This window comes from Bombina bombina, chromosome 5, assembly GCF_027579735.1.
Source record: "Bombina bombina isolate aBomBom1 chromosome 5, aBomBom1.pri, whole genome shotgun sequence".
In the NCBI taxonomy this organism is placed as follows: domain Eukaryota; kingdom Metazoa; phylum Chordata; class Amphibia; order Anura; family Bombinatoridae; genus Bombina; species Bombina bombina.
In genome coordinates, this window is record NC_069503.1 from 762,985,175 (window position 1) to 763,057,263 (window position 72,089).

Here is a 72,089-nt window from a genome sequence, read left to right on the forward strand (position 1 = left end):
AAATTCTGTACTAAAGGAGCCCCTATTCATGACTTCTTGGAACATTCGAGATAAGATGGGAGCCAATAGGGGTAGAAAGGTTTTATAGAACCTTGCTGTATACCCATCCGGGCTGGTAATTTACCCAATTTCAGGGATTCGATGACTTTCTGGACCTCTTCTAAGCTGATTTGGGCTGTTAGAGCAGATGTGTCATCGGTATCTAATCTAGAGAGTTGCAGAGTCTCAAGGAATTCAGATATTTCTGCTGAGGGAGGCGAGGTGATAGTTAGGTCAGACTCTATGTTATAAAGTGCCTAGTAGAAGTGCTTGAAAATATCTCCTATATCTTTAGGGGAGTATACCAAATTTCCAGTTTCATTTTTGATAGATAAGATTTTGGATTGGCCTGTGCGGTGTCTGAGTTTCTGTGCTAATAGGGTGGAGGCTTTATTGCCTTGGTGGTAATATATTCTCTTGAATTTCTCTAACATTGTGTTTACCCTCTGTAGTTCTAATGCTCAGATTTGCTTAAAGACGTCTATGATTTCATCATTAATGGAGCTGGAGTAGGAGGCATGGAGTTTCTTCTTCAGGGTTCTTAATTGAATAGAAAGTGTAGCAAGGGAAGTCCCTCTTATTGTACGTGCAACTGTCTCAATCTTAATAAGATGTCCTCTCAAGACTGCCTTAAGTGTGGCCCATAAGTTCTCTGGAAGTTTGGGAGTTATCATTTATACTGAGAAATTCTGATATCTTTTCTTGGAGTTCAGATTTTAAGATAGGGTCCATGTGGATTTCCCCCTTTTTTTCTCCTTTTCTCTCCCTCTCTCTCCCCTCTCTCTCCCCTTTTGGGGGCTTGAAATATAAACTGTTGCTCTTCAGGGTATAGTTTACTAAATACCTTCCTTCACAGACATAGAAATCAGGCCACACAAAAACATGTCATGAACTGTGGTTCGTTTGTGATTCCAAAGTGTGGTAGGAGAGCCCAACTGTCTCACTGAGGAAGTATTATCCAAACTCCTGCAACTTGTAAGTGCTGTAGGTGTGGTCAGCAGAGAGTGTGCTGGGGTGACCTAGGAGAGCCCAACTGTCTCACTGAGGTTTGTATGGAGAGTCTTATTATTCCCCAAACCTCCTGCAACTTGTAAGTGCTGTAGGTAGTGGTCAGCCAGAGAGTGTCCTACTATTATTTGGGGTGACCTAATATGTAGGAGTTTAAATTTTGTGGGTCTTGGAGATTGTGTGACACCTGGTAGGAGAGGTAGTGAATTGCCACTGTTTATATGTTTCTATGCCGGGAGGTAGCCCTGTGGGTCTGACTAGGCCTGTAGTATAGGTATATGTGTGAATCTCACCGTTGTGAGGTAATGCTGCGTGCCCCTGTAGTCTGCGCCTTGTTAACTTTGCTGTGCAGCATGGAGGAGAGAGAAGAGAAGAAAAAAAATGGCGGCTGTTCATGCCAATTACCTGGGCCCTCCAGGGCCGATAGATCCAGACCTCCCTGCACCGAGTACCGATCTGTGTAGTGGTCAGTTCTTCTAATGCAGCAGTGCTGTAGCTATTGCAGATGTTGGCTTCTTCTCCTCAGGTATGTGGTCTGCAGTAACGGTCCGTCGGCAGGGACAGATGGGTCAAACCCAAAAAAACCTTTAAAAAGCCTAACACTAACCCCTGACGATCCACTTACAGTTTTTGAAGTCCCGCTTGAACGATCTTTATCCAGGCAGTGGGAAAGTCCTCATCCAGACGGCCTCTTCAATCTTCATCCCGGCGGCAAAGTCCTCATCCAAGCGGCGAGAAGTCTTTATCCAGGCGGCCTCTTCAATCTTCATCCAGGCGGCATCTTCTATCTTGATCCTGGCGGCGCGGAGCGAGTCCATCCTGAAGACATCCGGCGCAGAGCATCCTCTTCATACGGTCACTGCCGTACTCTGAATCTTCAATGCAAGGTACAAGATTCAAGATGGCATCCCTTGCATTCCTATTGGCTGAAAATTTTGAATCAGCCAATAGGAATTCGAGCTGCTAAAATCCTATTGGCTGTTCAAAGCAGTCAATATGAATCTTGCCCACACAGATTGTTAACATACGTGGTTAAAAATTCACACATCACATTGACAGGCTCCTCATACTGTGGGGGGTAGTTATCAACGCGTCTACTTTTCCTGCCTTCGCCGGCCCAATACGCCCGCCTAAGCTCGCCTCACATCGCCACCGCGTACCTGCAAAAATTCGCCTAAGTTATCAAAAAAGCTGTCAAAATGCCACGCACCAAGTACGGGGCGATGAGCAGCGGACTGTGAGAGTTATCACTCATCCGATCTCGCTGCTCTTCGGCTTTTTTACAGCTTTCTTGCTAGCCTGTCACTAAGCACCCACACTAAACTACACTGTTCTTTTAGCTAGGTAGTTATTAAATAGTTAATAACTATTTAATAACTATTCTAACTAGCTAAAATAAATACCAAGTTACCTGTAAAATAAATATAAATCCTAAAATAGCTACAATGTAATTATTAATTATATTGTAGCTATCTTAGGCCTAGATTTAGAGTTCGGCGTTAGCCGTGAAAACCAGCGTTAGAGGCTCCTAACGCTGGTTTTAGGCTACCGCCGGTATTTGGAGTCACTCAAAATAGGGTCTAACGCTCACTTTTCAGCCGCGACCTTTCCATACCGCAGATCCCCTTACGTCAATTGCGTATCCTATCTTTTCAATGGGATCTTCCTAACGCCGGTATTTAGAGTCGTTTCTGAAGTGAGCGTTAGAGCTCTAACGACAAAACTCCAGCCGCAGGAAAAAAGCAGGAGTTAAGAGCTTTCTGGGCTAACGCCGGTTTATAAAGCTCTTAACTACTGTGCTCTAAAGTACACTAACACCCATAAACCACCTATGTACCCCTAAACCGAGGTCCCCCCACATCGCCGCCACTCTATTAAGTTTTTTTAACCCCTAATCTGCCGACCGCCACCTACATTATACTTATGTACCCCTAATCTGCTGCCCTAACACCGCCGACTCCTGTATTATATTTATTAACCCCTAACCTGCCCCCCTCAATGTCGCCGCCAGCTACTTACAATAATTAACCCCTAATCTGCCAACCGCAAAGCGCCGCCACCTACGTTATCCTTATGTACCCCTAATCTGCTGCCCCTAACACCGCCGACCCCTATATTATTTTATTAACCCCTAATCTGCCCCCCTCAACGTCGCCTCCACCTGCCTACACTTATTAACCCCTAATCTGCCGACCGGACCTGAGCGCTACTATAATAAAGTTATTAACCCCTAATCCGCCTCACTAACCCTATCATAAATAGTATTAACCCCTAATCTGCCATTAACCCCTAATCTGCCGAGCGGACCTGAGCGCTACTATAATAAAGTTATTAACCCCTAATCCGCCTCACTAACCCTATCATAAATAGTATTAACCCCTAATCTGCCCTCCCTAACATCGCCGACACCTAACTTCAAACATTAACCCCTAATCTGACGACCGAGCTCACCGCTACTATAATAAATGGATTAACCCCTAAAGCTAAGTCTAACCCTAACCTAACACCCCCCTAAATTAAATATAATTTAAATCTAACGAAATAAATTAACTCTTATTAAATAAATTATTCCTATTTAAAGCTAAATACTTACCTGTAAAATAAACCCTAATATAGCTACAATATAAATTATAATTATATTGTAGCTATTTTAGGATTAATATTTATTTTACAGGCAACTTTGTAATTATTTTAACCAGGTACAATAGCTATTAAATAGTTAATAACTATTTAATAGTTACCTAGTTAAAATAATACAAAATTACCTGTAAAATAAATCCTAACCTAAGTTACAATTAAACCTAACACTACCTATCAATAAATTAATTAAATAAAATACCTACAATTACCTACAATTAAACCTAACACTACACTATCAATAAATTAATTAAATACAATCTACAAATAAATACAATGAAATAAACTAACTAAAGTACAAAAAAAAAAAAGAACTAAGTTACAAAAAATAAAAAAATATTTACAAACATAGAAAAATATTACAACAATTTTAAACTAATTACACCTACTCTAAGCCCCCTAATAAAATAACAAAGACCCCCAAAATAAAAAAATGCCAATCAGAATCAATTCAATCCGAAAATTGGCTTCCGATCAGCCAATCAGATTGAGCTCGCATTCTATTGGCTGTTCCGATCAGCCAATAGAATGCGAGCTCAATCTGATTGGCTGATCGGATCAGCCAATCGGATTGAACTTGATTCTGATTGGCTGATTTTCAGCCAATCAGAATTTTCTTACCTTAATTCCGATTGGCTGATAGAATCCTATCAGCCAATCGGAATTCGAGGGACGCCATCTTGGATGACGTCCCTTAAAGGAACCGTCATTCGTCGGGAAGTCGTCGGTGAAGATGGATGTTCCGCGTCGGCGGGATGAACATGGATCCGGAAGAAAGAAGATTGAAGATGCCGCTTGATAGAAGACTTCAGCCCGATCATGGACCTCTTCAGCTCCCGCTTGGATGAAGACTTCAGCCCGATCATGGACCTCTTCAGCTCCCGCTTGGATGAAGACTTCAGTCGATCATGGACATCTTCAGCCCCCCGCTTGGGCTTGGATCAAGACATCGGAGGAGCTCTTCTGGATCGATCGGTGAACCCGGCGTGGTGAAGACAAGGTAGGGAGATCTTCAGGGGCTTAGTGTTAGGTTTATTTAAGGGGGGTTTGGGTTAGATTAGGGGTATGTGGGTGGTGGGTTGTAATGTTGGGGGGGGTATTGTATGTTTTTTTTTACAGGCAAAAGAGCTGAATTCTTTGGGGCATGCCCCGCAAAGGGCCCTTTTCAGGGCTGGTAAGGTAAAAGAGCTTTTCTATTTTAATTTTAGAATAGGGTAGGGCATTTTTTTATTTTGGGGGTCTTTGTTATTTTATTAGGGGGCTTAGAGTAGGTGTAATTAGTTTAAAATTGTTGTAATATTTTTCTAATGTTTGTAAATATTTTTTTATTTTTTGTAACTTAGTTCTTTTTTATTTTTGTACTTTAGTTAGTTTATTTAATTGTATTTATTTGTAGGTATTGTATTTAATTAATTTATTGATATAGTGTAGTGTTAGGTTTAATTGTAGATAATTGTAGGTATTTTATTTAATTAATTTATTGATAGTGTAGTGTTAGGTTTAATTGTAACTTAGGTTAGGATTTATTTTACAGGTAATTTTGTAATTATTTTAACTAGGTAGCTATTAAATAGTTATAACTATTTAATAGCTATTGTACCTGGTTAAAATAAATACAAAGTTGCCTGTAAAATAAATATTAATCCTAAAATAGCTACAATATAATTATTATTTATATTGTAGCTATATTAGGGTTTATTTTACAGGTAAGTATTTAGCTTTAAATAGGAATAATTTATTTAATAAGAGTTAATTTATTTCGTTAGATAAAAATTATATTTAACTTAGGGGGGTGTTAGGGTTAGGGTTAGAATTAGCTTTAGGGGTTAAAAAAATGTATTAGAGTAGCGGTGAGCTCCGGTCGGCAGATTAGGGGTTAATGCTTGAAGTTAGGTGTCGGCGATGTTAGGGAGGGCAGATTAGGGGTTAATACTATTTATTATAGGGTTATTGAGGCGGGAGTGAGGCGGATTAGGGGTTAATACATTTATTATAGTAGCGGTGCGGTCCGGTCGGCAGATTAGGGTTAATAAGTGTAGGTAGGTGGCGGCAACGTTGGGGGCGGCAGATTAGGGGTTAATAAATATTATGTAGGTGTCGGCGGTATTAGGGGCAGCAATTAGGGGTACATAGGGATAATGTAGGTGGCGGCGGTGTACGGAGCGGCAGATTAGGGGTTAAAAAATTTTAATAGAGTGGCGGCGATGTGGGGGGCCTCGGTTTAGGGGTACATAGGTAGTTTATGGGTGTTAGTGTACTTTAGAGCACAGTAGTTGAGCTTTATAAACCGGTGTTAGCCCAGAAAGCTCTTAACTACTGACTTTTTTCTGCGGCTGGAGTTTTGTCGTTAGATTTCTAACGCTCACTTCAGCCAAGACTCTAAATACGGCGTTAGAAAGATCCCATTGAAAAGATAGATACGCAAATGGCGTAGGGGGATCTGCGGTATGGAAAAGTCGCGGCTGCAAAGTGAGCGTTAGACCCTTTCCTGACTGACTCCAAATACCAGCGGGCGGTAAAAACCAGTGTTAGGAGCCTCTAACGCTGGTTTTGACGGCTACCGCCAAACTCTAAATCTAGGCCTATGATAGCTACAGTGTAACTATTAGTTATATTGTATCTAGCTTAGGGTTTATTTTATAGGTAAGTATTTAGTTTTAAAAAGGAATTATTTAATAAATTATAGTAATTTGTATTTAGATTTATTTAAATTATATTTAAGTTAGGGGGTGTTAGGGTTAGACTTAGATTTAGGGGTTAATAAATATAATATAGTTGCAGCGACGTTGGGGTGGCAGATTAGGGGTTAATAAATGTAGGTAGGTGGCGGCGATGTTAGGGGCGGCAGATTAGGGGTTAATAATATTTAATTAGTGTTTGCGATGCAGGAGTACGGCGGTTTAGGGGTTAATATGTTTATTATAGTGGTGCCAACATTGGGGGTGGCAGATTAGGGGTTAATAACATTATGTAGGTGTCAGCAATGCTGTGGTCAGCAGATTAGGGGTTAATAAATATAATGTAGGTGTCAGCGATGTTGGGGGCTGCAGATTAGGGTTTCATAAGTATAATGTAGGTGGCGGCGATGTCCGGAGCGGCAGATTAGGGGTTATTAAGTATAATGTAGGTGTCAGCGATGTTGGGGGCAGCAGATTAGGGGTTCATAAGTGTAAGATTAGGGGTGTTTAGACTCGGGGTTCATGTTAGTGTGTTAGTTGTAAACATAAAATGTGTTTCCCCATAGGAATCAATGGGCCTGCGTTACTGAGATTTAGGCTGCCTTTTTGCAGGTGTTAGACTTTTTCTTAGCTTCTGTATGCTGTGAGTTAATGATATACTGTATGTCTCTAATGATCTGTAATGGTGTGTGATGAATTCATAACACCAGAAGTCACATCCCCACCAGAACTGTGCATAGTTACTGTTGCCAAGTCACATGTCGCCCCTATTAAAAAATGGTTGACGCTTAGGGCTAGATTTATCAAGCCCCTACGGCAGCAAGTTCTACAAGAACTTGCTCGCTGCGATTTATCAAGCAGCGGTCACCAGACCGCTGCTTCCCTAACATCTTCGCCACATCTATTCTGGCGAAATTCAATCTCCTCGGTCGAGTCCGACCGAGGAGATTGACAGCTCCTGCCCGCGCGTGATTTGCTGTGCGCAGGCAGGGGGCGGGATTGCACGCGAGCGCAAAATTGCGCTCGTGTGCAATGTTAATTACCTGCGGGTAATTGCGCCCCGCCACAGGCGAGCTGAGGCATACAGGGGCGCTTATATGCGCCCCTGTACGCCTCAGGGTTGATAAATCTAGCCCTTAATGTGTTATATCTGTTACACTATTGCATTATTGTACATTGCAGTGCAGTAACCCACCCTAGTATGTCATCTGTGGGGAGAATGTGGAAACTGGGTCCAATAAGACTCCAAAGTTACCCCTAATGGGTTTAAGTGGTATGTTCTAATGCCCCAATATCATGATGCAATTTGCGTATAATAATGTGCATCACTAGTTGCAATACAACCACTCTATAGAGGTTGTTTTCATCAAAGGCAAATGTAGCATTACTATTAACATTATATTAACCATTGTCCGAGCTCTCCTGGAGTGAATATTTGGGGACTGCGTAGAGATATGACACAATGGACCAAAAACAGCTCAATGTGTAAAGAGCTTAAGGTACACCCATATTCACACTGTATTTACACTGAATCCTATGTGCTGCAGCGCAATGTAATACATACTTCATACATAATAAACAGTGCACGGTGTCAGAGTGAAGGTAGTTAGCATACAGGTAGTGGAGGCCCAAGTGTTTATCATCACACACCATTACAGATCATTGGAGACATATATCATTACCTCACAGCATACAGAAGCTACATTATTAAGGCACTTGTTTAATTATAAGTCTGGTTTGCACTCATTTACACTTTGTCACTCACATTAGTTTTTTTCCGTAAAACCGGAAGTTAAGGGACTTCCGGTGCATTGAAACGCAGAGTTGCTGTCCACACATGAGTGTTAAATATATTGAAGTAATAGACCTTACATTAAGATTGGTTATACACTTTATAAGTAATAATGTGTTATGTAAATATTAACATTGATGATGGAGATGATGTTGGCAGGAGTTTGCTTGTTTTCCTTTTTTTTTTGCAACTAGGATATAACATTATACTTATTAACCTGGAAGTGAGGCAACTTCCGGTTTCAGTGAAACACACAGGAACTACACAAATTGACATAGGTGGTTTGTATTGCTTAATGATTTGATTGTTTAACACTATATAAGTTTGTGAAATGGCACTGTTATTTATTCTGATGAAGGGGTCTGTGTGAACCCGAAACGTCAATAAACACCAGTTTATGACCCACTACTAAGAATTCCTGTGAGTGCATTCATTTGTTGCTGTATTATATCCATGCTTGCACCCAGGCGGTTAACCCAGGAGGACGGATTTACTTCTGTGATTGTTTTATATTTATATATATAAAATATTTATTATATATATATATATATATTATATATATATTATATATATATATATATATATATATATATATATAGTAATGCATAGGATAAAGCACTCTCTGGACTTCAGACTTCAGGCGTGATAAAATTTATTAAGTGTGACGTTTCGGGACTTTAAACGTCCTTTCCTCTGACAAATGAAAACTGCAAACAAACAGACTTATAAAGGCATACAAAACCCTCCCCAAAAGAAACTCCAATCACTGGAGATCGTGTGCAAACTCCTTTGTCAAAACCAATTAGTGTAAATATGTGCTCAATATATTTATAATATACGAATCCTTATTCAAAAGATAATAGTGAAATATAAATGAATTGCAAGAGGTGAGAATTGAAAACGGTCCTTTGAAACTGAACAACTTAATAAATTAAGGGTAATAATACATGTGACTGGCTAGACAAACTAGCGAAACAAGTTAAGGTATACAAGCAGGAACTTATCTCCTTCAAAAATCGTAAACTGCAGATGGTGGGATTAGACTACACCCACAAGAGTGTTGACGCTGGATGCTAGCACCAGAGGAAAGGAAACAACTAAGACCAAGAAGGCAAAGGAGACATACAAAAAGATCAATTAACACGGTTGACACTAGTTCGGGTGAAAGTACTGATCCTGAAAGTACCCCGAATCCTGATGTCCCCAACTTCTCGGGAATCATGACAAGATCTAGGGGTTCCAGTAACCAACAACATTGGGATAATACAACAGAGAATGTTTCCTCACGTCCACCCTTGGCACTGTATTCCACTTCAGCCAATCGTTTTTTAGGAAGAGGACCCAGCCGCACACGAGAAGGGGGGGCATGTCCCGCCGCCATTAAATGGAGGAGATAGAGAATAATGTTTTTAACATAGCTCTAGGAGTCTATCCACAGCCGAACAATCACTACTCAATAAAGGATTAACGTTTGTGCCCTACCAGGATGAACACCTTCGACACTTACATGATATAAATTTTGGCAGACTTTTACGGCTTAAGAACACTTTGGCCATACTGGCGATACAGAACAAGATTTCAGAACAGCTAGTAGTTTTGATCCAAGCTCTAATAACTCTTCCATCATACGTATACTAAATATCTGACAAATTTGTCACAAGAAAAACAGAATACTTGGAGACAACATGACAATCTGTCAAAAGAGGAAAGAAGAGCACTTAAATCTCTAAAGAGGATCAACAATAGTGATACATCGGCCAATAAAGGGGGCAGCGTAGTGATGGCTCTACTTGATTATAAACAAGAGATCAATCGACAATTGATGGATGAAAACGTACCAGAGGTTGGAGATGGATCCTACGATGGCACTTAAACGAGAGATTGATGGTAAGATCAGCTTATGGAACAAGAGGACTCATACTGAACAAGAAGCCAGTTTTTACAGAAGGATTTTCCTATCATCCCGATTATGTATACGTTGCCAAAAATACATAAGGACCAAAAGCAACCTCCAGGCCGGCCGATTGTTTCAGCCCGAGGATCCCTTCTTCAATCATTGGCCATATATGTTGACCACTTTCTCCAAACATTGGTGAAAAGAATGAGATCATATACAGGACTCAACATCATTTATACAGAAGATCACAAGTTTGAAAGAAATTACCGAGACTGATCTCTTGGTCACCATGGACGTCTCTAGTCTTTATACTGTAATCCCACATGCAGCAGGAATTGCAGCAGTAGCAATGCCTTAAGACTCACACCTTACATTGGTCTCCGGAACATGTCTTAATGGAGCTTCTAACTATGTGTTTGGAACGGAACTATTTTCACTTTCGATGATAAATTTTTTCTTCAAATTGCGGGTCCAATGTGGCCCCATCGCTGGCGAACCTATACATGGCAGAGTACAAGAAAACACAGATGAGAGTCTTTGACAATACATCTATAAAATTCTATTGTCGATACATCGATGACCTGTTTTTGGTTTGGCAGGATAACAAACAGTCTTTTGATGAATGGGTTCAGACACTTAACAGTCTTGACAGTACCATCAGGTTTCAATCTGTGGCCAGTAGTGAGACTGTGGACTACTTAGATGTTAGAATATTCAAATCTCAGGCACCATTGGCACTACGTTGTTCCGAAAAAAAACACTGATAGGAACATGATTCTACATGCAAAAAGTTGCCATCACCGTCCCTTATCAAGAACATACCTAAGGCCCAATTCCAAAGGGTAATACGCAACAACAAACCCTGAACGTTGCCGTGAACAATTGGTGGAGATGACTGATTTGTCCAGAGAGGATATAAGAAGAAGGAACTTATGAGAATGTGTAATCAGTGGTCCAGGAGACTGGGAACAACAAAGTTGAGGGTTAAAGTAAGAAACAACTAACCTTTGTGACAACGTATTCCCCTGACCAATATCGGATCTCTAGAGCAGTCAAAGGAATGGAAGCTGATTGAAACAGATGCCGCTTTGCCATTTACAGGGGAAGCACCACTTCTGGCATACGCAGGGGTAGAAGCCTCAGGGATTCTCTCATGAAGACTGACATCTCGCCCTTATCTGACAAGCAAACATGGCTGAAGAAAAGAATGGGTGCTTCAAATGTCTTGGTTGCATCACGTGCAACAGCATGCATGCGGGAAACACCTTTCAGCATCCAGAAAAGAAGAAAGTATAGGATTAATTATTTTTTAACATGTACTACCTCCCATGTTATATACCTCCTGAATTGCCCATGTGGTATGTTTTACATTGGCAAGCAAGATGCCAGGACTAGGATGGAACCACCGGTCGAGCATAAGATTAGCTCTGAAGAATGGTAAGGCTGACAACCGGTGGCTTAACATTTTCTTGAGATGAACCATACGGTGACCGACATGAGATTTGTCTGATTGACCATGTGCCAAGTTTGAAGAGAGGAGGAAACAGAGCCAAGTTATTGCTACAGAAGGAGACGCTGGATACATGAATTGGAAACATTGACTCCGAGAGGCCTGAATACCCATACAGGGTGGCAAGCATATGGGCTAATTGTGACTTTAGTTGGGCATCGCCCTATTGCCTATTGAGAGTCCTCTAGAACAAGAATTTGATGAGAGTACAAGATCGCATTTATTGAGGCTTTATATATACTTTTTTAGCCTCACATACTACCGGTTTTATGGGTGGTATTCTCCTTTCCTTTTCTATTTTTCTTTTTTCTTTCTTCTTTTTTCATTTTCTCTGGCTTTTGGTCTTTCCTTTTTCCTTTTCCTCCTCTTTCCCCCCCCTCCGTTCTTTCCCTACCTTACTTTCCCCCTCCCCCCCCTTCCCCCCTTCCCCCCCCCCCCCACCCCGTTCCTCTGCTCTGGTCTTCTGTGTTATGTGTATTACCATGAAGGCTCTGGTTACGGTTTTTGAGCCGGTAATTATATCTGCAAGGAGTTGCATCTTTGTTTCTGTTTTTACAACTATTAGGGAGATACTTGTGCACACTATACACTTAATTTTTATCAGCTTTAATATATGCCCTTTCCCACTTATGCAGACACACCTATGTATCTGTGGGGGTCCAAAAAGTTTATAGTTGATTTTTCATTTATTATTGTCTTATGTGACAGCAGAGGAGAGTTAATTCTGGAGGAATACCAAATATTTGTTAATTTTTATCAAGGTTGTTTTTTTATTAGGTTGTCTTTATCACTATGTGGCTAATGGTTTACAGGTAGAATGTAATCAGTATATATATTTGTTGTTTATTTTATTTATTTGATGTGTATTTCATGGATTTTAGGTTTTATTTCTGACTGCTACACTTTATTCATAACGCCCAGTGGATTTTTGTTTTTTTAACGGAGATATAGGATGAACTAAGGTAGTAACCTTTTATCTCGTGACTTAGTAACTAGATTGCTCAGATTCTGGGTAGGTGCTGTACTACGATTGGGCATATTCTCTTTAGGATGTTTATCTTTGCAGTAGTAGATGAATGTAATATAAACACACATATTAGAATAGAGGTGCCTTGAGGGAGATGAGGTCTTTCATACAATAGTTTTATCTGGAACTTGAGACTGAACACGGTGTTGTCGGTCATATTCTCTGTTAGCCTCACTCATGGGGCTCATGATATTATAAGATGAACAACTAGAAAATTTCAATCATATCTTGTGTACTGGCCATTTTGTGTTTTTTCTTACAGTTACGATGTCTCTTAGAGGGGCGTCTATGATCTTGTGTTTACACACTGTGCCATAACCACAGACGCGTCTAGCCTATGAGAGAGTAGGTGCGCCCTGAGGGGGCGTGTATATGGGCCTATGAGAGAGTAGGTGCACCCTGAGGGGGCGTGTATATGAGCCTCCGTCATCTAGTAATTATTTACACTACGTTGACATCCGAAGGCGCTACTGTTTCCACGTTGCTGAGGCAACGTGAGGTTTGTCGAATAGAGAATGAGGGCTATACCAAAGGGGGCGTGTTTTAGCGCCGTAATAATAGTACATATCGGAACTGAAACTATATAACGTTACTGGCAGCAATCCATTTAGTATATTGGTATATCCAATTGCGATAAGTTATGTGGATCTGAAGTGAAGGGGCCAGTTCTTCATTACATGTTATAGCAGTGCCTTGAACAGTGTATTATTGTTATTAATTATTTGGTGGGGAGTTGCCCATTGTGACGTGAGAGTGGTGTGTCACTCGGGAGAGTCCACTTTTCTACATAGGGGTGTAATGTGGTTTGTTATATGGTTCACTATTATGACAAGTGGTATTGTTAAAGCTTTTTAAACATTCACTATAAGTTTTACTCAATCTTTATTGATGCTGGGTAATCAGTTCATTTATATTTCACTATTATCTTTTGAATAAGGATTCGTATATTATAAATATATATTGAGCACATATTTACACTAATTGGTTTTGACCAAGGATTTTGCACACGATCTCCAGTGATTAGAGTTTCTTTTGGGGGAGGGTTTTGTATGCCTTTATAAGTCTGTTTGTTTGCAGTTTTCATTTGTCAGAGGAAGGGACGTTTGAAGTCCCGAAACGTCACGCTTAATACATTTTATCACGCCTGAAGTCTGAAGTCCAGAGAGTGCTTCATACTATGCATTACTATTGATTCTTTGAGAGCACCCTGGCAGTTGAACTGTTGGTGAGAGTGCATATACCTATGAACTTTTATATATATATATATATATATATATATATATATATATATATATATATGTATATATATATATATCTATATATATATGTGTGTGTGTGTGTGTGTGTGTGTGTCTGTGTGTGTGTCTCTGTATTTATCTTATCTATCTTTTTATTGAGGCTAATGAATTGTAGCAAGTGACAATTCAAACATTAACAACAATACAGAGCATGTAGATGTAAATAAGCAAAAAATGAGAGTGGAGGGCCCTCTAGTGGGCCAGTAACAACATTAAGGGATTACCAACTTGAAGTCTGGAGAATGCTAGGGTGTTTTTTGTTACAATGTTGCAGGCGAGGAGGCGGTGTGCTTACCTTTATAGGGTCCTGCAGCAGTGTATCCGGCCTCTTTCTGTTCCAGACTTCGAGGAGAAAGTTTTTCTTTGTTCAGGGCTTGAATGATGGAGAGATCTAGAAGGAAGTCGGTGCCTCCCAAGCGCTTTAGGGAGGTTGTGGAGGTCGCAGCAAGGAAGAAGGGACCTGCAATGCAGAGAGAGGAGGACATGTCAGATGATGCGGTACCCCCCACACCCCTAAAAACCCCACCTAGCAGGAGTTTCAATAAAGGGAAAGGGCCTAAGAGAGGTGGGGGAGGTGGGCCTAGCACTGGTAGTAAGGCCCAAACTAGTGTGGGGCACCATTTAACTGTGGGCCCTGATGTGATGTGTATTACACCTTCCCCTGGGTTACCCCGGGTTTGTTCATCCCCCAGGGGGAGGCAGGTTGCCAGGGGGGAGCAGGGGAGCTTGGAGGGGCTTGCTGAGGGCCCGGTATCGGCAGTGGGGCCTGAGAAGGAGGGGGGCCTAACGTCTGGGGCAGGGCCTGCTCTCGATTATGGGCCTGGGGAGCCAAGGGCATTAGATGGGGCGCTAGGCCTAACGCCTGCAGTGTTGCCCGCTCTCCCGCCGGCTGCCATGGCGGCGGTTCTGGCCCTGGCCCAATCCCTTGCCACGGTTGTGGTGCCATCTCCACAGGGCCGGGCTGGGATGGCTGCGGTGGCGGCCGGAGGGAGCATGGAGGACCGTGGTCCGATTGCAGAGTGCGCAGCAGGCCCTCCCTCCACAGATGGCGGCTCTCGCGAGAGTTCCTCCTCACGTGCTTCCAGTGAGGATCGCGGCCGCCATCTTGGAGGGAGGGATGAAGGAGCTGAAGGAGGACCGCGCGACCGGAGCAGCCCAGGTAACTTGGGGAGGCTCCGGTTCGGGGGGGGGGCTCGGCGGCCACAGGGAGGGTCCAGGGGTCCTCAGGGCGCTTACCTGGGTTTGCGGGTGCGGCGCTGGCGGAGGATGGAGCGGTGAGGCCCGGAACAAGTGCGCATGCGCAGAGGCAGGCTGGTACGCATGTTGAGAGGGCTGAAGTGATACAGGGGGTGGTTACGCCCGGGACAAGCGCGCAGGCGCAGAGGACAGGAGGAGTACATGTGGAGAGGGCTGAGGCAAATGATAGGGCGAGTAGGCCCGGAACCAGCGCTCTTGCGCAAAGGGAGCTGAGGGCACATGTGGAAAACAGGAATGGCATGCAAGCTGTGAATGTGAGAAGGCAGCAGCAGGGGAGCTTAGCTGGAGAGCATGTGGGGATGACACGGGCTGGGAACACAAGGCAATTTGTGGGAAGTATGCATGGTGCTGCGTGTGGGGCTCCTATGAACACACAGGGCTTGGTAAACAGGGCTGGAATGCATGACAACCAGAGTGTGTGTATGGAGGACATGATAAGGAGGGCTATTCAAGCAGCTATGAGTGATGCAGGTATGATGGCCCGTCCTGGGTTCTGTGACAACGCCCAGGGGGGTCCTGTTCAAGAGGCAATCATTTCTAGGGCAGTGGCAAACGCACTGGGCATGAATACAAGGGGGGGGCAGATGGGGTCTAGGATGGGGGCCTCAGTCGGGGACCCTCCAGTGAACCAGATGTCTCCCCAAGTTGCTTTGTCTCCCCAGGTTACATCGGCAGCAGAGATGAGGTCACCAGCTGGACCATCTAGTGCGCTGGTGGTGGCGGGGCCCAGCAGGGAACAGCAGAAGGAGGCTGACCCAGTACAGATGGCAGCGGCGGACGCCGACAGACCTGCAGTGGGTGAGTCCTTTGCTCTAAACACTACACACGCTGACACTGACACTTCTTCTAGCGGGTCAGGTTCTGAGAGTGGGGAGGACCTAGGGCTAGTGGGAAAAGGGCAGCGTAGGATGTTTAGATGGATCAAAAAGATGGCAGCGAATCAGGCAAAGGGGAGGTCTGTAGGGACAGGGCAGGCAGAGGCGATAGTGGGGCCGTCAGGAACGGGCCAGAATATGCCCTCGGAGTCCCCAGTCCCGCGCAAAGTGGCGGCACAGGGGGACACGTATCCCTGCCTGGTGCACTCCCTTTACGGCCATCTCAAGGCTAAAGTTATTAAAAAAATTCAGGAGGGACGTTACGTCAATATTTTTGAGCTCTCACTGGATGCGTTCAGGGCCAAAGAGCGGGCCCTGGATGGATCCGGTCCGAAACGGGTGGATTCGCAACGTCCAGGGCGAACTTCCGGTGGTTAGGGCACAGGGGCCTCACTTGGGCTGATTTGCCGGCATTATTGCAGGAGGCGCACAAGAGGTGGGGGCAGCCTAATGTGATAGTGCTGCACCTCGGGGGGAATGACTTGGGGTCTCTCCAGCATTGGATTTGATAAAACGCATGATGGCAGACTTGAAGTGGGTACACACATGGCTTAAAGATGTTAAGTTGGGATGGTCCAATGTGGTCGCACGACTACATTGGAGGTATATTGTGACCCAGAAGGCCGCGTACAATGTACGAAAGAAGGTTAACCGGGAGATGGGAAGGACGGTCACGGCCTTAGGGGGCTTTGTGGTCAGACACGAGCTCTTGACGGCCGACAGGAAGGATCTGTTTCGCCTGATGGTGTCCACCTGATGGATGTTGGGCTGGATATCTTCTTAAAAGACATCAGGAGCGTTTATTGTTAGTTATATAAAAAAAAAAAAAAAAGTTGTTAATTTGGTATAGTATGTATATAGTTGCCTGTTGGCTTATTTAGTTTGGCGGCAAGAGTACGCCTGGCTCTTGTGGCGGGTGGTCAAGGCCCTGGGGAGCGGGCACAGAAGGAGAAGAGTGACGGTCAATAAAAGGGGAGGGGTTACGCCCGCCCAGGAGCCGGCTTGGGGGGTCCCCTCCCTTACGAATACAGGCTGAAAATCTCTTATTTCCACAGCTCTCTTTTTGTGCCATTGGGCGTGAACAGCCGGGTGTCACGCTGCAAACACCGAAAGGGGCCTTGACCAGCTGCTGATAGGGGTTAGGTTTTAGGGTGAGATGCCGCCAACGGATTGTTTAACGAACTTGTTGCCAAGTTTTGGAAGTTAATTTATTTGAGTGCCTGCAATGGTATTAAATACCATCGCAGGCACAAGTTAAATCGTTTATGTTTAAATAAACGTGACCGTGACTGGTCTTTGTTTTTTCTCCCAACTGAGTGTCTGGTCTGTTTATTTCTTATAAGTATAAGGTTTAATGCAAGTCGTAAGATGGAATAGGGGGTTAAGACCTTAAATGTTTTTTTCAATATTGGTCACAAAATAGACCAATAAAGAGCAGTAAGGAGGTAACTTCACAGTGTTCCGTCTTTGAGCGATAGATGTCACTTTTGGACCACACTAAAGTATAGAAAATAACAGGAAGAATTAAGAAATAAGATAAAGGCCTCTCATAGACCCAAATTGGCTTGAAATCTCTTCTCTCTGAGTATATATATATATATATATATATATATACAGGGAGTGCAGAATTATTAGGCAAGTTGTATTTTTGAGGATTAATTTTATTATTGAACAAAACCATGTTCTCAATGAACCCAAAAAACTCATTAATATCAAAGCTGAATAGTTTTGGAAGTAGTTTTTAGTTTGTTTTTAGTTTTAGCTATTTTAGGGGGATATCTGTGTGTGCAGGTGACTATTACTGTGCATAATTATTAGGCAACTTAACAAAAAACAAATATATACCCATTTCAGTTATTTATTTTTACCAGTGAAACCAATATAACATCTCAACATTCACAAATATACATTTCTGACATTCAAAAACAAAACAAAAACAAATCAGTGACCAATATAGCCACCTTTCTTTGCAAGGACACTCAAAAGCCTGCCATCCATGGATTCTGTCAGTGTTTTGATCTGTTCACCATCAACATTGCGTGCAGCAGCAACCACAGCCTCCCAGACACTGTTCAGAGAGGTGTACTGTTTTCCCTCCTTGTAAATCTCACATTTGATGATGGACCACAGGTTCTCAATGGGGTTCAGATCAGGTGAACAAGGAGGCCATGTCATTAGATTTTTTCTTTTATACCCTTTCTTGCCAGCCACGCTGTGGAGTACTTGGACGCGTGTGATGGAGCATTGTCCTGCATGAAAATCATGTTTTTTCTTGAAGGATGCAGACTTCTTCCTGTACCACTGCTTGAAGAAGGTGTCTTCCAGAAACTGGCAGTAGGACTGGGAGTTGAGCTTGACTCCATCCTCAACCCGAAAAGGCCCACAAGCTCATCTTTGATGATACCAGCCCAAACCAGTACTCCCCTCCACTTTGCTGGCGTCTGAGTTGGACTGGAGCTCTCTGCCCTTTACCAATCCAGCCACGGGCCATCCATCTGGCCCATCAAGACTCACTCTCATTTCATCAGTCCATAAAACCTTAGAAAAAATCAGTCTTGAGATATTTCTTGGACAAGTCTTGACGTTTCAGCTTGTGTGTCTTGTTCAGTGGTGGTCGTCTTTCAGCCTTTCTTACCTTGGCCATGTCTCTGAGTATTGCACACCTTGTGCTTTTGGGCACTCCAGTGATGTTGCAGCTCTGAAATATGGCCAAACTGGTGGCAAGTGGCATCTTGGCAGCTGCACGCTTGACTTTTCTCAGTTCATGGGCAGTTATTTTGCGCCTTGGTTTTTCCACACGCTTCTTGCGACCTGTTGACTATTTTGAATGAAACGCTTGTTCGATGATCACGCTTCAGAAGCTTTGCAATTTTAAGAGTGCTGCATCCTCTGCAAGATATCTCACTATTTTTGACTTTTCTGAGCCTGTCAAGTCCTTCTTTTGACCCATTTTGCCAAAGGAAAGGAAGTTGCCTAATAATTATGCACACCTGATATAGGGTGTTGATGTCATTAGACCACACCCCTTCTCATTACAGAGATGCACATCACCTAATATGCTTAATTGGTAGTAGGCTTTCGAGCCTATACAGCTTGGAGTAAGACAACATGCATAAAGAGGATGATGTGGTCAAAATACTAATTTGCCTAATAATTCTGCACTCCCTGTATATATATATATATATATATATATATATATTATATATATATATATATATATATATTTATATATATATATATATTTATATATATTATATATTTATATCTATCTATGTATTTATTTATATATATATTATATATCATCTATTTATATAAATATATATAATATATAATATAGATAGATAGATAGATAGATAGATAGATAGATAGATGATAGATAGATAGATTAATAGATATATAGTTTGAAACTGACAAGGAAAAGGAAAAGCCAAACATATGGGTAGTGTCTTCTAGGGGATATACCTGAGGCAACAATTTGTGATTGCTTTTATGTTGATAAGTAAGATGGTAATAAGAGCACTGGTAATGGGGTCACGCTAAAATTGTTTCAAAATCCTTAGCTAGTAGGGTAGTAAGTATACAACATTGAGTTCCCACGCCCTTAGGCACTAGGCTAAAAGTACTTCCTCTCCAGGTACATTCTCAAAAGTATTAGTAGCTAAGGTCTTAAAAGTTTAAACAAGCAAACACATTTGAGAAAACCATTTTTTGAGTATGTATTATGTTGTATTCTGGCCAGACTGCAGCAATATATTAAGCTATCTCCAGTTCTCCTGCCACAGACACTACATGTGGACCAGCCCCAACGTAACAGGTGCTACTAAAAGAAACTCAAACAAACAAGTCTCTGTAATCAGGGCTGGCACTAGGACTTTTGGCTACACCAGCAATGCCATATTTTGTTTCCTCTACCTCCCAAAAGGAATTATATACCCTGACATTACTTATTCTTAACAAAATATTCTAGTGATGTGTTAAGCAACTATAGATAGATTTTATCTATAATGACTGATTTCATTATCACATCCAATTCTTGACTGTTAATATGATTTATTATAACTATAATAATATGGTAAATTTCTGCATGACATAACGTACTAAAGTGGTGGCTCTGCACAACATAAAAAAAATCTGCGTTGGCTTTGCATAATCCTATATAATAAAAGGCCAAGTGTGTTTGTCTGAAGCTGTCATGCGCAGTAGACAGACAAACACACCTGGCCTTAGAGTCCCTACCTGAACAGCCAGTGCGGGCGAAAGTGGGCGTGACGGGGGCGTGATGGGCATGACCAGGCGTGATCGGTGTGTGACGGGGCGTGGCCGGGCGCAGTCGCGCACGAGAGGGATAGAGGGGATAGAGATAGAAAGAGACGGGGAGAGAACAAAATAGATGGGAAAGAGCAAGAGAGGGGAAATAGCAAAAGAGATGGGAATGAGCAAATTAGAGGGAATAGAGAGAGAGCAAAAGAGAGGGGGGGAGAGAGAGTGCAAAGAGAGGGGGAAAGCGAGAGCACAAAAGAAAGGGGGGAGGAGAGAGAGCACAAAAGAGAGGGGGAGAGAGTGCAAAGAGAGGGGGGAGAGAGAGCAAAAGAGAGGGGGGAGAGAGCAAAAGAGAGGGGGGAGAGAAAGCAAAAGAGAGGGTGGAGAGAGGGAGCAAAAAGAGAGGGGAAAGAGCAACAGAGAGGGGAGAGAGAGCAAAAGAGAGGGGGGTAGAGAGCACAAAAGTAGGGGGGTGGGAGAGCAAAAGAGAGGGGAGAGAGAGAGAGAGCAAAAGAGAGGGGGAAGGAGAGAGCGCAAGGGCTGGGACCGCTGTACTGCACAAAATGGCCATGTGAACGGGCTTTAGGACTAGTTAATATTAATACACAAACCTAGAGGCAGGATGACTACTTTATTTTTATGCTTCCAGGACAATTTATCATTCTGCAGGTGGACAGATTCTAAAGCAGAGAACCTATCCACCTGCAATTGCCATTTGGCAAAATTTAGGACTGCATAAATGTTGTTCAATCCTGTCCCCTGCTCTTGGGCAACCCTCTGCATGAGAGCAATGCTAGTCAATTCCCCAGACAAGTGAATTTGAAGTAATATATCTCTGCCACCTAGCATAAGAAGAAGAGATTGCTTCTAAATTTTGTGGTTGCAAACTCACTCTTGCAAGCCTTAACTGCAAGCTCTCAGAATCTACGATTTCATCTTTATAAAGTTTCCACATTAACATGCAGTGGAGGACTGGCACAGTGTTGGCCAGGGGACCAGTACAACTCACATTTATTTTGGACAAGTGTCACTGTATAGTGATAATAATGAACATTTATTTTCTCATAAATGCACCACTCTACTATATAACAATGCAAGACATGTATACACTAGAAACATGCTGCACTGTATAATTAATGAAGAGTACCTATACACTGATGACATATATGCTGCACTGTATAATTAATGAAGAGTACCTATACACTGATGACATATATGCTGCACTGTATAATTAATGAAGAGTACCTATACACTGATGACATATATGCTGCACTGTATAATTAATGAAGAGTACCTATACACTGAAATATATGCTGCACTGTATAATGATGTTGAAGGTTCATACATTAAAAACAAACAAAACAAAAAAACAGGCTGTCCTTCATAATGATGATTGGTGCCTATACACTGATTGTGAGCACTGTGCTGCATAATGATGCCAAACATCCATACACTAAAAATTACCACACTGCACTGTATAATTATGCCAAGCATTCATACACTGAAATAGGACATGTTGTGCTGAATAATGATTATGGGCATCTATACACTTTATTGTATAGGTAACCATTCAGAGTAGAAATAATAGACATGTGGTACTGTACAAGTATGACTATAGATAGATAGATAGATAGATAGATAGATAGATAGATAGATAGATAGATAGTAGTAGATGATAGATAGATAGATAGATAGATAGATAGATAGATAGATAGATAGATAGATAGATAGATAGATATAGATAGACCAGATAGAAGAAGACTTGTACTGTATAAATAAATATGGAGGATTGTCAGCATTGCTCCTATGGTGCCATCAGCCTCTGTAATACCCTTTAGGTTGTGGGTGGAGGCAAGTCCCACTGCTGTCACCAGCTCCTTTAGCTTTTTATGCAGGCTGCTAAATCCTTGCAGAGAGTGCATTGACTATGCAGTGAGACCTGTGGCCCCCACTATAAAGACCAAGGCCTAGATTTGGAGTTTGGCGGTAAAAGGGCTGTTAACGCTCCGCGGGCTTATTTCTGGCCGCACCATAAAATTAACTCTAGTATCGAGAGTTCAAACAAATGCTGCGTTAGGCCCCAAAAAGGAGCGTTAGAGCATTTTTACCCGCAATTGCAACTCTCGATACCAGAGTTGCTTACGGACGCCGCGCCAGCCTCAAAAACGTGCTCGTGCACGATTCCCCCATAGGAAACAATGGGACTGTGTTGAGCTGAAAAAAAACCTAACCACCTGCAAAAAAGCAGCGTTCAGCTCCTAACGCAGCCCATTGTTTCCTATGGGGAAACACTTCCTACGTCTGCACCTAACACTCTAACATGTACCCCGAGTCTAAACACCCCTAACCTTACACTTATTAACCTCTAATCTGCCGCCCCCGCTATCGCTGACACCTGCATTTTATTTTTTAACCCCTAATCCGCCGCTACTTACATTATCCCTATGTACCCCTAATCTGCTGCCCCTAACACGCCGACCCTATATTATATTTATTAACCCCTAATCTGCCGCCCTCAACGTCGCCGACACCTGCCTACACTTATTAACCCCTAATCTGCCGAGCGGACCTGAGCGCTACTATAATAAAGTTATTAACCCCTAATCCGCCTCACTAACCTATCATAAATAGTATTAACCCTAATCTGCCCTCCCTAACATCGCCGACACCTACCTTCAATTATTAACCCTAATCTTCCGAGCGGAGCTCACCGCTATTCTAATAAATGTATTAACCCCTAACGCTAAGTCTAACCCTAACACTAACACCCCCATATACATAATATTAATTTACATCTAACGAAATTAATTAACTCTTATTAAATAAATGATTCCTATTTAAAGCTAAATACTTACCTGGTAAAATAAATCCTAATATAGCTACAACATAAAATTATAATTACATTGTAGCTATTTTAGGATTAATATTTATTTTACAGGCAACTTTGTAATTATTTTAACCAGTACAATAGCTATTAAATAGTTAAGAACTATTAATAGTTACCTAGTTAAAATAATAACAAATTTACCTGTAAAATAAATCCTAACCTAAGATATAATTAAACCTAACACTACCCTATCAATAAAATAATTAAATAAACTACCTACAATTACCTACAATTAACCTAACACTACACTATCAATAAATTAATTAAACACAATTGCTACAAATAAATACAATTAAATAAACTAGCTAAGTACAAAAAATAAAAAAGAACTAAGTTACAAAAATTAAAAATATTTACAAACATAAGAAAAATATTACAACAATTTTAAACTAATTACACCTACTCTAAGCCCCCTAATAAATAACAAAGCCCCCAAAATAAAAAATTCCCTACCCTATTCTAAATTAAAAAGTTACAAGCTCTTTTACCTTACCAGCCCTGAACAGGGCCCTTTGCGGGGCATGCCCCAAGAATTTCAGCTCTTTTGCCTGTAAAAAAAAAACATACCATACCCCCCCCAACATTACAACCCACCCACCCACATACCCCTAATCTAACCCAAACCCCCCTTAAATAAACCTAACACTAAGCCCCTGAAGATCTTCCTACCTTGTCTTCACCATCCAGGTTCACCCGATCCGTCCCTGGCTCCAACATCTTCATCCAACCCAAGCGGGGGTTGGCGATCCATCATGCGGTGCTGAAGAGGTCCAGAAGAGGCTCCAAAGTCTTCCTCCTATCCGGCAAGAAGAGGACATCCGGACCGGCAAACCATCTTCTCCAACGGCATCTTCGATCTCTTCCATCCGGTGCGGAGCGGGTCCATCTTGAAGCAGGCGACGCGGATCCATTCCTCTTCTTACCGTTGTCTCCCGACTAATGACGGTTCTTTAAGGGACGTCAACCAAGATGGCGTCCCTCGAATTCCGATTGGCTGATAGGATTCTATCAGCCAATCGGAATTAAGGTAGGAATTTTCTGATTGGCTGATGGAATCAGCCAATCAGATCAAGTTCAATCCGATTGGCTTATCCAATCAGCCAATCAGATTGAGCTCGCAGTTATTGGCTGATCGGAACAGCCAATAGAATGCGAGCTCAATCTGATTGGCTGATTGGATCAGCCAATCGGATTGAACTTGATTCTGATTGGCTGATTCCATCAGCCAATCAGAAAATTCCTACCTTAATTCCGATTGGCTGATAGAATCCTATCAGCCAATCGGAATTCGAGGGACGCCATCTTGGATGACGTCCCTTAAAGGAACCGTCATTAGTCGTGAGACAACGGAAGAAGAGGATGGATCCGCGTCGCCTGCTTCAAGATGGAACCCGCTCCGCACCGGATGGAAGAAGATCGAAGATGCCGCTTGGAGAAGATGTTTGCCGGTCCGGATGTCCTCTTCTTGCCGGATAGGAGGAAGACTTTGGAGCCTCTTCTGGACTCTTCAGCACCGGATGATGGATCGCCAACCCCCGCTTGGGTTGGATGAAGATGTTTGGAGCCAGGAGGGAACGGTGAAACCTGGTATGGTGAAGACAAGGTAGGAAGATCTTCAGGGGCTTAGTGTTAGTTTATTTAAGGGGGGTTTTGGGTTAGATTAGGGGTATGTGGGTGGTGGGTTGTAATGTTGGGGGGGGGGGGTAATGTATTTTATTCTTTTACAGGCAAAAGAGCTGAAATTCTTGGGGCATGCCCCGCAAAGTGCCCTGTTCAGGGCTGGTAAGGTAAAAGAGCTTGTAACTTTTTTAATTTAGAATAGGGTAGGGAATTTTTTATTTTGGGGGGCTTTGTTATTTTATTAGGGGGCTTAGAGTAGGTGTAATTAGTTTAAAAATTGTTGTAATATTTTTCTTATGTTTGTAAATATTTTTTTATTTTTTGTAACTTAGTTCTTTTTATTTTTTGTACTTTAGCTAGTTTATTGTAATTGTATTTATTTGTAGGAATTGTGTTTAATTAATTTATTGATAGTGTAGTGTTAGGTTAATTGTAGGTAATTGTAGGTAGTTTATTTAATTATTTTATTGATAGGGTAGTGTTAGGTTTAATTATATCTTAGGTAAGGGATTTATTTTACAGGTAAATTTGTTATTATTTTAACTAGGTAACTATTAAATAGTTCTTAACTATTTAATAGCTATTGTACCTAGTTAAAATAAATACCAAGTTGCCTGTAAAATAAATATTAATCCTAAAATAGCTATAATATAATTATAATTTATATTGTAGCTATATTAGGATTTATTTTACAGTGTAAGTATTTATCTTTAAATAGGAATAATTTATTTAATAAGAGTTAATTTATTTAGTTAGATGTAAATTATATTTAAGTTAGGGGGGTGTTAGTGTTAGGGTTAGACTTAGCTTTAGGGGTTAATCAATTTATTAGAATAGCGGTGAGCTCCGGTCGTCAGATTAGGGGTTAATAATTGAAGTTAGGTGTCGGCGATGTTAGGGAGGGCAGATTAGGGGTTAATACTATTTATGATAGGGTTAGTGAGGCGGATTAGGGGTTAATAACTTTATTATAGTAGCGCTCAGGTCCGCTCGGCAGATTAGGGGTTAATAAGTGTAGGCAGGTGTCGGCGACGTTGAGGGGGGCAGATTAGGGGTTAATAAATATAATATAGGGGTCGGCGATGTTAGGGCAGCAGATTAGGGGTACATAGGGATAACGTAGGTTGCGGCGGTTTACGGAGCGGCAGATAAGGGTTAATAAAAATATGCAGGGGTCAGCGATAGCGGGGCGGCAGATTAGGGGTTAGTAAGTGTAAGGTTAGGGGCATTTAGACTCGGGGTACATGTTAGAGTGTTAGGTGCAGACGTAGGAAGTGTTTCCCCATAGGAAACAATGGGCTGCGTTAGGAGCTGAACGCTGCTTTTTTGCAGGTGTTAGGTTTTTTTTTCAGCTCAAACAGTCCCATTGTTTCCTATGGGGGAATCGTGCACGAGCACGTTTTTGAGGCTGGCCGCGTCCGTAAGCAACTCTGGTATCGAGAGTTGCATTTGCGGTAAAAATGCTCTACGCTCCTTTTTTGGAGCCTAACGCAGCATTTGTTTGAACTCTCGATACCAGAGTTAATTTTATGGTGCGGCCAGAAAAAAGCCTGCGGAGCGTTAACAGCCCTTTTACCGCCAAACTCCAAATCTAGGCCATAGGTAGTTTATGGGTGTTAGTGTACTTTAGGGTACAGTAGTTAAGAGCTTTATGAACCGGCGTTAGCCAGAAAGCTCTTAACTCCTGCTATTTTCAGGCGGCTGGAATTTTGTCGTTAGAGCTCTAACGCTCACTTCAGAAACGACTCTAAATACCGGCGTTAGAAAGATCCCATTGAAAAGATAGGATACGCAAATGGCGTAGGGGGATCTGCGGTATGGAAAAGTCGCGGCTGAAAAAGTGAGCGTTAGACCCTTTAATCACTGACTCCAAATACCAGCGGGCGGCCAAAAACAGCGTTAGGAGCCTCTAACGCTGGTTTTGACGGCTACCGCCGAAACTCCAAATCTAGGCCCAAGTTAGGCAGCAAAAAATAAAATATACATATTAAAAAATATACCATACACCAAATTTGCACCCTTCTCCCTGCAGGGGTGTAATAAGGATGTCGTCTAGTCTGCCTCTATAACTATTATATACTTAATTTTAATATCCAAAGTAACGCACTCTCTGGAATTTGTTTTTTCAACTAATGGAAATTTCAAATACACTTTAACTTGTATCTGTACCCAAACCCTAGAAAGCCATATTTGGAATTAAAACTGTTTTGCAAACATATCAATAACTACTTAGTAGTAATTATTCTTTGCTTTATGGTTTCTCAATGATGTAGTTCTTTGATGTCTGAATTTAAACCACATTAAAACTAATCTTATAAAGCACATTAGTAAATAGCAAACTATTTAATATCATATGCATAAACATTTATATATATATATATATATTATATATATATTATATTTATATATATATATATATATATATATATATTATAATATATATATTATATATATATATACTATATATATATATATATATATATTTTATATATATATATATATATATAGATATATATTATATATATAATTTGTACCACAATGTACCACATTTGTATAAATATATGACTTTTTGTATTGGGATAAAATACAGGCATACTATCGGTTTTGTTACAGTAGCACTTTACCATTAGCTAGCTAATTTTACAAATTTGCCAGTTCACAACAAAGTTCCAGTAGACTGAATCTATCATAATTATCTAACATGCTCTGTGTAAAGACCTTTAAATTGAAAATGATGCAAGTTAAGAAAAAAAATAAAACTGTTTTTGTTCCCTAAAATGAAACAATGCTGCCACCAAGTGTCAGTCTTAAATACTTGCAATGTATTTTCTAACAAAAGCAAAGGTTAAATGAACAGAATAGAATGAAATAGCTCAGATCAACCTCAAGAACACTTTAATATAAAATTGCTTTCGATTTCCCTTTGTTATTCTAAGGAGTAGATTCACTTAACGTGACATTAAGCAATTTAATATCTTTAATACATCTTTTATAAGGCATGTTATATTAATGATTTATCTAGATATTGCAAGTGGATTAATGTTGATAAATGTAGTCAGATTTGTTTGTTCTAAACAAAAGTTAGATGTTTGATAAATGTTTAACCTTTTCTTGTTCAAACAAATATTTTCCTTAATATTAAATGTACATTTTAATGCTAATATATATATTATATATATATATTATATATTATATTATATATATATATATATATATATATATATATATTATATATATATATATATAGATCTTAACTCTCAAAAAGAAGTGTTTTTATCTATCTGCTGTGTAATCTGTACTTTAAATATATAATTAACCTGATTATGAACTGAACTTTTTTCTAACTGTACATTACTGACTTGTGTATCTGTTCTTAACTTTAGATAAGCAAAAATACTGTAATTAACTTTTTAGCAATTTTCGAAACTACTTTACAGTAGATGTCTCAGAGGGAATGTGTTGTAGGCAGGGACACCCTTAACATTTTTGGGGCCCTGGGCAAAACAAATTTATGAGGCCCCAGAGCCCAGGAGTTTTATTCCCCTCCACCTTATACCCTGCCCCTGTATAGCCCACCCCATCTTAATATTCAGTATTACCTATAAAAAGAATAACAGTACATATTACAGCTCTTGATACCATAAACAATTCTTCATAAATTAAATACAGGACAAAGGGCAGGCCTAGATGTAGGCGTTCCAGGAACGTCAGCTTATTCTTTAGGTAGGTAGTTGTTAAGAGTTATTATTTTGGAAAGGCCACAATGTTATGAATGCAGTTTATAACATCAAGGCAGCCTGGATTGAAGTGACCCCAAACTACTTCACTTTTAGAGACATTGTACAAGTTTTCAAAAATATCAAAATTAAATATGTATGCAATAGACACCATTTTGAAACTATAGTATTTTGGGTTTTGATGTGGTGATAATAACAAATATATTAAGAGGTTGTGAAATCATTGGTATATTTTTTTTTTATTATTATGTAATCCCTTAGAGCTGGGGCATTATGGGTAGACAGTAGATTTTTGTATGATGTGTTATTTATATTCATTATACTATAACATTTTTCATTTTACATCTTTTCTTACTTATATAAAAAATGTGTTTTTTTAACTTGGCAGAATTTTAGTCTCAAGTCAAAATTAACATTAAGGACATTACTATCTTACATAAAAAAATAGCCACAGTTTTTCCCATTTACAACGTGTACCTCTAAACGGGCGAATTTCCCCATTTATGGGCGCATGTTAAATTAGCGCTCTACTTTTAATCTAGCCCATATTAATTAGCACAACCCACATTTTGGAAAAAAAATAGAAACATCTGTATAGCTGGGAACAAACCATACCAGTAAACAAACCATGCTAGTTTTGCTTGAACTAGAAACTTTATAGCCTTTGAGAAATTCATTCCTTCAGCTCTGCTGTTTTTTCTCTAGCTAACAAAACTCTAAAAAAATTGCATTAGCAATTTACAATCCAGAAAACACAGCAAGGCTGAATATTTTTTAGTAAATGGGCATTTAACTCTAAAAAATATATCACACATTTAAAAGGGCATTTTTTACATTAATTTTATATTTAAATGATCAGAAAGCCCATGTTTGTGCATTATTGGAATAAGTAAAAACATACAGCATTATTCAACAGTGACATGCCTCATTAGCATAATAAAACTAAAGATTTCAATTAACAAAAGCAGCTTATTCAAATAAAAAACAATCCTAAAGGAGTAATATCTCAAATGTTTAACTGTGCAACTGGTGAAACACGTACAGGTACGCAGGGATTCTGTTCCTGAAAAAAAAGTTGATAATAAGCAATTGAGTTAGATTCCAGGCCTTTCTCAAAATTTACATTAGTAATTCAATATTATATTATAGCATTGTTTATATATATATATACACGGAAGGGGACTGCACTCTCAGACTGGACTGGGTACACATCCCATGACCCTGCAACATGCTCAGCCCTGGGTGCTCACTGGCACCCACAGGAGGCTGTGTGGTCCCCAGAGTAGCAGGCAGTTAACCCCAGACAGGCCTGGGTGCAAGGCCCATAGGGAAAATTACAAAACAAATTAATATAAACACACAGAGAAAATCCAGCACTCACTTACAAGCTCTCAGATAAGACTAAAAGCAAAAATGGAAGGGTTAGTTACCGCATTTGGCAAAATGAGACAAGCCCAGGTATCTCGTCAAGGTCCCTTCCAAAACCTGGGACCCTAAAACAGCCACACAATGCAAGCTCTGAATCCAACAAACTGGGAACAAGTGAAGGGTGCACAGGCATATGCAATCACCCTAGACATATACAAAACACAAAAGGGGACTGCACTCTCAGACTGGACTGGGTACACATCCCATGACCCTGCCACATGCTCAGCCTTGGGTGCTCACTGGCACTCACAGGAAGCTGTGCTGTCCCCAGAGTCACAGGCAGTTAACCCCAGACAGGCCTGGGTGCAAGGCCCATAGGGAAAATTACAAAACAAATTAATACAACACACAGAGAAAATCCAGCAGTCACTTACAAGCTCTCAACTAAGATTAAAAGCAAAAATGGAAGGGTTAGTTACTGCATTTGGCCAAATGGGACTCTGGGGACAGCACAGCTTCCTGTGAGTGCCAGTGTCACATTTGAATTAGAATATTACATTTATAAAACACAGTTGTAGACTAGAAATACTTTTTCAAATTTAAATGTTACATTCTAATTCAAATGTCACATTCAAAATTGAATATTACATTTCAAAATTGAATGTGATATAAAATACATAGCTATACAATCTATTATTCAAACAAATATTTTTGAATGTTATTGAAAAATTTGAAAATGAAAATTCAAAATAGAATGTTAGAATGTTATATAAACATTCAAATACAATTCAAACAAACTAATGCATCAAAATTATTTTATAATTTTGAATTTTTTAGAAATATTCAGCCATCCCTAGTCACTATCAATAAGGCAGCGGGAAGTTCTGTTTATCAACCAGTGAGCCGTCTGTTTAATTTTCTTTGCTGCATACAAAAAGGACATTTTTAATAGTTTATTAGTTAACATGCACACAGTCATACACTTCCTGTTAGCTTCAATGGCAAAAAGGCAGGCATGGAAAATATTTTTTATATATTACTGTCCTTAAATATGCCTAATATCAATTTTACAGTTCATGGTACTGGCCCTTTAAGAAAGCAAACACATGGCAAACTACTTACATATGTTGTACACTGTAAATGCAAGTGGAAAAAACTCTTCTGCAAAACTTTTATTTTCAGCTAAGAAGCTGGTGGAACAACTCAATAGTGGTCACATGGTCACTTACAACAGGCACTGTTGTGAAACAGCGCAAATTGAACCGGCACAAAATTAGGGACTACCTGTAATTGGGAGACGCATAAATGGGCATAAACTTTTATAGTACAGAGTCACAATAAGATATGGGATATATGCATTTCTGATGATCATTAGAACTCCATATCATTCCCTTTAAATTCAGTTTTAAAATAGAATGAGCTCAAGTTTTTATATCACAGCATTTAAACAGAACCCATTACTTTAGGGAATCTAAAACCTTGCACCTTACATTACTTTATTTATTCAACTATTATAATTAAAAAAAAAAAATACATCTACATATTATTTTCAGGCCTATCTTTGCTTAATTACATCATTATATCTATTATTTATTTAGAGCTAGTTTACGAGTGGATCGCTATTGTTTGTGGAACAAGCGATATCGGGTTTTCATGTTGATAAATTCTGCTTGTATTACAAGTTGAAAGTAAATGCGAACGCATGAGCTCAATCGAGATTATGCTAGTATGATAACGGTAATTTTCAGAACAATATTTTGCTGTTATGCAAGTCAAAAAATGTGTCACAAAACACATTCAAATTATATATGTGTGTGTATTTGTGTGTGGGTGTGTGTTGTGTATGGTGTGTGTGTGTGTTGTGTATGTGTGTGTGTGTGTGTGTGTGTGTGTGTATGTGTGTGTATGTGTGGTGTGTGTGTGTATGTGTGTGTGTGTGTGTATGTGTGTGTGTGTGTTGGAGCCCTTTGCAGTCAAGTAGATGAAAACATGGAATATCATATTTATGCAATATTCATATTTAATAACGTGTTTATATTGTGTATTTAATGTAAATATTTTATATTCAAAAATGTTCTGCACATAGCAAAAAATGTTCTATTATTTTTACATAGAGTATTAATTATATATATACCTAGTATATATTAATTATATATATATATGCTATGTGCAGAACATTGGATTTTGAAATATGCAGTATTACTTCTTACATTGCACTTTTAAAAAACCACGAATAGTGATTTTTTTTCCCCCAACTTTTTTGGCTCCATTGACGTCTATGGGGAATGGGATTTTGCATTTGCGACTATTCAAAGTCTTACCCTGACTTTGTAGTTTCATCTTGTAATACGCGCAAATCTCAGAGTGCAACAAATTACTGCAAGCGGTTTTTAACACTTGAATGCGAGCGCAGACTACTGCTCTACTAGTACTCTAGCCCTTATTGTTTAACGTCACCTTTAAAGCACAACAGTTCCTATTCAAAAAGAGGCATCTATGTATAAAAATGTGTTTATTTACTGAGCTGCACTGTATTGCTAAACTTTTCAGTTTTAAAATTAAATAATAAGATACATTTCATAATGCTGATTTCTCTGTTTTGTTTTTTAAATAAATAAAATACTGATAGAAATGATTACACGTTTAATAATGCTGTACCTGACCAGGAAATATTAAGTAATATTTTATGAGTTTGCAAAAATAAAAAAAAAATGAGGTGTAAAGAATTCACAAACTGTGTGATCTGACCTAATAAGTTTATGTAATAGGAAGCCATTACTCCTCATACATATTTTATCAGTAAGACATTGCCTTTTTGTCAAGATTAGTGATTTATAAAATATTGTGCTACAGAATATTAATGGCTCCAAAAAGAAATGGTTAAATTGAATTCCATTAGAGACACAACTGAAAATTAGACATAGTTAATGACTAGCGAATAAATGAAACATCCTATGTAGGACATGTCTGGTATTGTGTAAATATTGAACAATGCAACTTTTACTGTGTTAGAATTATTACCACAGATTGGGCCAGATTAGGAGTGGAGGCGCAAACATTTGGTGGCGGCAAGCGATATTGGGTGTTTTCGGTGATTATTTGCGCACAGATTAAATTGCGCTTGCATTACAACGAATATAAATAAAATTTATTCATTTAGGGGAGTAAATTAGGTATCTAAAATGTCATTTTAACATTCATTAGGCTCCATGTACTAAGCCGTCAATTCATCCGTCATTTTAGACGGCGGATAAAACTCGCCGTTACTCGCCGCGGGGCGAAATGGTGTCCGCTGTCACTTTGTACTAATAATCCTCAATAAATAGACAAGTCTAGCCCGCCGCGAGCAGTGGCGGATTATTGATAAATTTGACGGCCTCGCTCGCCGCGACTAAGCTGATGTACTTAACTTTCAGTTGAATTGTCTGGCCAATTATTAACACGTGACATGCAAGGTGTCACGAAACATCATAGTAGTCGCGGGAATAGAATTTTGCTCCTATAAAAGTTCAACTTATCTAAACAACTTTATTATTGTTCAAAATGTTTTTGAAGAGTGATAAACAGACGTTATTTTTGTAATATTTATTTACAATTTGGATATGGGCTTCATCTGGATCTGATTAATATATAAATATTAATATAAAAATAATTATAAAGATTGACAACTATAGCAATACAAATTTAAAATATAGATTACTCATTTAATTACAGTCGACCTAATTTGGCGCAATTTATTGTACATGGAAATGAGAGACAAATTAGACGCCAGTTATGCTGTACAATGCTGATATACTGCCTTTTATATATGTCTAGACTGGCGTCTAGATTGACTTTCCTATTGTTTTGTACTTGCCCGCCACCTAAAAGGTGGCGAGGCAAAGAATAACGAGGTGGGAGCGGAAATTGTAGCGAGCGGCTACAAATAGATTTTAGTTACATTCGTTTTGTGGCGAGTTGGTGGTCAAATGTGTCTAATTTACAGTGAAAAAGATGGAGAGGGTAGCGAGGTTTGGCGGATAAGTACGCTCGCAATTTTAAAGATGCGAGTTTGAACATAGTTGACGACTTGTACAATATCAGTTTGCGAGTTTTGACGCGAGATTTGTTGCGGGTAGCTCGCTGACTGCTTAGTACATGGGAGCCCTAAATCGCATGTCACGAGAGATCTGGGAGAGAGACCTGGGAGTAATGCATCGTGATGTGACTTGCGAACGAGCTATCCAAGATACGAAACAGGCAGTTTGTTTGCTCTAAAACCTATTTGAACTGTATATTAAATTTATGTTTTGTTGGTATTGGGTCCTGACCAGGTTGCATCAAGGTTTTCCTCTCTGACATGCAGATTGCTGGAGAGTTTGTGGTCAGAGAGGCACTCACCTGCATATATGGTGGTGCTGTCATATTTTGGTCCCAAATTGCAGACTTGATTCTTCAACTACACCTGGTACAACACTTAACTAGTGACATTGCTCTTTTCACTTAGGACTACAGGGTCTGCAGAAACCAGCTAGGGATTTAAGTGTTATCATCCTCCTAGCTGCTAAATTAGCAATAGCCAGGTCAGTGGCTAGAGACACCCCCATCACTTTGTCACTGTCTGGATGTACTTACCTACATCCAGAGAGTATGGAAGAATACTCACTGCGATTAGAAGGGATGCTTAGATTTTTACTGCTCAATTCTTGAGCCCATGGGGATGAGTTCCAAAGAAGCAGAGCACAAGTATATAGAAGATATTTAGATTTGACAACATTAAGATAAAATGCAGCCATCCCTCAGTAGTCTTTAATCCTAGATTATAGATCCTTAACCCCCCCCTCACCATGTGTGATAGGCCACCCTCTCCCTTCCTCCCCACCCCACCCCACCCCTTCCCTTCCTTATTTATGTATTTATATATTATTTTTCTTCATTTTGCTTTACATATCATAAGAATGCTCTTCGGGCCCTAACTTGGAATATATTGCTTGTGTTTGCCTATATTTATACATTGTTGTTTACATAATGTTTATTACTATACTTTTACTGCAGCGTTATCTGAAGATTTGTTTCAACACAAAAAGTTTTTACTAGTTTCTTTGTCAGATGTAACTGATTGTATTTGAGATTAATCTATGTGTCCTCTTTTTAAACTCTGAAGACTATGGTCCCACCAGTGGATCTAGTTGACATTGATGACACAATGAAGTCTTAAAAACAAAATGAGGAGCAGAAAAATATTGTCTTATCAGTCTGTCCTGTCATGTATCGTTCCATCTAGATGCAATGTCTACTTTACTGCTATTTCTTCGCGATATCTTTTGGCAACCATGTTTATACTGTTTGTAACAAAAGTGTTATTGCTACCTCAATAAAAAGAAATTAACTTCCAGGAATATTATAACCTACAATTAATAACTAAATTATTCCTATTTAAAACTAAATACTTACCTGTAAAATAAACCCTAAGCTAGCTACAATATAACTAATAGTTACATTGTAGCTATCTTAGGGTTTATTTTTATTTTACAGGCACGTTTGTATTTTATTTTAACTAGGTAGAATAGTTATTAAATAGTTATTAACTATTAAAAACTACCTAGCTAAAATAAATACAAATTTACCTGTAAAATAAAACCTAACCTAAGTTACACTAACAACTAACACTACACTACAATTAATTAAATTACCTAAATTAAATACAAATAAATAAATTAAATACAATTACCTAAATTACAAAAAACCCACTAAATTAAACAAAATAAAAAAACAAATTACAAGATATTTAAACTAATTACACCTAATCTAATAGCCCTATCAAAATAAAAAAAAGGCCCCCCCTCCCCAAAATAATATAACCCTGAGCCTTAACTAAATTACCAATAGCCCTTAAAAGGGCCTTTTGTGGGGGCATTGCCCCAAAGTAATCAGCTCTTTTACCGGTAAAAAAATACAACCCCCCCCAACAGTAAAACCCACCACCCACACAACCAAACCCCCAAATAAAACCCTAACTAAAACAAACTAAGCTCCTCATTGCCCTGAAAAAGGGCATTTGTATGGGCATTGCCCTTAAAAGGGCATTTAGCTCTATTGCGGCCCAAACCCTAAGCTGAAAATAAAACCCACTCAATAAACCCTTATAAAAACCTAACACTAAACCCTGAAGATCCACTTACAGTTTTGAAGACCGGGACATCCATCCTCAACAAAGCCGGGAGAAGTCCTCAACGAAGCAGCAAGAAGTCCCCAACGAAGCCTGGAGAAGTCTTCATCCAAGCCAGGAGAAATGATCCTCCAGACGGGCAGAAATCCTTCATCCAGATGGCATCTTCTATCTTCATCCATCCGGCGTGGAGCAGCTCCATGCAATCAGCCAATAGGATTGAACTTCATTCCTATTGGCTGATCAATCAGCCAATAGGATTGAGCTCGCATTCTATTGTCTGATTGGAACAGCCAATAGAATGCAAGCTCAATCCTATTGGAATCTAAGGGACGCGATCTTGGATGACGTCATTAAAGGAACCTTCATTCGTCGTTAGTCGTTGAAAAGAAGAGGATGCTCCATGTCGGATGTCTTGAAGATAGAAGATGCCGTCTGGATGAAGACTTTTACCCATCTGGAGGACCACTTCTCCTGTCTTGGATGAAGACTTCTCCAGCTTTATTGAGGACTTCTTGCCGCTTCATTGAGGACTTCTCCCGGCATTGTTGAGGATGGATGTCCAATCTTCAAAACTGTAAGTGGATCTTCAGGGGTTAGTGTTAGGTTTTTTTAAGGGTTTATTGGGTGGGTTTTATTTTTAGCTTAGGGTTTGGGCCGCAATAGAGCTAAATGCCCTATTAAGGGCAATGCCCATACAAATGCCCTTTTCAGGGCAATGGGGAGCTTAGGTTTTTTTAGTTAGTGTTTTATTTGGGGGTTTGGTTGTGTGGGTTGTGGGTTTTACTGTTGGGGGGGTTGCTTGTATCTTTTTTTACAGGTAAAAGAGCTGATTTATTTGGGACAATGCCCGGCAAAAGGCCCTTTTAAGGGCTATTGGTAGTTTAGTTTAGGCTAGGGTTTTTTTTATTTTGGGGGGGCTTTTTTATTTTGATAGGACTATTAGATTAGGTGTAATTAGTTTAAATATCTTGTAATTTGTTTTTTATTTTGTATAATTAGTGTTTGTTTTTTTTTGTAATTTAGGTTAATTGTATTAAATTTATTTAATTGTATTTAATTTAGGTAATTTATTTAATTGTAGTGTAGTGTTAGGTGTTAGTGTAACTTAGGTTAGGTTTTATTTTACAGGTACATTTGAATTTATTTTAGCTAGGTAGTTATTAAATAGTTAATAACTATTTAATAACTATTCTACTTAGTTAAAATAAATACAAACTTGCCTGTAAAATAAAAATAAACCCTAAGATAGATACAATGTAACTATTAGTTATATTGTAGCTAGCTTAGGGTTTATTTTACAGGTAAGTATTTAGTTTTAAATAGGAATAATTTAGTTATTAATTGTAGGTTATATATTCCTGGAAGTTTTCTGGGATGTGCAAGGTTAAAATGGGTTCCATCTGTATTTTATGGGAAATCCTGGGTGAGCCATGGGAGTAACTCATACATCCTTTAAACCGGTGTTCTGAGAAAATAGCAAACCCGTGAAATTAGTGAACCACGTCACATCCTGTGACGTGGCTATAGCTGTTTGACAAAGTTTTACCTTAATGTGCATGCGTGCCGTGTCATGGCATTCCTGATCGCTTCAATTTCTTTTCCCATAAAATTCCTTGACCGTGTTTAACACTGGTCTGAGTTAATCCCTGTACTACTGTGCCCGATCCTTTCCCAGACTTCTGGCCCTCCTTATAACAAACTGCTCTATAATGACTCATCCCAGTGTTTCCCTGGCAACCAGGTGCACCCTACAGTACGGTGGCCTTATCCCCAATCAAACTGTCATTGGTTGACATGTCTTGTCATGTACACAAGAGCATGACGTATTTGCTTTAGGACTGTCCCTTTAAGCAGCATAAATTAAGTAACTGTTGATTTTATAGACAAATCTTTAGGCTTGTCCCTCAACTTGAAAAACAATTCATAGAACAATTCCATTAAAAGTAGTTGTATAGTACTATCATTTTATTATTTTCTATGGTCTACAGCCAACAATCCACTTAGTGCATTGATACTGCAGAGATACAGGATTTTTCTCATCTCATTCACATAATGGATATTTTGAGTTCACCTACATCATTGAATAAATTTATAGGCTGTATTACACTAACAGAATAACATGAACTGCTTTAGCTGCCTGCTACATGCTATATAAAATAAGGAAGATTACAACTATGTAAGCATGTTTCAAGATATTCCAAACATAGGAAATGGCAATTACAGATTTCAGTAACATTTTTATAATTAGATGTAACACTTCTTATTAAATATAAAGGGACAGATTACAAGTAGAGCACAAAATATCGCTTCCATGCTGGTATTACAAGTGAGATGCAATGTGAATGTGACCTCCCATTTGCATTGCACGGCAGCATTGCGCTCACAAGACCGTGCTTTCCTTGGCTCCAATTGGAGCCTTGTTCTGATGCCATTATACATAGCACAGAACCTAAGCGCAGCAAAGGGAGTAAGTCGCACAGTGATGGCCAGCAATTTTAAATATATATGTATATGATTATATACATATGTATGTATGTGTTAATATGTGAATATACACATATTAACACATAAATATATATCTATATAAGCATATATATTTAAAGGGAACACACAGTTCCTATAGACTGCAATGTAAAGGCACTTTCCAGTGCTGTTTGTTTTTTGTTTTTTTTAGCCCAACACCTGCTAACTTTTAACCCTTAAAGCTGCCTAGTGCATTGTTTTTACATTCTTTTTTTGATAAACAAATAAAAGATCCTCTATTTGGGGGCTTTGTGGCACTTTTAGATAATTAACCAGAGATCTGATTTTTGGTTAATTTTCTAAACGCTAATTTCTACCGGGAGCTCACGGTAACAGTAACCAGCCACCAGTAATGGCTGGTTATTTATTGCATGCCCCTTAACTGGTATATTTGCCCATTTACAGGCACGTGATAAATTAGCCCTCCACTTGTAATCTAGCCCAAAGTATTTTAAACATAAAAGGACTCTGGGAAGAAAGATCTCACCTTTTAATCCAACATATACCCCATGGAGTCAAACGTAGCTTTAGAAGTTGTTGATGTCTAAAATGCACATGACTCATTTTGAGAATTAATTTTTCAACAAGTCATTTACTGAAACCTGCTCTTTAAAAGCCAGTTCACCAGCTAAAGTTTCTTGTGGTTCAACAAACATTTACAAGATTAGACTCTTATGGCATCATGCCATTGCAGGGGAATTACATTTTCTTTTTTTTCTTCAGTGTTTGGTGCTGGAAAACAAGATCCCAAGGTCATCATATATACATGTAACAAAACAGGAGAAAGTCATGTGGCAAAATATCATATATTCAACACTATTCCCTATTTTCATTTAGAATTAATACTTATAGTTATTTTTTAATGTGTGTAAATGTTTTGTTTCAATAATTTAGCAGTTTACAACCTTTTACAGTTTGTGACATCCTTAGCATGCTATTGAAATATGCCTTTTTTATTTCTTATTTTGTTTACAGTTTGCAACTTAAAATCCATTGAAAAACAACCCTTAGCTTTAAAAAAACAACAAAAAAACATACAATATTTTATCAAAGCCACATGTGCACACCCAGTGTCCATGTGATAATTAAAGGGATATGACACCCAAAGAACTACGTGTGCACAATTTATTATGATGCAGGGGGACATGATCCGCTGTAGCGGATCATGTCCGCCCGACAGTGTTAAATGCCGACAGCATACGCTTTATTTCATGTAAAACAAGAAGTTCATACCCCTGTACCTTTAAAAAATTCAAATGATGATTCTACCAATCAGAACCCAGAGAGGGGTTCTTAAGTTTGAGTGAGTGAGTTGATTTTAGGGACTATGAGTATGGTTTTCTAGATTAAACGTGTCAGTCTGTTGATTCTGGGGGTACCTATATGTTTTATTGTTAATTGCACAATAAAAGTCAAGTTTTATATATATCAAGTTGCTTCTCTTTTTTTGCTTGCTACTTGTTTGCCAATAGTCAGCAACCTATGCTGCACTGCCATCCAGATGTCTAGAACTCATTGGGATATTTTTTGCACCCTATAAAGCCGTTTGGAGCAATTGTGGAATTTAGAGCACTTTACCTTGAGCCGAGCAAGTAGGGGCCATATGCATTACAAACACAGCCTAAGGAACACACCATTGTCAAGCAAATAAGCTGCATGAGGATCATCTATAAAACCACTAGTTTGACTGGATGATGCTGAAGAGGGAGGTTGTTGAGACCCCATTTAGTAGACCTAAATCAAGTGCACGAGTAAGACGCTCAATCCGCCTGTAGTAGATGGACAGGAGTTCGGGAGTTACTACCATGCAAGGAATGGTGATTTGGGACCGTAAACATAGCAGGTAAGATTGCATTGGGCAGAGTGGGGCGCTGGAATTAACGGGCATTGTAGGGGCTCCAAGCTGTTGCCTAGTTTACTCATGTATTGGACACGCATATACAGTAGTTTAAGCTTGGGTGCTAAGCTGCCAAAGAACTGACCCTGTTATCTGGTTGCCTTAGGAAAACAAGGGGCTAATAAATGGTCTCTGGTATAGAGGTTGTGTTCGGATAAGTTGTAATCTGGAACTTTAACACTCACATAAGCATATTGCCTTTTTTGGCTCATTGTGCTCATACTGGGACAGTAGCGGTCAGTATTATCTGAATTAAACACGAATGGCTAACTTGGTTCTCATGGCCGTTCCCTTAGTTTGAAGGTAAAAAACATCTTGGAATAGAAAATAGTTGTGTTGGAGAATAAATTCAATACTTTCTAGAATAAAGGATCTCTGTTCTGTTGTCATATATAGATCCTGTTCTAAGTAGTGAGAAATAGCTGATAGTCCTAATGAATGTGAAATGTTGGAGTATAGTGCACTAACGTCGCAGGTAATCCACAAAAGATCTTTTTCTGTGTTTTCTATCTCTTTTAACTTGCATAAAAGATCTGTGCTGTCTCTAATATAGGAAGGTAAGGAGATAACAAATTTCTGCAAAAAATAATCGATATATGTGGATAGGTTATATGTGAGGTTACCTATGCCCGCAGTAATGGGGCGTCCAGGGGGGTTCAAAGTATTTTTATGAATTTTAGGAAAATGATAATAGTGTGCAATAGTGGTTTCAGAGATTTTTAGAAAACATTTTTCATCTTTATCCAAAATGCCTAAAGATGATCCTTTGTCTATCAAAGAATTATAACTTTTCAAAAAAATTGAGGTCGGGTCCCTGGGAAGTATCTTGTAATAATCTAGGTCCCCAAGAATTATATGTGCTTCTGTAAGATAATCTTCAATGTTTTGAATGATGATACCGCCACTCTTATCCGCATCGTGTATTATAATTTTTGAATTTTTTTTGAAGCTTTTGTAGAACTTTTTTTCTTTGCAGTGTTGGTAATTTTGTCTAAATCCTCAATAACTAAATTTTGATACAATTCAATATAATGGTTAGAATTGTTAGGGGGGGTTAAAGTTTGATTTGTTTCTCAATCCTGTGTGTAAAAAATCACGGTGTAAGTGAGTTGTAAGATTATCAATGTCTGTCATAGTGTTTCCAGAATTAGAAATAGTCGGATCGATGGCAATAATTTGTGTGAGTGATGGTTCAATTCGCATATTTTTATGGTTTTTCTCAGCAAAATATTTTTGTAAAGCAAGTCTCCTACTGAATCTGTTAATGTCCACAAAAATGTTGAACATATTGTGGGGATTTGGAGAGCAATACAATAATCCCCATTTCAAAACTCTTTTTTCATCTATAGACAAAATGTGAGTGGAGAGATTAAACATACCCTTGTCTAATCTGGATAGTTTTTCTTTCTTGGAGGCAAGGGCTCTGCCTCTTGAGCCTTGTTTACTGAATGATGTGGTCTTTTTCCTGGTCTTGGAAACATGTGAAGTTCTGTGTTGGGGCCTCTCTCTAAAAAAAGACCCAGATGTGCTGGGTGTAACTAGCTCAGGAGTGAGGGATGAGGGATGTTGGGTGTCTAAAGACTGATATCTGTTGGTGTGTGCATGTGACTTGAGAGCTGAATGCTTTTCACACTTCTACAGAGGTGATTGTATTTTATATCTTTTAAATCACAACAGTGATTTTTATCCAGCGTTTCATTGACAACTGCCCTTTGATTAGATGTCTCAGATTGGACACAAGTTCCGCCTTGATACTGGGAAACTATCCAGTAAAGCTGACTAATGCAAGCGTCAGTCTGCTCGTTTGCACCTGTTCTTACAAGTGCCATCACAAATTGTGTGTTATATTTCATTTCTTCTCTGACCATATTTCTTATGGATTTCACTATGAGGCGCCCCTTTGATCTAGATCTATAAGGTGAATGGACATTGTTCCCTCAAGTGGAGCTGCCTCACTCACATCTGACATTTACCGTGAATTTGGACTCTAATTCCAACAGTAACCATCTTTATAGTAATTATTTGTCTTGATTGACTTTTGGTTCGACTTTTTTTTCCCTTGTTTGGGTCGATTTTATAAATTTGCTAACAGTTTAATTACTAAGCTAACAGTGCGCCACCTTTCTAGGGTTTTTTTACACCTAGTACTTAGATTACTTCAAAACAATGCAGATTTAACCCCTTAATGACCAAGGACGTACGCCACACGTCCTCAAAAAAAATACAGTTAATGACCGAGGACGTTGTGGCGTACGTCCTTGGTCTGGAAAGCAGCTGGAAGCGATCCTGCTCGCTTCCAGCTGCTTTCCGGTTATTGCAGTGATGCCTCGATATCGAGGCATCCTGCAATAACCCCCCTTGGCCATCCGATGCAGAGAGAGCCACTCTGTGGCCCTCTCTGCACCGGACATCGGTGGCCGGTATCGTTGGTGGGTGGGAGCAAGTCTCGGAGGCGGCTGGGCGGCCATCGATGTACCGAGTGGAGGGAAGGGGGGCGGGATCGGGGGCGGAAAAGTCGGGAGCGCGCGTGTGCACGGGGGGCGGCGGGCGGGCGCGTGCACGTGGCGGGAGCGGGAGGGAACCGCTACACTACAGAAAAATAAAGCTGGTAAAAGCTAAAAAAAAAAAGTTTTTAAAGTTATAAATAACAGCTAAGGGATCTGGAAGGGTTGGGGGTTGGTCTTGGGGGGGGGGGCAAGCTACACTACAGAAAAGGGCATTTTTTTTAAAAAAAAGGCACATTTGTTACTAAACTGGGTACTGGCAGACAGCTGCCAGTACCCAAGATGGCGCCCATTAAGGCAGAGGGGGAGGGGTTAGAGAGCTGTTTGGTGGGGGATCAGTGAGGTTGGGGACTAAGGGGGGATCCTACACAGCAGCATATGTAAATATGCCAAAAAAACAAACAAAACAAAGCCCAAGTATAGCTTTTATTTTAGTACTGGCAGAGTTTTCTGCCAGTACTTAAGATGGCGGGGACAATTGTGGGGTGGGGGAGGGAAGAGAGCTGTTTGGGAGGGATCAGGGGGGTCTCATGTTTCAGGCGGGAGACTGAGCTCTACACTAAAGCTAAAATTAACCCTGCAAGCTACATAATTAACCCCTTCACTGCTAGCCATAATACACGTGTGAAATGCAGTGGCATTTGGCGGCCTTCTAATTACCAAAAAGCAACGCCAAAACCATATATGTCTGCTATTTCTGAACAAAGGGGATCCCAGAGAAGCATTTACAACCATTTGTGCCATAATTGCACAAGCTGTTTGTAAATGATTTCAGTGAGAAACCTAAAAATTGTGAAAAATTTAACGTTTTTTTTTTATTTGATCGCATTTGGCGGTGAAATGGTGGCATGAAATATACCAAAATTGGCCTAGATCAATACTTGGGGTTGTCTACTACACTACACTAAAGCTAAAAGTATCCCTAAAAGCTCCCTACATGCTCCATAATTAACCCCTTCACTGCTGGGCATAATACACGTGTAGTGCGCAGTGGCATTTAGCAGCCTTCTAATTACTAAAAAGCAACGCCAAAGCCATATATGTCTGCTATTTCTGAACAAAGGGGATCCCAGAGAAGCATTTACAACCATTTAAGCCTTAATTGCACAAGCTGTTTGTAAATAATTTCAGTGAGAAACCAAAAGTTTGTGAAAAAATTAGTAAAAAAATTAGACATGTCAATGGATATTCAGAGATTCCTGAAAGATATTAGTGTTCTAATGTAACTAGCGCTAATTTTGAAAAATAATGGTTTGGAAATAGCAAAGTGCTACTTGTATTTATGGCCCTATAACTTACAAAAAAAGCAAAGAACGTGTAAACATTGGGTATTTCTAAACTCAGGACAAAATTTAGAAACTATTTAGCACGGTGTTTTTTGGTGGTTGTAGATATGTAACATATTTTGGGGGTCAAAGTTAGAAAAAGTGTGTTTTTTTCCATTTTTTCCTCATATTTTATAATATTTTTTATAGTAAATTATAAGATATGATGAAAATAATGGTATCTTTATAAAGTCCATTTAATGGCGAGAAAAACGGTATATAATATGTGTGGGTACAGTAAATGAGTAAGAGGAAAATTACAGCTAAACACAAACACCGCAGAAATGTAAAAATAGCCTTGGTCCCAAACGGACAGAAAATGGAAAAGTGCTGTGGTCATTAAGGGGTTAAAGGGACATAAAACCCAATTTTTTTTCTTTCATTATTCAGATAGAAAATACAATTTTAAAAAAAGTTTCCATTTTACTTATATTGTCAAATTTGCTTAGTTCTTATGTTATCCTTTGTGGATACCTAGGTAGGTTGTGTGCACGTGTCTGAAGTACTACATGACAGGAAATAGTGTTCTTGCTAATGTATAACATTATTGCAAAATTGCTGCCATATAGTGCTACTGACACATGCACACTCCTGAGCTTACATCCCTGCTTCTCAACAAAAGATAACAAGAAGATGAAAAAAAATATTTATAGAAGTAAATTTCAATTTTTTTTTTTTAAATTGTATGCTCTATCTGAGTAATAAAAAAGAAAAAAAATATGTTTTATGTCCCTTTAATAAGCAGATGTTTCTCAAGTAACCACTCTGGATTTGTTCCTTCAAATAAGATAAGTAGTTTGGCATTTGAAGGAATGTCGCAGCAAATGTTGTGTTACTTTATCTAGAATGTGTCACACTCAGCTGGGTTATTCATGTAATACAAGACTACACAAACATGATTCATGGTTATTTAAAGGGCCATAATACCCAAATGTTTAAACACTTGAAAGTGATGCAGCATAGCTGTAAAAAGCTGACTAGAAAATATCACCTGAACACCTCTATGTAAAAAAGAAAGATATTTTACTTCAAAAGTTTCTCAGTAGCCACATCCCATTGTAAAGGATTTCTAAGCAGCATATCAGTATGTCTGTCCCGGGACAGCCGAAGGGATGAGCCTCGTGCACTCTCATCTTATTTTCCTATTCAGTGTAAGGAAGTTTACAATGAAATCTCATGAGAGTTAAGTCAAATCTCATGAGATCACAGTAAAAGAGTTCATGACCTCAGCACTGCTGATGTTGATTGGCTGCTGTTCATTTCTTCATTTTTTTTTTTTACCTGCAGCTGGGCAGCAGCTGAATTATAACTTTTTACACAGCACTTACTCTGCTGAGCTGAGGAAATTGTAAGGTAAAATATCTTCCTTTTTTACATAGAGATGCTCAGGTGATATTTTCCTGTCAGCTTTTTACAGTTATACTGCATCAGTTTCAAGTGATTTAGCATATGAGTATTATGTCCCTATCAGTCTTCAAACAAAATTCATACCTATCTACGCTTCATACCTTTACAGCTAGGTATAAACCGTTTACTTACAATTTTGTCTCTCCTTCACCCTACATATAAAACAGCAATACATTTAAAACTCTATAATCTTTTTATAATCTTGTTCTAGACACAAACTTTTAATTGATAAAATCACAATGTATTTACTGCAGTTTTTTATGAATTTGATATAATGTTTTTGCATTAAATTTTTTTATGGAGTATATTGCTATATGTATAATTTATTATATTACATTTAGGTTCTATATTTTGTTTTAAAGGGACAGTCTACATCAGCATTTTTATTGTTTAAAAAGATCCCTTTATTACCCATTCCATAGTTTTGCTTAACCAACACAGTTATGTAAATACACTTTTTACCTCTGTTATTACCTTGTATCTAAGCCTCTGCTAACTGCCCCCTTATTTGAGTTCTTTTGCCATCCATTTTAGCCTATCAGAGCTGGCTCCCTGGAACTCCACGTGCGTGAGCACAGTTTTATCTATATGATACACATGAACTAACTAGTGGTGAAAAACTGTCAAAATGCCCTGAGAGAAGAGGCGGCCTTCAAGGGCTTAGAAATAAGCACATGAACCTCCTAGGTTTAGCTTTCAACTAAGAATACCAAGAAAACAAAGCAAATTTGGTGATAAAAGTAAATTGGAAAAGTGTTTAAAATTACATTCTCTATCTGAATCATGGAAGCTTATTTTGAACTAGACTGTCCCTTTAAGCATTGAAGTGTGTAATTTACCTTCTGAAGATTAGAGTTACACCATATATATAACCTTTTATATACAGTATATAACATAAAAGTGTGAAAAATGCTTTTGTTATTGCTCTATTGCCAGCATACAACTATATGTTAAATATGCAATGTATTTTGGGAGCTAGCTGATCACATCTGGTGAGCTACTGGCAAGAGGCATATGTGTCTTGGTAACAGTCATCATAAAGCTTCTAGTCATGCATTTAAGGATTAAAAAATAAGGATTAAGGGGGACGGAGCTAACCGTCAGTGTGAAAAGAAGCAAGGAGACAGAGCTCTGCCAAAAAGTATATAAAAACCTCCTATAGACGGCAAAAAAATGCTGTAAATAGGAGAAGTTGGGGGCAGCTTTATTTGTTACCAGACTGGATGATCCGGGTAGCGATATAAGTGGGAAAAAAAAGTGCTTTGAGAACTCCTGGAACTGCAAGGCAGGTACAGCCTTAGGAAAAACCGTGGAACTCGAAATTGGGCTTAGACACTGAAAGCCTCAGGATAGCACCCAGCACCATCCGGAGCACAACAAACTGCAAGGGGTAAGCACAGCAAAACACCAGATTGCAGGGAAAATAACAGATTCACAGAGACAGGCCAAGATCGTTATTACCACTTTAATCCTAACCACCAAGGCTCTGGGATCTGGAGCTCAGATGCCATATCAGAATAGCTTTGGGCTTAACTCGAGCTGCATATTCAATCATAGTGTCTTTGGAAGGATTGACTGCTCTATAAAACCACACATTTGGCCTGGACAATAATAACTTTCCTATTGTGCCCAACGGATCAGAAAGCCTAAGGATAGAAGGCATATTAGTTCTGACAGACAATATATGAAAATTGAAAAAAACCCTGAAGATTACTAATGTGAGGGAAAAATTAAATATATAGGGATTTGGACATTTAAAGTTCTTTGTTACTGTGGGTCATCACAAATACCCACCTTCAGTCTCTCTAACTTGATTACGCAACTATAGGGGCAGTTTCAAGACACGTTTAGAAGACTCCTATACGGCTCTAGAGGTCTCAAGACCCAATAACTAAAATTCCCTATATAATAATACACAATAATGGCTTGTATCAAATGTGCCAAAAGCAGAACCTCTGCTGAGGATATGAGGGTCTAAATTGGAGCGACTGAGGCCAATTAGGATTTGATCAGCTTCCTACAATGTCATTTTGGAGATAATATATAACAATTGTGGCCCTTAACTATTAATAAAGAGCTGCTTGGGGGGAAAAAAGAACGTCATAAAAGTCTAGCTGCACCTTATTATTCTAACCAGAGATAAATCAACAGAACCAGACAAGATGAAAAGCAGAAATCAATCTGTGAAGGAGTGTCTATCCAAATCACAGCAGAAACTAAAAGCAGCAGACAAATCCAGTAGCCCGCCTAAACAAAACGCCCTAGCAGAAACGTCAGATGAAGATATCACACAATCTGGAGATATCCCAAATAACGAGTTGCAAACTAAAATCAAAACCTTTTTTCATGAGGAACTAGAGTCCACCATATATGACCTCAAACAGGATATCCGCAAGATTGGAGGGAGAACAACAGAGATTTAAAATAAACTGGAAGATATTTCAGAAGAAATTCCTCAAATCCAACATACCCTATTAGATTACTCCATTTATATTAAGAAACTTGATGACCAAGTAGAAGATTTGGAGAATTGATCTAGGCGCTCCAATTTCAGAATTAGGAATCTTCCAGAAGACTATAAAAACTTACAGGCTGGTGTAACAAAAAATTTTCATCAACCTATTCTTGGCACAGAACCTTCTATGCTACTGATGGATAGGGTTCATAGAGCATTGATCAAACCATCTCGATCCAAAACAAGAGACATAGTAGTCAAGATGCACTACTTTCATGTTAAAGAATTGATCCTCTGGGCAGCCAGACAAGCTCACACAGTAACGTATGAAGGGCACAACATCCAAATCTTTACAGATTTATCTCCGACGACATTAAGGAGACGCAGGGAGATGAGACCAGTGGTGGCAACACTAATTAGAGAAAACATAATATACAGATGGAACTTTCCACTTAAATTGATCTTCGCATACAAGAATATCACTTATAAATGTTCCACAGTGTGTCAGGGACCACTGCTCTCTTCCAGTCCACTGCTCTCTTCCGGACCACTGCGAAGTTCCAGTCTGTCCTACTAGCACAGCTGGGTGCTTTTTGCTTGTGAGTATATACATCTACCTGCATCTACATACATATGCTCTGGTGATACTAGGCTATGGTGGTGCCTCTGTTTTTCTCTTTTCAGGGTTTTTTCCCTGTTGTGTTTGCCATGTGCTGCTGGCAGCCATTTTACTCACCTCTCTTCCTGACTATGGTGCATTGTGGGGGATGCTGCTCATTTCCTGCACTTCCTTTTATGGCCAGACTGGTGTGCATCATCCATGTGAGACAGGATGCAGTCTCAGAATTGTGATGTAATCACTTATTATTTAAATGGCCTCTGTTCAGTATGCTTTGCCTTTGCGTTGTCTCAGACCTGTTTGTGAGAGTTCCTGTGTATTACCTGGCTGCCTGACATCCTTCCTGGTTCCTGATCCTTGGCTTGTTCCTGACTCTGCTGTTTTCCTTGTTCCTGATTCCAGCTCGTCTGACTATTCACTTTGGCTCTTGACTCGGCTCGTCTGACTACCTGCTCTGTTTTTGACTCCTGGCTTGTTATTTGATTTGTGGACTTTTTATTAATTTTTGCTATTAATAAAGGTTTGATTATTTTTGCACTTCTCATCTCAGTCTTATTCCTGGCACCCTGACATTATGCAAAGGCCATTAATCCTGATGGTGCTAATAATCCACCTTTACCTGCCATTATTTCCAGGATGGATGAACAGGATCACCGCTTGGATCAATTTGCACTAGCCCTGCAAACCCTGCTGACTCGCACTGCACATTTGGACCAAAGTGTCCTGCAAGTTATGGTTGCTCCTGTTTCCGCTGCTGCACCTATGCCTACCAGGAGCATGTCTGCTTCTGCACCTCTACCTCAGCGATATGAAGGGCGATCCTATTCAGTGCAGAGGGTTTTTGAACCAGGTGGGCATTTACTTTGAGATGTTACCTCAGGCGTTTCCCTCTGACAGTGCTAAGGTGGGATTTCTCATCTCGTTACTCTCTGGCACAGCTCTTGCCTGGGCTAATCCCTTGTGGGAGACTAATAAACCTGTGATTTCAAATTACCCTGAATTTGTGGCCTCCTTACAAAGGGTATTTGATGTTCTGGCTCGCTCCTCCTCTGCTGCTAAATGACTCATGTCCATTCAGCAAGGTACAAGATCTGTTGCTCAGTATGCTATTGAGTTCTGTATGCTTGCTGCAGAGGTAGGTTGGAACAATGAAGCCCTTGTTGCCGCCTTCTTTCATGGGCTCTCTGTTGCGATTAAAGACGAAGTTGCTGCCAGAGATTTACCAGAGGATCTCAAGGCATTGGTGTCTTTTTTGATCCTAATTGACATGAGACTTAGAGAGAGGCCCTCTTTCAAGGAGCGCTTGTGGAAGCCTCCTGTCCGTTGTCTCCTACGTGTTCATTCCCACCCATGCCTCCCTCTCCTCCCATGCCTCCTGGTCCCGAGTCACCAGGTACTGCTGAGCCGATGCAGTTGGGATTCACGCTTCTCTCCATGGCAGAGAGGGCCTTTAGGAGGAGGGAGGGGCTCTGCCTCTATTGCGGGCTACAGGGCCACCTTTTGAAGTCTTGTCCTACACGGCCGGGAAACGCTCAAACCTAAGGTCCTGTCGGGGGTAGAACTTGGGTGGTTTATCCTCGTCCCCAGAACTGCTTAAGGAGAAACCTTTTGTCACGGTTGTCCTTTCCTGGGTGGATTCCTCCATAGTCACTCAGGCTCTTGTTGACTCCGGTGCTGCGGGCTATTTCATTGACAGTGCTTTTGTATCAAAGCACTCCATTCCTGTTTTGCCTCAGTCCATTCCACTTGCTATTGAGGCCATTGATGGCAGGCCCCTTCAGCCCACACTTGTTACTCACGAAACTGCTCCATTGTCCATGGCTGTTGGGGCTCTTCATTTTGAAAGCCTCCAGTTCCAGGTGATAAACTCTCCGCATTTTCCGGTTGTTCTGGGTTATCCCTGGCTCCAAAAGCATAACCCCAGTCTCGACTGGCGCAGGTCCAAAATTTTTTTGTGGTCCCTGCAATGTATTTCCACTTGTCTTCAGAAACCAGTTAAAGTCTTGTGCACTTCTTCGGTATCTCAATTGCCAGAGGAGTACCGAGAGTTCCTAGATTGTGCCATAGACCTGCAACCCGGAGCCATTCCTCCTCGGGGCCGGGTTTACTCTCTGTCTGTTGCAGAGAATTGTGCTATGGAGGAGTATGTTGCCGATGCTCTGTCATTGGGAATCATCCACAAATCCTGCTCTCCTGCAGGGGCTGGCTTCTTCTTTGTGAAGAAAAAGGGTGGCAAGTTAAGACCATGTATCGATAATAGGGGTCTTAATTGTCTTACCATTAAGAATGCTTACCCTATTCCGCTCATTACGGAATTCTTTGACCGCCTCAAGGGAGCTACGGTCTTTACTAAACTTTATTTGACAGGAATGTACAATCTCGTTAGGATTAAGGAGGGTCACGAATGGAAAACAGCATTTAACACCAGGAGTGGGCATTATGAGTATCTTGTAATGCCCTTTGGCCTATGTAATGCTCCTGCTGTTTTTCAGGAATTTATTAATGATGTCCTACAAGATATGTTGCAACAGTGTGTTGTGGTGTACTTTGACGACATCCTCATACACTCACCCACACTTGAGGCTCATTGTTCTGATGTTACACAGGTTCTTCAGAGATTACGTGAGAACGGCCTGTTTTGTAAACTCGAGAAATGTGAGTTCCATCAGACTCAAGTAACCTTCCTAGGTTATGTTATCTCCATTGCAGGGTTCTCCATGGATCCTGACAAGTTATCTGCAGTTCTGCAGTGGCCTCGCCCAGTTGGTCTTCGGTCTATTCAACGTTTTTTTTGGGTTTGCCAATTACTATAGAAAGTGTATTAAAAACTTTTCTTCCTTGGTCAAACCTATCACAGACATGACCCGTAAAGAGACTGATCCACTCCATTGGTCACCTACTGCCATTAAGGCCTTTGATAGTCTTAACACTGCCTTTGCTGCCACTCCAGTTCTGGCTCATCCTAACACTGTCCTGCCTTTCATTCTTGAGGTCGATGTGTCTGAGACTGGAGTAGGTGCCCTCTTGTCTCAACATCCTATGCCTTACGGTTCCTTGCATCTGTGTGGTTTCTTCTCTAAGAAATTGTCTCCAGTGGAGTGCAATTATGAAATTGGCGATAGGAAATTACTGGCCATAATTTTGGCACTCAAGGAATGGAGGCATCTTCTCGAGGGTACTAGCGTGCCAGTGCTCATTCTTACTGATCACAAGAATTTAACTTATCTATCTGAAGCAAAACGTTTGTTGTCCCGACAGGCCAGATGGGCGCTATTTTTGTCTCAGTTTAATTATGTGGTCTCCTACCTGCCTGGTAGTAAGAATGTTAGGGCTGATGCCCTCTCTCGACAATTTTCGCCTCTGTGCAAGGAGGAGTCTGTACCTACTCCTGTTATACCTCCTGACCATATTTTGGCTACCATATGTACTAATTTGACTTCTCCCTTTGGGGAGGAGATCCTGGCTGCACAAACCAATGCACCTCCTGAGAAACCTAGTGGTAAGTGTTTTGTTCCTGAGAATCTTCAAACTAAACTTTTGCACACTTACCACTATCCTAAAGCTGCAGGTCACCCAGGCAAGAACCAAATGATTTGGTCTGTCACTTGAGAATTCTGGTGGTCTTCGTTCTGATATTGCTGCGTATGTTGCCTCCTGCTCAGTTTGTGCACAGAATAAGACTCCTCGACGTCTTCCTGTGGGTCTTCTTCAACCTATTGCTAATGGTGAATGTCCTTGGACACATCTTTCCATGGAATTCATTGTCGAGCTCCCTGTTTCCAATGACAATACTGTTATCCTTATGGTGGTTGACCGTTTTTCTAAAATGTCTCATTGCATTCCCTTGATGAAGCTGCCTACTGCTCAGGAGCTTGCTTCGATTTTTGCCCGGGAGGTCTTCCGTTTACATGGGTAACCAGTTTGTCTCCAGATTTTGGCATTCCTTTTGTGCTCAAATAGGGATCCAGCTTTCCTTCTCCTCGGCATATCACCCTCAATCCAATGGGGCTGCTGAACGGTCTAATCAAGCTCTGGAACAGTTCCTCCATTGCTATGTTTCAGATCACCACAATAATTGGTCTGAACTGTTACCTTGGGCAGAGTTTGCTCGTAATAGTGCTATTAATGCTTCCTCCAAGTTATCCGCTTTCATGGGGAATTATGGGTTTCAACCATCCTTGTTGCCCGATTCATTCATGTCTCAGGTTTTTCTGGCTTTGGAGGAGCATCTCCAGCAACTCCGTTCCATGTGGGTGCAGATTCAGGATTGCCTTCATCGTTCTATGCAGCACCAAATGTCCCAGGGCTGATCGTAGGTGTCTGCCCGCACCTTCCTACCAGGTTGGTGAGAGAGTTTGGCTGTCCTCCCGCAACTTGAACCTTCGTGTGCCTTCCAATAAATTGGCTCCTTGTTATGTTGGTCCTTTTCGAATACTCCGACGGGTTAATCCTGTGACCTACACTCTTGACCTTCCTCCTGCTATGCGCATCTCCAATGTTTTTCATGTCTCCCTCTTGAAACCATTGGTTTGTAATCAGTTTACCACTGTATTGCCTTGTCCCCATCCTATCTTTGTTGACAACCATGAGGAGTATGAGGTCAGCAGCATTATTGACTCTTGTATGTCCATGTACAGTATTTGGTTTACTGGAGGGGCTATGGTCCAGAGGAGCGTTCTTGGGTACCTCCTCTGATGTTCATGCTCCCGCCCTCCTTCGTGCCTTCCATGCCCGTTTCCCCAATAAGCCTTTTGTCCTTCCACGGGGGAGGGGTCGTTGAGGGGAGGGTACTGTCAAGGTTGTTTCCCTGTTGTTTGCCATGTGCTGCTGGCAGCCATTTTACTCACCTCTATTCCTGACTATGGTGCATTGTGGGGGATGCTGCTCATTTCCTACACTTCCTTTTATGGTCAGACTGGTGTGCATCATCCATGTGAGACAGGATGCAGCCTCAGAATTGTGATGTCATCACTTATTATTTAAATGGCCTCTGTTCAGGATGCTTTGCCTTTGCGTTGTCTCAGACCTGTTTGTGAGAGTTCCTGTGTATTACCTGGCTGCCTGACATCCTTCCTGGTTCCTGATCCCTGGCTTGTTCCTGACTCTGCTGTTTTCCTTGTTCCTGATTCCAGCTCGTCTGACTATTCGCTTTGGCTCCTGACTCGGCTAGTCTGACTACCTGCTCTGGTTTTGACTCCTGGCTTGTTATTTGACTTGTGGACTTTTTATTATTTTTTGTTATTAATAAAGGTGTGATTATTTTTGCACTTCTCATCTCAGTCTGATTCCTGGCACCCTGACACAGTGGAAGAAGGGCTGATGATACTTTCCAAGCTGGAAGATGTAGAGACACAAGGACCACAGAGGTCGATGAGAAAGAAGATGCAAAAGGAATGGACTGTAGTAAACAAGACTGGAAAATCTAAAAAAGCCAAACCGAGTCCCACAGGAGAAAAGGAAGTAGACAACACCAATACAGAAGCACCACCAATACCTTGACCCTGACCTCATTAGAGGTTAGAGCTCAGATTTTCCGAAGAGGAAGAACTACATGTGGTCTGACAAGCAGGTTGTATAATTAGTCAAGTATGGACTAAATGTCTTGTTACCAGAACTGTTACAGATGCAAAGGGGCGGAGAAATCTACACTATATTGAAATTTGAAAAATGTTGTCCTAACTTTCCCCCTTTCCCCTTATATTCCCTCAATCCTTATTTTTTTAATACTGTATCATTTTACATAACGTTTTTAATGTTTATTACTATCTCTCCTGGGTGTTTATATTTCATAGGACGAGAATTTGGAAGGGTCATAGGTCGCTCCAGAGTTGACCCAAGTTTGTAGAATTATTCAATGCGACAGATGCGTTTAGATGCATCAATTTTTAAGTTAATGTTATATTGTTACATTTGTTTAATTACAGTCTCAAGTGTTCAAGGATGTATGACTGACAGGACGGTCCCTTTAGGGGACACCCATTTAGTATTAGCTAGCCTTTACCCTACTAGATACACTGGTGTAATATTGAGAAGAGCCCTAAATAATGCTGTAAAAATAAATAAGAGACTATCTGATCCATGTGGAATAGAGGTACACTTGCGCAGAGGTTGTTTCTTGCAGAATTCAATTTGGGGTCACATAAGCCTATGTTCGAGCAAGAACCATGTATATTACACTAGTGTCCCATAATGTGAGGGGGCTCAACTCCAACATAAAAAGGAGAAAGGCCATAATAGACTATAAATCTCAAAATGCCCAAATAGTAATGCTCCAAGAAACGCACTTCACTCCCAAATACTGGGATAGGTGTTACCCACTGCAATACCATGCATTTAACACCAAGAAAAAATGTGGGGTGTCAATTCTTATACATACCTCCCTTAATTTTAAGGAGGAAGAAAGAGTCATAGACAAAGAAGGGATATTTCTAATTGTGAGAGGGATAATTTATAATGTTCTCGTTGTACTTATTAACATTTATGCACCTAATGAAAATCAGGAACTATTCATTGCTAAATTAAGTAGACAGCTTTCAATCTGGAAGAGATGTAAGATTATTATAGGGGGGGATTTCCCTAGCTCCTCAAAAAAAAGAAAAGAAACACCCCAGCTCAGCAACTTCTGAAAGATTTACTTTTAGATTTTAACTTAATAGATAGTTGGAGGGCACTCAATAAGGGAACCAAAGACTATACCTATTACTCCGCAGTACACGGCACTCATTCAAGAATAGATTTAATATAAATAAGTCAGATCCTACTACCACTAGTAAAATCAGCACACATTCATAATTATTCATGGTCAGATCATGATATGATGTTGGTGGATTTTGAGGGATTGATTAACCCAAAGAGAGTGAGGTCCTGGTTCTTGCATCTGAGCCTACTCCAGAACAACATATTTCTACAGAAAATACAGCAACATATTAAAGACTTCTTAGCCATAAATCTAGGAACCATACCATCACAAATCCAAACTTTGTTTGGAGTGTGCTCAAGGCCTCCATTAGGAGGCTCCTGATTGCTGAGTCTAGTTGAATAAAAAAAGATTAAACTAACACACTTGAGAAATTGAGAGTAGAGAATGCTACCCTAAGAGACCAGACAATAAATAATCCCCAAAACAAGCTAATAAATTACTTAAAGATAAAAATGAGGAGCTAAATCAACTCCTAGAAAGGGAAGCGATTCACTCGATCAGAACAGTTGGCAACAGATATTATATATACGGGAACAAGACGGACATAATGTTGGCAAACAAATTAAAGGAGCTCACTAGAGCATCCACTATACCACAAATCCAAAAATCTAATGGCCAAGTCACTAATGATCCCCTCCAAATAGCCAATGAATTTGCTAATTTCTATAGTAGTTTCTATAATCTGCCCACTATTAAACAAGGGGACAACAAGAGAGCTGAGTTAGATGAATTCCTCGATAACACTGAGCTAAAGACTATCTCAAGAGAAGAGCTGGAATCTCTGAATTTTTCTATCACATTACAGGAAGTCACATTAGCCATTATAGGGTTAAAAAGAAATAAAGCACCAGGCCCGGATGGGTTTCCAGGTTCCTTCTATAAGGATTTATAGTTCACTGTTGCACCCAATTAGTTATACTATATAATAACATCTTACAAGGTGTAGATATTCCCCCGGACCTGTTGACTGCAAGGGTGACTGTCATCCCGAAGCCAGGCAAGAATAAACAGTACTGTCAACATTATCGCCCAATCTCTTTAATTAATCAGGACCTTAAATTATTTACTAAAATTCTTGCCTATTAGAGGCCTGATCGATACAGACCAAGTAGGTTTCATTGCACAGAGAGAAGCACCAATCAATATAAGGAAATTGATCGATTTGATCAATTTAGTGACAGTTAGGGGGATGCCTTCTCTGTTTCTAGCTTTGGATGCAGAGAAGGCATTCAACAGGGTTAATTGGGATTATATGCACGCGGTACTTAGCAAGATGGGAATTAAGGGACCCTTTAGTACTGCATTACATAAGATATATTCAAGACCAGATGCATTCATTAGACTGTCAGGATATCAATCAAAGCAAATTCAAATTTGAAATGTCACTAGACAGGGATGCCCACTGTCCTCCTTACTTTTTGCGTTGTGCATTGAGCCATTAGCAGTGAAGATAAGAGATAACCCAGATATTGCGAGAATAAGGATGGGAGATAGGGAATACAAAATATCTTTATTTGCGGCTGATATCATTCTCGCAGTCACGAAACCATTACTTTCCCTACCAATAGTCTATGATAAATAAATTTGGATTACTGTCTGGCTATAAAGTCAATGAAAGCAAATGATAAGCCCTTAGTATTCATCTTCCAAAAAAAACAAAAACATTACTAGAGATAAACTTTGAATTTAAATGGGTTAAGACAACCCTCAATTATTTGGGAATCCACCTCACTAACGTAATGTAAACTTACTTTATAAGAAAAATTATGTCCCTATGCTTTCACAGATCAGAAAGCAACTAGTTAAATGGGCCAAATATAATATCTCACTATACGGGAGAATAGTTTCCATTAAAATGACAGTGTTGCCTAAACTCCTATATCTATTTAGAACACTCCCGATATTGATTCCACTTACAGATCTATATCTGATGCAACAAGAAATCTTAAGATATGTTTGGCAGGGGAAAAGAGCAAGGATAAACAAACATGTCCCGACGAGACATAGAGGAGGTGGAGGGATTGGATTACTAAATCTCATCTCATATTACTATGCAGCTAGACTTGCACAGACCACACAATGGTACAAATTAGACCAAGCACCGCAGTGGGTCCAATTAGAAAAGGACATCATGGGGGTAGGAAGGCTAGATAATATTCTTTGGACGACAAAACAAAATAGGCCCTGGCACATTAAACAATATATCTTAATTAGTCACACCACCTTTATATGGGATAAATTGATCAAGTTATACCCTTTACTTAATGTAAAATCACATCTGACCCCACTCACCTCACTCGACTCCTTAGTCAGCACTCACATACAAAAGAAATGGGAAATAAGAAATGGGAAAATAAGGGCCTTTAACGGATTGCAGACACACTTATCAATAACAATATATTGTCCTATACGCAATATATGGAATTAGGTACACCTGAGAGAAATGAATGTTTTCACTACCTACAGCTTAAATCCAGAGTAAGAGAGATAATAGGATCAGATAAACCTTCGACTAACACCAGATTTGAGTCACTATGCCTCACGAAAAATCCTAGATGCGGCCTGATATCACTACTCTACCCGACTTTCAGTGGAGGGAACGCTATGGAAAAGAATTCTATTATGACTAAATTGGAACAAGACTTAAATAATACATGGACGGTAGAAACCTGGGTTACGAATATTAACAGGGGCCTATCATTTTCTCCTAATGCAATGATGAAAGAAAATTACATTAAGGTACTTTACAAATGGTACATATACCCCACCAGATTAGCTAAGTGGTGGAAATGTGAGAAGGTGAAAATGATATGGGAGATGACCTCTGCATGACCTCTGCATTTTTAAGTTTAATTTTGGAAACAGAAATAGACCTTACCCCGGAACAGGACTTACTCCATTTTCCCCCGGAAGGGAATTTGACAAGACACCACAAACTAATAGCTATGATCTTCACCATAGTGAGGATTTGTATAGCTAGATTTTGGAAAGTAGATCCTCCCTCATTTTAATATATTAAAAAGAAAATAGAATACCACTATAATATGACTAGTACCTCTGCTGATCTCTTGAATATGAAGAACAGATTTATTTGGGGATGCAGGTGACCCAACAGTGGTGATTCTTGGGGTAGGGACACCCCCTTAAGCAGAACTAGACTTAAATATTTATGTAGATATGTAGGAGGTTGTTTGTAGGTTTGTAGGATTATATCCAAGCTGTAACTAATTTCACAAGGCATATAAAAATTAATCCCACGTTAAGAAAGACAATGGCTCAACAAAAAGGTTCCCGAAAGATATTTGCAAATGCTATCAACCGTTCTTTGTCAACTCATAATGTTTTCAGAAGCAGCACTTGAAGACTGTAATGTTTATTATTATATGTTTAATGTTATTGACTTTGTTATATGTATAGTTTGATCACCAAATGAAAAATCAATTAAAAGATTTCAACCAAAAAAATAAGGATTAAATTTGAATACCAAGAATCTTGAATAGACGTATATTTGGACAAATGTAAAAATATGACAAATGTTCCATATTTGTTTGAGAACGATATATGATTGCCTCTTTGACAAATCGATGAATGCATGCAACACAAAAGTTAATTTGTTTATACTACTTAAACTCTAAAGGAAAGAAAGGCTTCACATTTACAGTTTTATACTATTCAATAGGTATTCAGCATATGTCATTGTCAGTTGATTTATTCCTGGGCCAGCCAGTAAGTATGTAAGCTTTACTTTTGATCTTGACAATGTTGACCTCATTAAAATAATAAATAAATAAATAAATAAATAAATAAATAGAAAATCATTTTTTGCTGCTGGTGCTTGTTTTGTAGCTGCAGAACTGGCTACTGCTTTAACTTTATTTAAGTTTAATAAGTTGCCCAGCTGCTCCTTTGCTGCCCTAAAATAGTTTTCCATAAGAAATAGTGGATGAAGAAATTTTGCTTAACAAACAAATACAGAATAACACCTTGACCAAATATTGAAAAAAAATGTTTCCTGACAAATGATTTGTCCAAAGCATTGTTTTATGTGCACATATCTGGATTTAATTAATTAATTAATTAATTAATTAATTAATTAACAAAAGTTGTCATTTTCTTTAATTTAGAAAGAGTTTAGGTGTTAGAGTGTATTTAGAGTTAAGGTGTTTTGCTATGGATATTGCTTAAGGGGACTTACATTTTATGGGAACATTTTGCAGTGGGGGATCACTTGGAACATTTAGATGTAGGGGGTTGTGTTGGTGTATTGTTTATGAAACAATGTTAGTTATACTGTGCTTATTTACAGATGGGTAAAAATTTTTGCGGAATTAGTTTAAGGGGTTTATTGGTTAAAGCATATAATTAGGTTTAATACATGGAAAGTTTATTGGGAAGGGAGCTTATTTAACGGGGCACTAAATACATTTCATTCACCTCCCTTTAATCATGAGTGCTGCTATTACGGAACCTAGGTTATACTGAAGGTATCTGAAGAAGAGTTGCTATACATGTGCAAGCCCATCAGCACTGGAAGATAGTGAAAGACAGATTTCAACATGGCAGCATCCATGAGTAGAGGGAGGTGAGAAATAACCCAATAATATACTTATAACATGTACTTAGGGCTAGTTTACAAGTGGAGCACTAAATTATTGCACTCCCACTCCCACTCCCACTCCCACTCCCATTTGTGGGAGCATGATAATTAACCAGCCATTACAAGTGGCTAGTTATTGTTACCACAAAGTCGTGGTAGCAATTAGTGCTCCAAAAATTAACCAGGAATTAGATCTCTGGTTAATTTTCTAAAAGTTCCCCAAATGCCCTCCAAATAGAGGGCATTATAGTTTTTTATTAAAAAAATAATAATTTTAATTATATACATGTATATTTGAAAATGCCGCCCATCACTGCGCGACTTACCCCATTCGCTGTGCAAGGTTCTGATGCCATCTCTGCCGGCATTAGAACGAGGCTCCCATAAGAGTCTATGGCCTAGATTTGGAGTTCGGCGGTAGCCGTCAAAACCAGCGTTAGAGGCTCCTAACGCTGGTTTTGGCCGCCCGCTGGTATTTGGAGTCAGTGATTAAAGGGTCTAACGCTCACTTTTCAGCCGCGACTTTTCCATACCGCAGATCCCCCTACGCCATTTGCGTAGCCTATCTTTTCAATGGGATCTTTCTAACGCCGGTATTTAGAGTCGTTTCCGAAGTGAGCGTTAGAGCTCTAACGACAAGATTCCAGCCGCCTGAAAATAGCAGGAGTTAAGAGCTTTCTGGCTAACGCCGGTTCATAAAGCTCTTAACTACTGTACCCTAAAGTACACTAACACCCATAAACTACCTATGTACCCCTAAACCGAGGTCCCCCCACACCGCCGCCACTCGATTAAAATTTTTAACCCCTAATCTGCCGACCGCCACCTACGTTATATTTATGTACCCCTAATCTGCTGCCCCTAACCCCGCCGACCCCTGTATTACATTTATTAACCCCTAACTTGCCCCCCACAACGTCGCCGCCAGCTACTTAAAATAATTAACCCCTAATCTTCCGACCGCAAATCGCCGCCACCTACGTTATCCCTATGTACCCCTAATCTGCTGCCCCTAACATCGCCGACCCCTATATTATATTTATTAACCCCTAATCTGCCCCCCTCAACGTCGCCGACACCTGCCTACACTTATTAACCCCTAATCTGCCGAGCGGACCTGAGCGCTACTATAATAAAGTTATTAACCCCTAATCCGCCTCACTAACCCTATCATAAATAGTATTAACCCCTAATCTGCCCTCCCTAACATCGCCGACACCTAACTTCAATTATTAACCCCTAATCTGCCGACCGGAGCTCACCGCTATTCTAATAAATGTATTAACCCCTAAAGCTAAGTCTAACCCTAACACTAACACCCCCCTAAGTTAAATATAATTTAAATCTAACAAAATAAATTAACTCTTATTAAATAAATTATTCCTATTTAAAGCTAAATACTTACCTGTAAAATAAATCCTAATATAGCTACAATATAAATTATAATTATATTGTAGCTATTTTAGGATTAATATTTATTTTACAGGCAACTTTGTAATTATTTTAACCAGGTACAATAGCTATTAAATAGTTAAGAACTATTTAATAGTTACCTAGTTAAAATAATAACAAATTTACCTGTAAAATAAATCCTAACCTAAGTTATAATTAAACCTAACACTACCCTATCAATAAAATAATTAAATAAACTACCTACAATTACCTACAATTAACCTAACACTACACTATCAATAAATTAATTAAACACAATTCCTACAAATAAATACAATTAAATAAACTATCTAAAGTACAAAAAATAAAAAAGAACTAAGTTACAGAAAATAAAAAAATATTTACAAACATAAGAAAAATATTACAACAATTTTAAACTAATTACACCTACTCTAAGCCCCCTAATAAAATAACAAAGCCCCCCAAAATAAAAAATTCCCTACCCTATTCTAAATTAAAAAAGTTACAAGCTCTTTTACCTTACCAGCCCTGAACAGGGCCCTTTGCGGGGCATGCCCCAAGAATTTCAGCTCTTTTGCCTGTAAAAAAAAACATACAATACCCCCCCCCAACATTACAACCCACCACCCACATACCCCTAATCTAACCCAAACCCCCTTAAAGAAACCTAACACTAAGCCCCTGAAGATCTTCCAGGTTCACCGATCCGTCCTGGCTCCAACATCTTCATCCAACCCAAGCGGGGGTTGGCGATCCATAATCCGGTCCAGAAGAGGCTCCAAAGTCTTCCTCCTATTCGGCAAGAAGAGGACATCCGGACCGGCAAACATCTTCTCCAAGCGGCATCTTCGATCTTCTTCCATCCGGAGCGAAGCGGCAGGATCCTGAAGACCTCCAGCGCGGAACATCCATCCGGACCGACGACTGAACGACGAATGACTGTTCCTTTAAGGGACGTCATCCAAGATGGCGTCCCTCGAATTCCGATTGGCTGATAGGATTCTATCAGCCAATCGGAATTAAGGTAGGAATTTTCTGATTGGCTGATGGAATCAGCCAATCAGAATCAAGTTCAATCCTATTGGCTGATCCAATCAGCCAATCAGATTGAGCTCGCATTCTATTGGCTGTTCCGATCAGCCAATAGAATGCGAGCTCAATCTGATTGGCTGATTGGATCGGCCAATCGGATTGAACTAGATTCTGATTGGCTGATTCCATCAGCCAATCAGAAAATTCCTACCTTAATTCCGATTGGCTGATAGAATCCTATCAGCCAATCGGAATTCGAGGGACGCCATCTTGGATGACGTCCCTTAAAGGAACAGTCATTCGTTGGAAGAAGATCGAAGATGCCGCTTGGAGAAGATGTTTGCCGGTCCGGATGTCCTCTTCTTGCCGGATAGGAGGAAGACTTTGGAGCCTCTTCTGGACCGGATTATGGATCACCAACCCCCGCTTGGGTTGGATGAAGATGTTGGAGCCAGGACGGATCGGTGAACCTGGTATGGTGAAGACAAGGTAGGAAGATCTTCAGGGGCTTAGTGTTAGGTTTCTTTAAGGGGGTTTGGGTTAGATTAGGGGTATGTGGGTGGTGGGTTGTAATGTTGGGGGGGGGGTATTGTATGGTTTTTTTTACAGGCAAAAGAGCTGAAATTCTTGGGGCATGCCCCGCAAAGGGCCCTGTTCAGGGCTGGTAAGGTAAAAGAGCTTGTAACTTTTTTAATTTAGAATAGGGTAGGGAATTTTTTATTTTGGGGGGCTTTGTTATTTTATTAGGGGGCTTAGAGTAGGTGTAATTAGTTTAAAATTGTTGTAATATTTTTCTTATGTTTGTAAATATTTTTTTATTTTCTGTAACTTAGTTCTTTTTTATTTTTTGTACTTTAGCTAGTTTATTTAATTGTATTTATTTGTAGGAATTGTGTTTAATTAATTTATTGATAGGGTAGTGTTAGGTTTAATTATAACTTAGGTTAGGATTTATTTTACAGGTAAATTTGTTATTATTTTAACTAGGTAACTATTAAATAGTTCTTAACTATTTAATAGCTATTGTACCTGGTTAAAATAATTACAAAGTTGCCTGTAAAATAAATATTAATCCTAAAATAGCTATAATATAATTATAATTTATATTGTAGCTATATTAGGGTTTATTTTACAGGTAAGTATTTAGCTTTAAATAGAAATAAGTTATTTAATAAGAGTTAATTTATTTCGTTAGATAAATATTATATTTAACTTAGGGGGGTGTTAGTGTTTAGGGTTAGACTTAGCTTTAGGGGTTAATCCATTTATTAGAATAGCGGTGAGCTCCGATCGGAAGATTAGGGGTTAATAATTGAAGTTAGGTGTCGGCGATGTTAGGGAGGGCAGATTAGGGGTTAATACTATTTATGATAGGGTTAGTGAGGCGGATTAGGGGTTAATAACTTTATTATAGTAGCGCTCAGGTCCGCTCGGCAGATTAGGGGTTAATAAGTGTAGGCAGGTGTCGGCGACGTTGTGGGGGGCAGGTTAGGGGTTAATAAATATAATATAGGGGTCGGCGGTGTTAGGGGTAGCAGATTAGGGGTACATAGGGATAACGTAGGTGGCGGCGGTTTACGGAGCGGCAGATTAGGGGTTTAAAAAAATATGCAGGGGTCAGCGATAGCGGGGGCGGCAGATTAGGGGTTAATAAGTGTAAGGTTAGGGGTGTTTAGACTCGGGGTACATGTTAGAGTGTTAGCTGCAGACGTAGGAAGTGTTTCCCCATAGGAAACAATGGGGCTGCGTTAGGAGCTGAACGCTGCTTTTTTGCAGGTGTTAGGTTTTTTTTCAGCTCAAACAGTCCCATTGTTTCCTATGGGGGAATCGTGCACGAGCACGTTTTTGAGGCCGGCCGCGTCCGTAAGCAACTCTGGTATCGAGAGTTGCATTTGCGGTAAAAATGCTCTACGCTCCTTTTTTGGAGCCTAACGCAGCATTTGTTTGAACTCTCGATACCAGAGTTAATTTTATGGTGCGGCCAGAAAAAAGCCCACGGAGCGTTAACAGCCCTTTTACCGCCGAACTCCAAATCTAGGCCTATGGAAGCAGGCTCTCGTAATAATAATTATAATACCAGTGCACATTATCGTGCTCTGGTATTACAAAGTGGAGAGCTAATATTGCTTGCATGCAAGCGATATTTAGCGTTCCACTTGTATTCTAGCCTTTAGTGTTTAAGGTATAGGGTTTTTTGTGATGACTTATTATTTAAAGGCTAGTCTGCTTTAAGAGGGCTAATTGTGATGTGTGAATTGGTAATGTTATGGATTACATTTAGGGAGGATTAGCACAGGGGATGGATCATGTTACCGGGCATGGGTAACAATTAGTTTGGTAAAGTTCTCAGTTTAATTTTATTGTGAAGGGGCAGGACTGTAATTAGGTTTTATTGTGCTGAGAGAAAGTTGTGCATAGGGTTAATTACACTGCGAGAGTACAATGACTGTGTAAACTGCAGTGCTGTGAGACTATAGATAGGGTTAATTACTGTTGGGTTTGAAGGGTCATCTATTTTTAATCATCTGCATCAAGTTTTAGCCAGTCTAAATGCTGCTGTGTGAAGTGTATGGCAGCTTTTAAGAAATAAGCATAAGATACAGTAGCTATTTATCGCAGATTCCAAAGAAAGTAATAGTTTTATCCTTAATTTAGGAGCTATGACAGTGCTTGAGCTGCCTGATTGATTATAGGACATTAATGGGACATTAAACACCTTTTGCTTTTGTGTAAAATGTGTGCTTGTCCCATCCTCCATAAATAGCCCAAAAAGCATATTGAGGAGCATAGGTTTTCAAAATGCTGGAAAATAAAAAGCTGTTTTATAGAATTTGCTGCATTTTAAATATAACTTACATTACAGAATTTCCTTTTTTGCTTTTTTAGGGAGCACAAGGAAAGCATAAGAAATATGTACAGTATTTAATGTCCCTTTAAGTAATACTATTATGGCAAAGTATAGGTCATTAATCTGTTTATCAATGAAACCAATTGATGCAAAACACAGCAATGTTTTTTATTTGTAAAATAAAAAGACAACCTTGCACAAATAAAAGATTATGTACTCCCTTGTAATAAATTAGTAATTAATTTAATTTAAGCTAATGATTGTAGTATTGCTTTTAAGTTAAGATAACTTCATCTGGCTGTTTAAAAAAGTTTAATACATTTTTTTTTTAATTATTATTTACCTGCTCTGACCTTGACCTGTAGCACAACCTTACCATTTTCTAAAACTGTGGTTTGTGGTCTTAGTAACCACAGAACTGAATCTTCATGGTGGCAACAAGCCAGACCTTTACTTACTAGCTAATGCTATGGTTAGAATGATAACAGACAAAAGTGAATACAAAAAAAAATACTTCATGATTTAATAGTATTAAACACATAAGGCTATATGGATTTTATCAGACTATATATCTATACATAAAATAATTTCTACAAAACTATGTCTGTCTGACGGTCTGTATCTATCTATCTATTTATCTGTCTGTCTATCTATCTTTGGGCTAGATTACAAGCGGAGAGCAAAAATATTGGCGCTTGCTCAAACTCAAGTTCAATGCGCGTGAGTGAAACGGTGCACTAAATCACTCACCTAATAGCTAATTGATGTCTATGGGTGCCCACTGCAAACTCATATCTCGAGCTCTAAGTCAAAAATGCACTAAGCCGAAGTTCAAACAGCTGAGTTCTTCACTAATTTATTAACTATCACCTAGATTACGAGTTTTGCGTTACGGCTTTTAACACTGAAAAAAATGGCAATTCCAGCATAATGGCCAGTAACGCATATTAGTCATGACAGTATTGCTATACCGCAAGCAATTTAGCCTGTAAAGCAACGTCCATTCCACACTCAAAAAAATTATGTTTTTGCATTGGATTTTCATAGCGCTGGTATTACAGATTAGGCGGTGTGGCTAAAAAGCTTGCATTACAGCCTATACCGACACGATCCATACTGCCATCTGAGACCAGTAGTTATGATTTTTGCGCAACAAAAATGTTTCACAAAACTCATAACTATGCGCATTAAGGTAAAACTTTTTCAAACACCTATTGCCACGTCACAGGATGTGACGTGGTTCGCTAATTTCACGGGTTCGCTATTTTCTCAGAACACCAGTTTTAAAGGATGTATGAGTTACTCCCATGGCTCACCCAGGATTTCCCATAAAATACAGATGGACCCTTTTTAACCTTGCACATCCCAGAAAACTTCCAGGAAATATGAGGTGTGCTTTACAGGGGTTAAACACATACGGCTAGATTACGAGTTTTGCGGTATGAGTGAAAAAGCATCGTTATGGCTCTTTTTCACTACCGCTGGTATTACGAGTTTTGCAGGTATAGGTGTACCGCACACTTTTTTGGCTGTAACGCAACGTAACTACCGCAGCTTTTAAAAAGTCCTTTTTCAATGGGACTTCCATAGCGCCGGTATTACGAGTTTGCCTGTCCAGTCAAAAAGTGAGCGGTACAGCCTATACCATCAAGATCCATACCGTAAACTCAGTAGTTATGGGTTTTATGCTACAACGCCGTACCATAAAACTAATGACTAAAGTGTTAAAAAGTACACAAACACCAATAATCTACCTTTGTCCCCTAAACCGACGCCCTCTTGCATCGCAAACACTATATTAAACTTATTAACCCCTAATCTACCACCCACCCACATTACAACTGTTAAATAAACCAAATACCTCCGAATACGCCGCCCCCGACATCGCTGACACTATAATAAAGCTATTAACCCCTAATCCGCTACTCCCTGACATCGCCGCCACTATAATAAAGTTATTAACCCCTAAACCTCCGACCTCCCACATCGCCGACACTATAACGATTTTAACCCCTAAAACCTATGGACTCCCACATCGCCACCACTATAATAAAGTTATTAACCCCTAAACCTCCGGACTCCCACATCGCCGCCACTTAAGTTTTTTTTTTAATAGGTTTTTGTTTAGGTTATGTTTTTTCATTTTATTTTTTTTTACATTAGGGCTTTAGGCTTTTTTAAAATAGCTGAATGCCCTTTTAAGGGCAATAAGAAAGAGCTGAATGCCCTTTTAAGGACAATGTAAAAAGAGCGGGCAATGAAAAAGAGCTGAATGCCCTTTTAAGGGCAATGAAAAAGAGCTGAATGCCCTTTTAAGGGCAATGCCCATACAAATGCCCCTTTAGGGGCAATGGGTAGTTTAGTTTTTTTTTATTTTGGGCAGTTGGTTGGGTGGTGGGTTTTACTGTTGAGCAATGCCCTACAAAAGGCCCTTTTAAGGGGCTATTGGTAGTTTATTGTAGGCTAGGGGTGTTTTTATTTGAGGGGGCTATTTTATTATTCGTAATTTAGTGTTTATTATTTTTTTTAATTTTAGATTATTTTTTTTTCGTAGTGTTAGGTTTTTTAAATTTGCAATTAAGATTTTTTAGTTGGCAGTTTTTTTAAATTTTATTAGAATAGTTATGTTAGGTTAATTTATAGTTTAAACTTAGGTTTTTTTATTCCACAGGTAAGTTTTTATTTATTTTAAGATAGTTATATTGTAATTTTAATTTAAAGTTAGGGGGGTGTTAGGTTTAGGGGTGAATAGTTTAATTTAGTGTTTTGTGATGTGGGGGGCTGGCGGTTTAGGGGTTAATAGGTTTATTTAGTGGCGGCGATGTGGGAGGCCGGAGGTTTAGGGTTAAATAGCTTTATTATAGTGTCTGAGATGTAGGGGAGCGGCAGATTAGGGGTTAATAACTTTATTATAGTGTCAGCGATAACGGGAAGCGGCAGATTAGGGGTTAATAGCTTTATTATAGTGTTGGCGATGTCGGGGAGTGGCAAAATAGGGGGTTAATAACTTTATTATAGTGTTGGCGATGTCGGGGAGCGGAGGATTAGGTGTTAACAGCTTTATTATAGTATTTGGGCTGTACATATCCGTTTTCATCTAACACTTAATACCTACTATACCATGATTTGTATTTACTCTGGTCCACCTTTAGACATTAGAATCTTGCAATTTAGTCACATGACTTTAGACAAACATTAGTAGAAAGGTGGGCATTGTAAATTGTGTTAATTTTTAAATGAAAGCACTCTTATGATTAATGCAGTTATGTCGAAACATGTTAGGCGTTTTTTTGCTGTTTTTATCCTGTGGCCAATAAAGACTTGATATTTATCTTACCATTGGAGAGTGCTGGCATAATCCTTTCTTCATTTGCTATATGTATATATATATATATATATATACAGTATATATATTGGCTGAAAGAAAGCACACTCCAAAGGTCTTTAGAAAGCACAGGTCACCTCTGGAGTGCGCTTTCTTTCAGCCTGTATACTCCTTTTGCAGCACCTGAGGCCTATGTACCTAAAGTCTGGAGTGCACATTGTCTGCAATATATATATGTATATATATATATATATATATATATATATATATAGTCAATCCAATAGAAAGACACTCACCGGTATTGAAGAAAAAAGTTTTGTTTATTAGTGACGTTTTGGGGATGTTCTATCTGAATCATGAAAGAAAAATGTTGGTTTTCATATCCCTTTAACTCTCTCTCCTCCTTGATTTGTGTATCTTTATTTCAGGATAGATAGGACATAAATATAAAGCTAGAATTGCCTTCAAAATATATAGCTCTTAATCCAATTAGGAACTGTGGATGCTACAATAATTATCTGGGTGGAATTTAATTTAAAGGGACATTGAAGTCAAACTTAAATGCCATCAATATTACAATCATAAAATCCTTACACATTTGAGTCTTTTCATTTTACACTTGTTTTGCTCTTTAAATCTAGAACACATGCAAATTTTGATATATATATATATATATATATATATATATATATATATATATATATATATATGTATATATATATATATATATATATATATATATATATATATATATATATATATATATAACATATATATTTGTTGCTTCTTTTGTGCATATCAAGGACAGTAAAACATATTTTTAAAAATGATAATGCTTCTGTCACTTTAAGCCTTAATCATATACAGATAACATCACTCCAAAACATTGTATGCAGTCATTATGCAAATTGCAAATTTAATTGTATTAATTTTTAATGTAGGAATACATAAATAATTAGGATCACTGTTACCAACTCCAACATTAATTGAATTGTTCAAGACTAAATTGATAAATGGTAGTGATAATTTATGAGAAAAATAAAGGTTAAACAGAAATGTCTGAAATAATCAGATTGTATCATAATTATATAAATGTATTTAATTACCAAATGTATACTTATGTATTGTTAATTAACTGTACTTTACAATGTTTAATGTTAAAATGAATATAAAATTAATTTGGAAAGTCTCTGCGCAGGCTTTAAAGCAGCCATTCTGCTACCAGAAACAAGTAAGTACCATTTAAGCTATTTTAAAAGGATAGATACACAGTTAGGGCCAGAATACAAGTGTTTTCCTTTGCACTCAGTCCTGCACTTTCAGTAGTGCTTCATTTCATTTAACAAGTCATTGCTTAAATATGTAACCTGAGAGTTGTTTCATGTACACAGTCAAATTATTATGGGCTAGAATACAAGTGAGGCGCTATCTTAACGTGCGCCCATAAAGGGGCAAGTTTGTCAGCTTATATACATATATATATATATATTTATTGTTGCTGAACACTGCACGATTTCCCCCCCTGCGCTGTGCTAGATTTCCTGTGGTTGCTGGCATGAAAACGAGGCTCCCATATGAGCCTATGGAAGCGCACTTGCTGTGTTTGCTGTGGTACATCCTCTTCTTGAAAGGTTGCTAACTTTTTACCCCTTCAGAATGGGAGCAAGTATCAAGAACCGGATCGAAGTTCTGATGTGAGGAAACAGGAAATCAAGTGATAGTTGCTGTGATCACGTAATTCCATTGCTGGGATTGGATCCTGGGGGACTATCTACAATACCAGGCACATCCCCTAGTCAGATGTTTCCTTTCGTTAAAGAGGGGGATGGCAGGATGCCAAACAATTTCGGATGTTCCATGCCGCCAAAAGGTAGTTAACGCCCAGTTCTGTTAGGATGGCATAGAACGTAATAAGGGCATGAAAGGGTTAATAGAAAACCTCACCATACAGGGATATAAAAGTCAAATTCTGAATAAACATTAGTGTATTTCATATTCCTCCATAACTAGCTTTGCATATGCATACGTCTGCAGAATTTATTGTTTGAAAAGTTATCACAGCTATGCTTTAACCTTTTGGGGGATGGGGCCTGCTTCTTATGTATGGTCCCTCTGCATAGGATTTTGTTTTTATGTTACCTACAGTTCTCACAGTATACACATTCATGAGGCCTAGTGCAGGATAATCATGAGCTGGGATGTTTTCCCTGCAATTCCTCCTACACCTCTCCCATTAGGGCAAATATTCTGGTTTCTAGGGACTTCCCACAGCATGCCCTGAAGGTTCTACCCAGTCCATGTCCTGTCAAACCTCACCCACAAGACATCTACAGCCCTGCCCTCACACCGTAGCTCTCATTAAGCAGTGCCCTCAAGACCCCTCACCACTCCATCCCAGAAAGCATCTAGAATATGTAGAGGTATTCTCCTGCTTTACTAGAGCCTAGTGAACAAGAAAAGTATTACAAAATCCGAGACACATTTACAAAGATGTATTTTTAGAATGTTTCTAATTAAATTACTAAGCACTGTTGTATAATTAAAATTCAGAATTTCTGTTTTTCTGCCCATTTAGGGCTAGATTACGAGTGGAGTGCTATAAAGTGATAATTGCGCTAGAAGTTAATTTTTGCACGCGTCGCTTTGCTTTTGTATTACGCGTTGAAAGATAAAAGTTATCGCTATTGCACTAACTCGACAAGCATAAACAGCTTACATCTAGGGCAATTAAAATATCACAATTTTTAAGTGAATGGACTTCAATAAAACTGCATCCCCCCCCAGATTTTATTGGCATAGTATTAATGCTGCAGCCAAACTCTTTCCCTCCTTTAATTTCACCTCTTTCCCTCCTTTAATTTCTTATACATGACTCTATCAGGACAAGAGGTAGCATGCTCTGCACACATAGCCTAACTGGAATATAGAAGAGAAACAAAACTTATGTGCATAGTTTAAATTCCCTGTCAAACATTATAAAATATTAACAATAAGCTCCGCAAATATTAACCCTATTGATTGCTAACACCATTCAAGTTAAATCAATAGAACTCCTATTATTTAATATAGTTTTTTAGGGACCTACAGGTTAAGAGAACTTGATGCTGTCCTATTTGGCCAAATGCGTAACTAACTTGTCCATGTATGCTTTGAATGTAGCTATGTGCATGTAATTGAATGCTGGACTTTTTATTAGGTGTAGTTATATATTTATACACACACATATACAGTATGTGCAACCTAAAAGTTGTATAAATATATAAAGCCAAAAAAACATTGCATGTGCTCACTGATCTCCTGAATACAGCAACATATAAATATTTGAGACTACAGCCAACCACACATTTCTGCTGTCATATCACTACTGAGCATTTTTTCACTTACTACCTTTTTTCTGTTAACC